At 44.0% G+C, this 70364-nt stretch overlaps 3 protein-coding genes across 6 annotated transcripts in view; 1 reads left to right on the top strand and 2 right to left on the bottom strand.

The window, feature by feature from the left end:
• The window catches only part of ISCU (iron-sulfur cluster assembly enzyme), an 8434-nt gene extending 7555 nt beyond the window's left edge, over window positions 1-879 (bottom strand). For 2 of the 3 annotated variants that reach the window (XM_031948748.1, XM_031948749.1), the window contains exon 1: window positions 547-879. Coding sequence is in view for 1 of the 3 variants with exons in the window: in XM_031948747.1 (XP_031804607.1) it covers window positions 547-672 (126 nt within the window). In the remaining 2 variants the exon portion in view is untranslated. The remainder of the gene's footprint in view (window positions 1-546) is intronic. The other variant, XM_031948747.1, reaches the window with a different exon arrangement.
• Window positions 880-12439: 11560 nt separating this feature from the next.
• On the top strand, window positions 12440-45518 carry SART3 (spliceosome associated factor 3, U4/U6 recycling protein). Of its 2 annotated transcripts, none has more exons than XM_031948745.1 (19): window positions 12440-12757; window positions 17285-17411; window positions 22997-23101; window positions 26601-26785; window positions 27917-28022; window positions 29699-29823; window positions 30996-31151; window positions 31594-31732; window positions 32536-32643; window positions 35689-35766; window positions 35862-35920; window positions 36329-36438; window positions 37662-37774; window positions 40309-40385; window positions 41024-41192; window positions 41535-41989; window positions 42213-42365; window positions 44015-44202; window positions 44560-45518. In XM_031948745.1, exons 1-19 carry the CDS (start codon window positions 12440-12442, stop codon window positions 44735-44737), a joined length of 2949 nt encoding a protein of 982 aa, XP_031804605.1. In that variant the 3' UTR covers window positions 44738-45518. The 2 variants fall into 2 exon arrangements, with proteins under 2 accessions (XP_031804605.1, XP_031804606.1); XM_031948746.1 differs by lacking the exon at window positions 12440-12757 and adding an exon at window positions 13290-13437 and having other exon boundaries at window positions 44560-44737.
• Window positions 45519-48238: 2720 nt separating this feature from the next.
• Window positions 48239-51410, bottom strand: FICD (FIC domain containing). Its single transcript, XM_003761095.4, has 3 exons — window positions 51298-51410; window positions 49986-50328; window positions 48239-49495 (listed from the first exon to the last, which is right to left on the bottom strand). Exons 2-3 carry the CDS (start codon window positions 50269-50271, stop codon window positions 48420-48422), a joined length of 1362 nt encoding a protein of 453 aa, XP_003761143.1. The 5' UTR covers window positions 50272-50328; window positions 51298-51410; the 3' UTR covers window positions 48239-48419.
• Between the last annotated feature and the right edge of the window lie 18954 nt (window positions 51411-70364).

Genomic DNA, 70364 nt, shown 5'->3' with positions numbered 1-70364 from the left:
CCGCGGCAGGGGCCGGACCGGGCGCTGCGGGGCCAGCGGGGGGCGCCTTTTCTGCCCAAGTCCTGCCTGGAAAAGCTACTTCCTCCGTAACGCCGCCTGGGCCCCCACGGTTAAACGGGCACTGTCCCTGGTCCCGGGGCGGCCGCCGCTGCAGACCGAGGGGCCCCGGACTGCGCGCCCGCCTTTCCTGAGCCTGTCTCCCCAGCTGTCGCGAGACACTCTCCTACTGCAAAGGCGCTTTCCTTCTCTCTGGGAGTCAGTCCCTTTTCCGGGGCGCTGTCCCCGTTAGCTATGTGCCTGGCACACAGTAGGTGCTTATTAAATGCTTTTTATCCCGACCCGCTCAGGCGGCGCCCTTGGAGATTGGGGGGGGGGGATGCTCAGGGGACAGCCGGACACCGCCGGGCGCGCATGCGCACGCCGGGGGGGGAGGGGAGAGGGGGAGGGGCGCGCAGGCGCAGGAGGGGTGCGTCGCTTCTAACTAACGGCGTCATCCCCGTCTCCAACGTCCCCGCTTTCCCGGCCCGGGCGCGCCGCGGCCCTTACCTTCTTATGGTACAGGCGGGCCGGAGCCGAGAGCTCCCGGAGGGGCGGCCGACGAGTGCGCAGGCACACCACCGAGGCCGCTCGCCTCAGCCCTGCCAATCCGGCCTTGGCCGCCGCTGCTGCCATGTTGTGTCTGAAGGCTGAGCCGCTGAGGAGGCGGGGCCGCGGCCGACAGTCTGGGGGGCGGAGCTCGGAGCTGGGGAAGGGGGTGGAAGGGACGGTGCCCAAATCGGGCGGGTAGTGCCGAAGCCGAAGGGGTGGAGAAAGTGAGGGGGCGGGACCCAGTTCGACTGGACTCTAGAAAGTGAGGGGGCGGGGCCCTAGCAGGCGGGGGCGGGGCGGAACTAGAGGGGGGCGGGGCCGAGCTGGGACTGAGCGAGGCGAAGAGAAAGGGGAGGGGGGAGGAAACGCGAAGGACACGGGGCGGGGTGGGCAGGGGGAAGGGGCCTAAGTCGGAGGGGAAAGCTGGGCGGCCGCTAGGCCGAGGGAGAAAGGGAGGAGGAGGGGGAGGGATGGGGGAGTGGAGGGGGAGGGGCGGGGTAATTGGGAGGGGAGCCTTTGCGGCCGCGCTTTGCCCAGCTCTCTTCACGTGACTACACCCTAGCGGCGGGCCTTCCGGGTTTTGTCTCTGGCGTGGCCACGCCCCCTGTCTCCACGGGGACAGTCGGGAGTGGAGCCTGGGCGCCTGGGCAGCCTCCCCTTGGGGCGGGAGAAGAGCAGAGACCTGGGCCAGGAAAGGAAGGCCCGAGAAACTGATCTCCGCCACGTGGTCCCTGCCGGGGGTTACGTGTCACGTGACAAACGGTCACTTCCGGCTCTCGCCGCCGCTCGGCCTCCCGGGTATTAATGTGTTTACAGAATCGGGACCGACCCTGCCCTTTAGCCGGCGAGGAAGCCGGACCCGGGTTGGGCACCGGTCGCGTCCCGATTCTGAGGCTGCCCCATTCAGGGCAAGTCGCCAACTTCCGTGCCCTTTCGTCATCTTTAAGACAAGGGCGCCAGGACCTTCGCGGGGTGACGGCGCGGGATAAGCGAGTAGCTTTTATAGAACTTTGCGGCCTGAAATGCCGTCATTACTAAGCGGGGCGCGTGGGCGTGGGTGGGAGGGCCAGGTGCACGTCATCTCCGTAACCTGTACCGGGAAGCGGGCCCAGTTACCTGGGCCCTCTGAGCGGGTGCTGCCTGTGCTGACCAAAAGCCCTGCGGGGGAAAGCGAGGGACACAAGCCGTAACGCCAGCGGCCCCAGGTTAGGGTGACAGTTCTCGGACTCCCGCGCGGGGCCCTTGCCCTGGGTCTTTCGGCCGCGTCCCAGCGGCACCGACTTCACAGAGCAGGGAAAGGAGGCGCCCAGAGGCCTCCCAGAGCGGGGCCTTGGCTTCTCACGGGAGTCCCCGCTGCGGCAGAGCCCACGAGGCCTTCCCTTGGCCGCGGGCCCCTGGCAGAGGCGCCTTTGTGCTGCCTCAAGGACCCCGCTACCTCCCGCCCGAAGGCCTCCCGCCGGGCAAAGCCCTTTTTTGGGCTGCAGCGGATGACGGAGAAACTGTTACATTTAGGGCATTTGTGGACCTTTATAAGGGTGATGACTCAAGTTTCTGCAGGACCCCACCGTTTGCGGAATGCTGATCTCTACCGCTGAGATCTCTGGGAGATGGGCCATTTATCAGTGCCGTAGGGGATTGGTGGACACCCTCTCCGGGAGACCTGCTCTTCCAACGACAGATTCATCTCTTGCCCTTTTCAGATTTGTGTCCTCCTGGTTCTCCCAGGTCACAATGAGTTTCTGAAGGCCTAAGATGGCAACCTCAAACGTTAGAATCGGAACCCTTTGTGATAGGGCTTCCCTGTCTGGATATTTCATTCCCTCATTAAGAGCAAAACTGTCTCTATCACCTCTTCAAAGAAGCTTCCCCTCACTTGCTCAGGGGTTTTCTCTCTTTCCTCAAATTACCTTGTATAATGATTGAAATAAAGAGTGATACTATAAGTAAATTAGGAGCAAGATAATTTACGTGTATTTTTGGAGAAGGGAGGAATTTTTGACCAAGAAATAGAGAACATTATGAAATGCAAAATTGATGATTTTGATTAAAGTTTTTGCACAAACGAAACTAATACAGCCAAGATTAAAAAGGAAGCAGAAAGCTGGGAAACAATTCTTAGAGCCAGTGTTTCTCATAAAGGCTTCACTAGAACATATGGAGAACTGGGTGGAATGTAAAAGAATACAAGTCATTCCTCAATTGAAAAATGGTCAAAGGATATGAACCGATTTTCAGATGAAATTAAAACCATCTGTAGTCATATTAAAATGCTCTAAATCACTGTAGATCAGAGAAATGCAAATTAAAACAACTCAATCTTATACCTGTCAGTTTGGCTAAGATGACAGGAAAAGATGATAAATATTGGAGAGGGTGTGGGAAAATTGGAACATTAATCCATTGTTGGTGGAGGTGCACAGCTGATCCAGCCATTCTGAAGATCAATTTAGAACTATGTCCAGAGGGCTATCAAGCCCTGCATACCTTTTGTTCCAGTTACTACTGGGTCTGTATTCCAAGGAGATCATAAAAGAGGGCAAAGGATGCATATGTGCAAAAAATGTTTTAGCAGCTCCTTTTGTAAAGGTGGCAAGGAACTGGAAATTGAGGGAATACTCATCCATTGGGGAATAGCTGAATGACTTATGATATATGAAAGTAATGGAATATTATCATTCCATAAGAAATGATGAGCAGACTGATTTTAGAAAAGCCTGGAAAGACATGAACTGATGCTGAGTGTAGGGATCAGAATCAGGAAAACATTGTACCCAGCAACAGCAAGATTGATTGATGATCAACCCTTCTTAGCAATTTCAATAAATTGTGGATGGAAAATGCCATCCATATCTGTTGTGTCCTGCTTTCTAGAGCCCCCAAGTTGGGGTGACAAAACATGCCATTGCTTTCTAGAGCCCCCACACCGGGGTGTTTGCCACCTGGTCCTACTCTGCTTAAATCACAACAGGTTGTCACCACCCCCTGATTTCTCAGAAAGGTGGAGAGCCCTAAGGGGAGATGGGGAGGCCAACTAGACATTGTCAGCAGGTTCCCTCTGGGCTGAAGGGTCTTATATCTCACCCAGAGTTTCCCCATTGACTGTGACCCTTTACATATATCCAGAGAGAGATTGAGACAATGTAGATTGAAGATACTATTTTCATCTTTTTTTTTTTTTTTTCTCTTTCTCATGGTTTTTCCTTTATCTGATTTTTCTTCTCCAACTTGGCTCATATGGAAATATGTTAAAAATATAAATTTAAAAAATTACACTGCTTTACCTGTCCAGGTAGAATATAAACTATATATATATATATATATATAAGTCAGGGACTACTTTGGTTTTTATCCCTAGCACAATGCTTTGTACATAATAGCTGCTTGATATATTGTTTGTTGAATTGAATTGGAGGACTTTTCTTTTCTGGATAATGTGACCTGTGACCTTTGTATCCCTCAGTGATAAGAAATAGAGCATTGTCAGGTGGGAGCATTGTTATGTCCATGATCAGTTCAATAAACATAAATTCCACAGATCTGGGCACTGGGGATGCAAAATCCCTGCTCTCAAAGAGATTCCTTTTTATTGGGAAGTAAAACATACACAGATGAATAAAGGAAGTCATTTTTTTTATTTTTTCAAAAATTATAGCTTTTTATTTACAAGTTATATGCATGGGTAATTTTACACATTGACAATTGCCAAACTTTTTTTTCCAATTTTTTTATTCCAATTTTTTATTCCAATTTTTTCCCCTCCTTCCCCCCATCTCCTCCCCCCTGATGGCAAGTTGACCAATATATGTTAAATATGTTAAAGTATAAATTAAATACAAGTATACACGTCCAAACAGTTATTTTGCAGTACAAAAAGAATCAGACTTTGAAATAGTGTACTATTAGCCTGTGAAGGAAATAAAAAATGCAGGTGGACAAAAATAGAGGGATTGGGAATTCTATGTAATGGTTCATAGTCATCTCCCAGAGTTCTTTTACTGGGTTTAGTTAGTTCAATTCATTACTGCTCTATTGGAACTGATTTGGTTCATCTCATTGCTGGAGATGGCCACATAAAGGAAGTCATTTTAAAGAAAGCTTAGTAACAACCGGACAAATTAAGAAAGGCTGGATTTTGAGGCACCCCTAGAGCTGGTTTTTTTTTTCTTTATTTTTAATTTTTATTAAAGTTTTTTTTTCAAAAAGTGTGAACAATTTTTCAACATTACCCCTTGCAAAACCCTGTGTTCCAATCCTCCCTCCCCCACCCTTCTCCCACACCTTCCACTAGATGGCAAGTAGTGAAATATATGTTAAACATGGTAGAAATATATAAATTCAATATATGTATCATATTTATATAACTATTGTGCTACACAAGAAAAAAAAGCAAAAAAAAAAATGCTAGCAAACAACAAAAAGTGAAAATGTTATGTTGTAAACCACACTCAGTTCCCATGGTTCTCTCTCTGGGTGTAGATGGCTCTCTTCATCAATGAACAATTAGCACTGGTTTGAATCATCCCGCTGTTGAAGAGAGCCATGTCCATCAGAATTGATCGTTGTATAGTCTTCTTGTTGATGTGTATAATCTCCTGGTTCTGCTCCTTTCACTTAGCATCAGTTCATATAAGTTAGAGCTGAGTTTTGAAGGAAGCTAAGAATTCTAAGAGAGACTTAGAAGCTCATCTAGTTTAGTCCTCAACTCCATTTCACAGTCAAGGATATTAATAAGGGTCTAAGACATGAAATGGCTTCTTTAAAGTGGCAAATTCTGAAATATTAGAGAGTTGGATTTGGAGTTGGGTTCAAATCTTGCTTCAGATACTTTCTGAATATCAGAACATGGGAAGTGACCCCTCTGGGTCTCAATTTCCTTATCTGTAAGAGAAATAAAGGGGCTTCAATTGAGATGACAAGGTAGCAAACCCTACGGGACAGCCAGTGGATTTCCCCAACTAGAGGCCCAAAAGTCTTTTATACCCTTAGGTATAAGGGGGGAAGAGGCAGCATGAGATAGCAAGGCCTGGAAATGAGATCCCAATTGCCTTGGCAATCTGAGCAAGGAGAACCACTTCATTCTGGCTGTTTTGCTTTTCAAAGCATAAATTCTAGTAGAAGGGGCAAGAACTTTGAAGGCCTAGACCCAGCTTGACTGGGACAAGGCAAATCTCAGTATAGGACTTTAGAGTCTGACTCAGCTCAAGCTAATCTCTCCATCTTAAGAGTAGGAATGTAAGGACATTACTGGTATGTTGACGTTATCAGGATGACTAGAGGTTGTGGCAGTCCATATTACAGTTGGTGTTAATTATTTTCTGACCAAAATCTGGAAAAACTTGCATGAACTTATGTAGAACCAAGAGAACATTGTATACCAACAACTTGTGATGGCCTTGGTTCTTTTCAACAGGCGATTCAGGCGGATTCCAATATATTTGTGATGGAGACAGCCATCTGTACCTAAAGAGAGAATAATATTTTCACTTTTGTTGTTTTGTTGTTTGCTTCTTTTCTCATTTTTTCAACTTTTGATCTGATTTTTCTTGTGCAGCATGATGAATATGGAAATATGTTTAGAAGAATTGTATAAGTTTTAACCTCTATTGGATTGTTTGCTGTCTATGGGAGGGGTTGGGGGGAAGAGAAGGAGAACAATTTGAAAAAAGGTTTTGCAAAGGTGAATGTTGAAAATTATATTTGCATGTATTTGGAGAAATAAAAAGTTATTTAAAAATTTGCTGAACAATTTTGTCAAAAGTAATAAATTGGGCAAAATGGGGATTTGAACTCAGGGCCATTTATTCCAAGTTCCTTATTGCCTTCCTATGGAACTTTATGCTCAGAGAAGAGCTAAGAGGTTCATTCAGGTAGAACAGTGTGAATGGAAGAGAACCACATGAAATGAAGTTGGAAAGATGTGGAAGCTGGAATTTCAGATGGAAAGGTAAGGGATGAAGAATAGATCTGTTGTCTCGTTTCTACATTTGCTTATAAGATTTCAGAAAGTGGCTGTATTTTCTTATGTTGGAAGACTACAAATGGGAGGGACTTGAGCATCTGTCATTCAATCTCTTTTATAGTTGAGATTGTAACTGGCCTTCCCAAAATCATATCCTGGGAGTAAGTGTTTACACCCAAGTCTGCCTCTAATACCTCCTTAGGGTATGAGGGGATTCTAGCTTCTCAAGCTGTCAAGACTTTGGGTACAGGCCCAGGCACAGGTTATAGCGCTTATTCAAGAACCCTCCTGAATTCAAATTTGTGTCACTAGGGTCACACACTAAAGTAGAAAGTAGAGCTTTCTACTCTAAAACCACATACTAAGACATAGAGGTTATGTGGTATATATTGGAGAGTTGGATTTGGAGTCAGGGGTTCAAATCCTGCTTCAGATACTTTCTGAAGCCAGAACATGGGAAATGACCCCTCTAGGTCTGTTTCCTTATCTGTAAAATGAGCAAGTTGGATTCTGACCTTCAAGGTCCCTTCTAGCTCTAGGTCTGTGGTCTTACTACAAGGTCATCCACATGGGTGAAATGATAGATCCTCAAAGTAGTGACATCATTACAATATATTTAACTCATTTCCCTTAACAAGGTTGGTGAGACTTTCCTCAAAACCACTGCCTGAGGCAGATAACCATGTAGCCGTTACAAATATGGCAGGTTCCTTGATAAACCTAGAATGGACTCTTCGGCAGATGGCCTGATTCAGTGTGGTAAGGATGGCCTTTTCTTGGTCATTGATGCTGATTCAGTGACACATTAAAGCATCTTTCTTGGGAAATATTCTTTTAGCCTGGGCTGACCAAGCCTATGTCATGGTTGGGATCTGATCGGTAGGCCCGGGGGAGATCCCCAGCACTGATCTCAGTGTCCAAGTATTCTCTAGCATGGACCCTAGGATGCCAAAGGCCTGCTCTGCTCTAATCCTGGGGGTTGCTGATGGCCAAAGTGTGTCACTTTTTTGCATTCTTGATCTCAAGCAGATTTTTAGCAGGTGTTTGTTGAATACTACAGCATTCATTCATTTAATAAAATTTACTAGTGCCCATTCCTTTGGACAGGGAGACAGGAAATCTTCCACTTCTGGTTCCAGCTGTAGTGTGTCAGGGGTAAGGGATTGGGGGAATTGAGAGATAGCTTTATGCTGAGGAGTTTACATTACGTGCTTCTAGCATCTCTGCATCTTAAAGGAGTTACTGACCCCCTCCCCAAGCCCACCCGTTGTCCCCATCTGGTCTGGTCATTGCTCTGGGTCTCTGTCAACAGCACTTCACTCAAGCATCTGATGGATGGAGCAGCAAGAAGGGACATCAAAACTCGGGTAGCCCGACCCTCAGGTTTTAAGGAGAAAGAATGGGGATGGTGAAGATGGACTTCAGCCTCAAACCCCAGCACCTTTCTGTGGTGCCCTGCTGCAGCCCAGTGCAATCAAGAGGCACCAGAGCCTCCATGTGCAGCAGGGGGAGCTGGAACAGACAGTCTCCTTGGCTCTAGAGCTTATCTTCTAAAAAAAAGACAAAGGTGATTCGGTGTTGGATGCGGTGGATCAGACCCTGGGCCTATCATGCCCCAGCTGTGACTGCAAGCACGCCTCTTCCTCTCTGCGCCTGTGTGCTGCTCTGTAAGATGCAGAAGTCAGACTGTGTCAGGGTTCTTGTTTGTGGCTCGGACTCCATGGGCAGTGAGTCTGGTAAAAGCGACGAAGCCCTGCTCAGAATGTGTTAAATAAATGTCTAAAATCAGATTTATGCTTACAAATGAAGTCAATTCTATATGTGTGTATATGTATGGGTGTGTATATATGTGTATTTGTATGTATATATGCATGTGTGTATATATGTGTATGTATATGTATATATGCATGTGTGTATGTATGTGTATATTATAAAACATGAGTTCCCCGAACTATAGTCATCTATCTAGTTCAGGGAATCTCAGGTTAAAAACCCCTGGACTGTTTGATCTCTCATCAATAAGCAGATATTAAATACTTACTGTGCGCCAGGCACTGTTCTAGATACTGGGGATGCAAAATCAAACCAAACAGTTCTTGTCCTTAAGAAACCAACCCCTATTTTGTTGGGGGAGATTTTATGGGATGTACGTAGCAGGGCTGTTGTGGGAAGCAGTGAGCAGGCTCATGCGGTACAGTCAGACATTAAAGGGAGCTCGGAGACCAAGTCTAGTGGCTCAGACCGTTGCTCATGGTCACACAGTAAATGTCTGAAGCAAGATTAAACCCAAGGCATTCTAAGTCCAGCACTATCCATTTTGCTCTGTGGCCAGTCTGTATCTTCTTACTGACTCATTGTCTAAATGGATTTCCAAGTATAAACTTTTTCTTTGGATTCTGGGAAATTGTAATGAATTTATCATTTTCTTTGTCCTCTTCTGTTTATATTTCTTTCTTTTCTTCCCTCCTTCCATCTGTCCTTCCCTCCCTCTCTCCCTCCTCCCCTTCCCCTCAACCTCATCCTCCTCTTCCTCCCCCTTCTTCCTCCTCCCATCCTTCACCTCCTCTCCTCTTCCTCCCCCCTCCCCTTCCTTCTCCCCCTCCCCTCCTTTTCTTCCTCCTCCCCTCCTTCTCCTTCTCCTCTTCCTCCTCCTTCTCTTCCTCTTCCTCTTTCTCCCTTCCCCTCCTCTCCTCCCCTCCAAACCCCTCCCAAATTATGCCAGAACAGTTTAAAAGAATCTTTCTAATCCAGGGATGTTCCTCTCCTCCCAATTGCATTGTCAATAAATATACTCACATGAGCAATGCTTGTGTTTAACAGTTTATTTTAACTGCTTTAAGATTAAAAAAACAGCTAGTGCTTTCCTCTCTGAGAGTCTTTTCATCTATCTACATATGTGGTGGTAGAAAATTTGTTTGCATATTGTCTCCCTTATTATTCTGTTAGCTCCTTGAAAGCAGATACCTTGTTTTTGTCCTTCTGTGCTTAATCCTGTGCCTGGCATAGATCAGGGCTTCTTAAATTTTTTCCATTCATGATTTCTTTTCATTTGAGAACTATAGGGTATATAGGTATATAAAATAGGTATACAAATCATAATTTCATTACCCCCCACATTCAATTCTGAGACTCCATATGGGGTTGCAACCCATAGTTTTAGAGGCTTAAGAGTAAGGATTTAATAAATGCTTGCTGATGTGATTTTAAGGAAACAACCTTACTAGTGTCTGGTTGGAAAACCTTTAGACTTCCATGAGGAAATCATTTATGATAGCACAGTAATTTTCCTTTACATTCATATACCAAGTTTGTCTACTTTGCAAGTTTGTGCTACCAAAAATACTGATATAAATATTTGGGGGTATGTGATTTTATCAATAGTTCCCTTAAGGGTGCCTTTATGGAAGACTCACTGGGTGAACGAATATGGGCATTTTAATCACTTCATTTGGGTAATTCCAAATTGCTTTCCAAAATAACATTGATTTGCAGCTTCAACAATAATGCACTAATATACCTATTTTCCTAAAAACTCCTCCAGCATTGACTATTCCTATCTTTTGTCATCTCTGCCAATTTGTTGCATGAGGTGAAGCTTCAGTTGTTTTGACTTACCTTTCTCTTATTAGTGATTTAGAGTATTTTATGTAGTTAATAGTTTGCTGTTGTACTTTTGAGAACTGTTCTTATGATTTGATCCATTATCTATTGGAGAGTGGTCATATTTAGGCTCTCCCACAAATCTTAGTGCAGTTTTAAGATGGCTTATGATTAGAGTCATAAACTTTAACAGCTTAAAACTAATAGGACTTGTGGGATACTATGTATGTATCTATTTATAAATATATATATATAAATATCTTAGATACCAAACCCTTATCTAATATATTTTATGGATTCCCTCTCCTCCCCCACTTGACCATTCTCTTAACTTAGATGTATTATCTTGCTTGTGCAGAAATTTTTCAGTTTCCTGTAATATTAACATTTGTGATTTCTTCTGTTTCTTGATTATATCTCCTATCCAGAGATAGGATATCTATATAATCTGCTTGCCTCCCAATTTCTGATATGATCTTTATATTATAGTCACATGTCCATTTGTGATTTATGGTATGTCCAAATTTAATTTATACTCTTTGATTTTGCTATTTTTGTCATAGATTTTTTTCCTAAGTGATTTTCAGTTTATGAATCTGGGTTCTTGAATCCCATTTTTTTCTGATTCTCATTTCTCTAAGAGACTGTTAACATTGATTGACCTTTCTGTTTTACCACATGGCTTTGATGAGTGATGCTTTATAAAATAGTTTGGTTCTTCATCCTTAACTCATTTATTTTCCTTTATATTATCTTTCATCTTTTCCCAATGGATCATTTTTTTTTATCAAGTTCTGTAAAATTCTATAAAGCATCCTTGCGATAACATAACATTAAAAGTAGAAATTAAGTTTGGAAATATTTTTATGTTGACACAGTATAGGCATGAGCAATGAATATTTCACCAGCTATTTGGTTTTATTTCTCTAAGTCATACCTTGTAATTGAAAGTATTTATACTAAGTCTTATGTGTGGTTTGGTAACGGGATGCCTAAATTCTCATAGCTTTTTATGGTTTGCATATTGTTCCTCTTGCATTGGCATATAGGTCTGGTGGATTCTTTTTAACTTCCTAGGATCAATGCTAAGCTTCCTTTCCAGTGCAACTAGGGCCTTTTTAAATTATGCTTCATAAAGTGATAACAGAGCAGTGGGTACCTTTTTTTCATTTAAATTATACCTCATTACCTCAGTTATCTGCTTTTTACTTTCTGTGAATTAAACATCACCTGACTGTAGGGAAGGGAAAACTTTAGGAATTGCCCTATCATTCCATATATATACTATATATTCATGCGTGTACATCAGGATTTAATGTGCTTAACTGGTAAATTGGTAAAGTATATTCAGTTTTCTTTAGGGCCTTGACCTTGGGAACTTTTGTGTGTGTGTGAGAAAGAGAGAGAGAGAGAGAGAGAGAGAGAGAGAGAATGAGAGAGAGAATGAGAGAGAGAGAAGAGAGAAGAGAGAGGGAGAGGGAGGGTCCTTTATTTGTTTTCGACTGGCCTTTTCTTCATAGTCAGGATAGACTGTACGTGTCTCTTGGAATGGGGCCAGGAGATGCGAGTAAGCCATTTCTCCTGAGGACGTGGGGAAGTGATTTATTCAAGGTAACTGAGCAAGGTTCGGGCAGTCTCTCCGCTACCTGCTTTGATTGACAGAGCACAGGCTGGCTCCGAGAGAGCCGCAGGGCGGGGGAGTGAGTCATCACTAACTGGAGTCCACCGGCCTAGGGTAGTTCCGTTCCAGACGTTTCGAAGCCCGGTGTAATGGAGTAGGAAAACACTAGCGATTCCTACGCAGCTGGCTACGTCTAGCAAAGCTAAGCCAAGGCGCGCACGCGCCGCCAGAGAAGCACCGCGGACTTAAGTGCCTTGATGCACCTGCCTGGAGCACGCGCCCTGCGCAAACCTAAGGACCAGTAGGTAAAGCTCCCTTGTCCTTCCCAACATGGCGCCTAATCCTGTACGGCCCGCCCCCCTGCGGTGTTTCGACCTCCTCTATGGCCCCCACTTCCTGTCCATGAACCCGGAAGTCTGCCCTTTGTCACGCCTGGACGGACGCGGCAGGCCACGGTGCCTTCTCGCTCGGGAGGAGGCCGGCTGAAGGAAGACCCTCCTGAGTCCGTGCGGCGCCCCCGCAGCCGTCGTGCCGCCAGAGCGCCCCTGGCAGCGTCACCGCCCCGCTGGTAGGATTGTGATCTGGCGCGGCCGCGGCCAATCTCAGCGTCAAAGTGACGTCACAGCGGCGTCGGCCTCGAGCTCGCGGGGAAGAGACGCGGGCGGCGCAAGATGGCGGCAGCAGCAGCAGCGGCGGCCGCTTCTGGGCCCCGGGCGAAGGCGCCGGCGGCGGGGGCGGGGGCCGTGGCGGTGGAGGAGACGGAGGACGAGGAGACGGCGGCGGCCCTGGCTATGAGTGCGGCGCGCGGGCGCCCCGAGCTCGAAGCGCAGTCGGAGGACTCGGGCGGGGGCGGCGACGGCGGCGACGGTGACGGCGACGAGGACGAGGATGAGGAGGAAGACTTGGGCTGTTCCTCGGCTGAGGAGGACGATGACGACGACGACGAGGAGAAGGAGAACGAGGCGGAGATCCAGCGGCTGGAGGAGCAGGTGCGCTGCGGGGGAGGGGCGGCCGCGGGGGGGAGGGGCAGCACGGCGGCCGTTGCTGGGACTGTTGCCCCGGAGTTTCGCGCAGGCGCAGTGGGCCCCACGTGCGGCCGAGCCGGGCCCGCTATGCCAAAGACAAGGCGGAAGGGACCGGTTCCCGCAAGGGCCCTGCCCGTGGGTAGCTCTCCCTCTAGTGGGCCATGAGTCCGCGGGGAAGACGCGGGCGCGAGGGGTTCCCGAGGAGGAGGGGAAGAGGGGGCCGAGCAACGGGAACAGCCGGAGAAAAGGCTTCGAGGCGGAGGGGCGTGGGGTTAAGCAGGCTAGTGGCCCCCTTAGGCACCTCTGTCCCGGTCTGCTGCCCACTTCTTAGGCAAGAGAAAAGCGGCTCCTCGGGAGCCCCGATACTGGACTGCGGGCCAAGTCCCATAAGCGGGGGGCCGGTAGCGCAATTGGAGGGGGTCTGGCGGGAGGCCGGGCCAGAGGCGGGGCGGGGCCGTCGGGGCTTGGCCCGTTGCCCCCCTGCCCCTGAGGCCTCTCCCTGAGCCCAGAAGCTGGTGGCGCTCCTCCCGCGGGCAGCCCCCGTCCTCTGGCAAACGGCTCTGAATGCGTCTCGAATTAACTTGTCAAAGTCGTTGTTGGGAATCGCAAACTACCTTACAGAGAAGTTTTAAAGGACTGGGCAGGTATGAAAATGCCAGATAGGGGCCGAGGAGAATTTGGAACCGAGGTGGGAGGAGAAAATGGAGAAGCGGGAAATGACCGACCTTGGCGGGATTGGCGTCTCAGCGGGACCTCGGGGGAAGGGACAGAGTTCCGTCATCAGAGCTGGCTGGCGAGTGTCTCTGCCAGGCCTTGGGGAAGGGCTTCCTGGTTAGTCTGGGACAGGTTCTGGAGTGGGATGCGTGTGAGAAGCTAGAGATGGGGCGGAGGTTGGAGACAGATCCTGAGGCAGAGGTGTGGCCAGAGAGTTGGTCCTTGGTCCACCGCCCGCAGTGAGCGAGATTTTGGAAGCGTTCCTATTGAGGGAGTGAAGGGATCTGCATATATTGTGAATTTAAGTTACTTGCAGCCACCCCCACCCCACGAGGCCATCAGCCGCTGGAGGGCTTGGACTGCATCTGTCATTGGTCTTTGTTTCTGAATATATAATGCAGACTGAAAAATAATGAGGGGAGAAAGCAGTTGAGTGAAGCCAGTCTTTCAACAATCTTTTGACAACAATGCCACATTGCACCTCATGAAGGGAGGTGAAGGGCGATTTCTCGGCTCTTTTTCAGGGCCAAGCTTAGTCATTATAATTATAGCCAGTGGACATTGGTCTTGGACCAGAAGATGTACAATACAAATTGATGGTTTGAGTTGAAATGAATTAGGTTGATCGGTACCTGCACAGTAATTTGCACAGGAGCTACTCCAGATCAGAACCCATCTGCTCACAGAGGGACTCTGGAGGTCCGGAGGTGCAATGTAGCCTGGTACCTCTTAATTTCTCTAATATGAATGGGGCTTTCCCTCAGGGGAACGCTATACATATCCCTTCCTCCAGTCTCTTAAAGATGCTGAAGGGAATGTGTAATAGTTTGACCATAATGGGGACTTTTCAGACAGGCTTTCTGACTTACTGAGGGATTTTCACTTTCCAATTCTCATTGCAGAGCATACTTGATGAGACCTCATAATTCATTTTTGTTCTCATTTGTCACGTATTAGAGGAGAAAAGATGACATAATACTTGAACACATTTGTATTTGTGAATTTCACTTAAAATAGCATCCCTGAAAATTCCAGAGATGAGATTTCCAGCCAGTATCAGTTTGCACCCTTACTTCCTTTGGCTGTTTGGGCCACCCCACCCTTTTGATTAGATGGTTGGGCCACTGAAATGTTTAGTTCCTAGTGCTCCAGGGTGCTGTGCCTCTCCTCTTAGCCTTGACGTGGTGGTCTCCAGGTTGAGCAGGAGCTAGATTGGTCAGAATTCTCTCAGGACATGAATTTAACTCATGTGGCTAATTCTTTCTTGTGGAGCATCATTTTGACTATTGACATGGCACAAGGAAGTCCAAGGAGAGCATACATGTGCTGGGAAGTTAGATATTGATGCAGGTATGCTGGTAATAGCTGTCTCATTTTAAATAAATCTCAACCTGGGCATTCTTATCTGCACACGTCTCACAGCATCCCACATGCAGAATTGGAGGGCTCTCCAAGGGCATGTGATCCAAACAAACACTCTTATTTTACAGATGAAGAAACAGGTGCAGGGCAGGAGGTCATTAGGTGGCCCAAGGATACACGGAGGAAGTTGCAGAGGCAGCCATTTAGCCATAAATGGTTAATGCTATTAAGCCACATTCTTATTTGTCAAATCTATCTCTATGTACATAACTTTCTGATTCTAAAATAACAGTAGATCTTGTAGCATAAAGAGACTTGTAATTTTAGAGATGAGAAATACCAAGTCCAGATTGGTGATTTTCTTAAGGCCACAAGTATGAATCTGCATACATACATACTTAGCAAGGTGATAGTAGATCCAGCAACCTCCTCAGTCCTACAGGCTCACATCCTTATTCCCTGGCTCCTCACCCCCTTACAGAGTGAAACAGCAATGAGTGTGGTCCAGAAGACTCAGCTGGCAAGCCAGTTAATGTTGAGCCTCTGATATTAATAATACATTTTATTCATAATGCTCACTGCCAGAGCTTACTTTGTTGCCTAGTGGACTTTGCAGAAACTCAGGAGTTTTGAGCCTGAGCTTCTGGGTTCAGATCTCAGCTGTGCTCTTAGTATGTGTGCAGCTGTGGCCAAGTCACTTTACCACTCTGAGTCTCAGCTTTGTCTGCAAAATGGGAAAATTGCACTGGAGGACCTCCAGAGGACTTTGTGACCAGCTGTAAAGTGTTAGTTTTATAGTTCTAAGTTTTTATGTACCACAGCAAGAGAAAATTAGAGGTGAGAAAAAATTGTTGCCTTATCCTTAAGAACCATGGCTTTGATGCTGTATTTTTCAGACTGAGAAGCTTTACTTTATATTTGTATAGTATTTTTGAAAACCCTGTAGTATTTTTATCCTTCAGAGGTTCCATAATCTTGACCAAGGTCACAAAGTTAGGTCAAGATGGGCTTTCCTAACCATCCTGCTGTGCCTCCCAGACAAGCAGGCTAATTCTGTAGGTGCAAGCAGCTCAGTCTTGGGTAGGGCTCATTTTTAATTAATAACTATCATGTGGTAGTTATAATGAACATAATGATATATTGATTTCTCTCCCTAGCTGCAAAGTGCTTTTTCATTTTAATAACAAAATGATTCTTACCTTGAAATAATAGTTATCCAGCTGTTGTCCCTAATGTTTATTATTCTTGAAAATCTCTACTTTTATCATTTGTAAGGGAACTCTGGTTAATTCCAGGCCCATTATTTTTTACTCAAGGTTTTGTTTTTACATTTTGCTAGTAGAACTTGTTCTGTTACTTGTGAATGGAAATTGGTTGTTGAAGTGGATCGGTGAGTGTTAAGAAGCTTTAATTAACACTTTGGACTTGGGCTAGTGAACCTTGTGAGACAGACATGCCAGCCTTCCTGGCTTGATGATAATTCTCCCCCTTTTTTTTTTTTAAAGCTTTTTATTTTCAAAACATACATAGATAAACTTTCAGCACCTTGCAAAACTTTGTGTTCCAGATTTTTTTTCTTTCCTTCCCTCCACCCGTTCCCCTAGATGATAAATAATCCAATATATGCTAAATGCATAATATATGCAAATACATGCAATTCTTTGATAGATATTTCCACATTCCACATTCATCATGCTGCACAAGAAAAATCAAAAAGGAAAAAAATGAGGAAGAAAACAAAATGCAAGCAAACGGCAACAAAAAAAGTGCAAATACTATGTTGTGATCTACCCTCAGTCCCCACAATCCTTTCTCTTGAGTGCAGATGGCTGTCTCCATCACATGACGAACTGGCCTGAATCACCTCACTGACAAATCTTTCCTTGACATGCTTGTGTAATTTGATTGCCTTAGGTAAGGGACAGTGGAAGTTGATTTGAACAGTTATTTAATACTTGATATCCCCCTGGTTCCTTTACGTCATGCTCTCTCCTTTTTCCAGGATGTTGAAATACATGGGATTATTATTCAATGTTTTTTCCCCCTTTAAAAATATTCAATTGATGCTTTTTATTTTTAACATCACTTATTTCCAGCATACCTCCTTGTCCAGTAGAAGGATCCTTTATAACAACTAAGTGTGGTTCAGTAAAGCCTCAGTGTCCTGGCTATGTGGGTGATGTGAGTCCTCAGAAGTCAAAAAGGGGTCACCATGATGATCTGAGAATCAAGGCTTCTCAGGGGTGTTTTCCTTTGCATTATTGTGCTTATAGACTTTGTTCTCCTAATTCTTTATCAGTTTATGCAAATTTGATTAGTTTGCTTATGACATAAAGATGAGCTCTAGTTGACTTTTTTACTTTTTTTTCCCCAGATTCCTTTTAAATTAACTTTTAAAATTTCTTCTTGTTACAGCTTTCCATCAATGCCTTTGATTACAATTGCCATGTGGACCTGATAAAGTTGCTTCGGCAAGAAGGGGAACTTATCAAGCTGAGACGAGCTCGACAGAAAATGAGTGAACTTTTTCCTCTTACTGAAGGTAAACTGGGACTATTTCAATTGACCCCTATTTCTCTCAGAATTTTAACTGGGAATGTGTTTTAGACATCCAGAGTACTTTGCAGGCGGATCAGCCAGCAAGCTTAGGATGCTCTCAGTTCTTGCTCAAAGGGAACCTGTGCTGTGAATGGCCAGTTAAGGGCTTTATTCTAGGAAGACTTTGGCTGGCGTGAAAGTGTCATGGTCAGATTTTTCTGACTTTTGGACTTTCTTAGTAGAGGGGGACCTTCCCTCTGCTGATTATCTCCTTTTTGTGTCTCCTTTGTCCCTCATTAAACTGGGAGCTTTTTTTTTTTTTTGTTGTTGTTGTTTTTTTTTTTTTTTATTGTCTGTTTGGTTGGTTCTTGTCCTTTGTTCTTTTTTTTTTTTTTTTTTTATTTTTTTTTATTTAATAGCCTTTTATTTACAGGATTTATACATGGGTAACTTTACAGCATTAACAATTGCCAAACCTCTTGTTCCAATTTTTCACCTCTTACCCCCACCCCACCCCCTCCCCTAGATGGCAGGATGACCAGTAGATGTTAAATATATTAAAATATAACTTAGATACACAATAAGTATACATGACCAAAACATTATTTTGCTGTACAAAAGAATCAGACTCAATTATTGTACAATTAGCTTGTGAAGGAAATCAAAAATGCATGTGTGCATAAATATAGGGATTAGGAATTTAATGTAATGGTTTTAATCATCTCCAGAGTTATTTTTCTGGGCATAGCTAGCTCAGTTCATTACTGCTCCATTAGAAATGATTTGGTTGATCTCGTTGCTGAGGATGGCCTGGTCCATCAGAACTGGTCATCATCTAGTATTGTTGTTGAAGTATATAATGATCTCCTGGTCCTGCTCATTTCACTCAGCATCAGTTATGTAAGTCTCTCAGGCCTTTCTGAAATCATCCTGTTGGTCATTTCTTACAGAACAGTAATATTCCATAATTTTCATATACCACAATTTATTCAGCCATTCTCCAACTGATGGACATCCATTCAGTTTCCAGTTTCTAGCCACTACAAAAGGGCTGCCACAAACATTCGTTGCACATACAGGTCCCTTTCCCTTCTTTATAATCTCTTTGGGATATAATCCCAGTAGTAACACTGCTGGATCAAAGGGTATGCACAGTTTGATAACTTTTTGAGCATAGTTCCAAACTACTCTCCAAAATGGTTGGACCCGTTCACAACTCCACCAACAATGCATCAATGTCCCAGTTTTCTCGCATCCCCTCCAACAATCATCATTATTTTTCCTGTCATCTTAGCCAATCTGACAGGTGTGTAGTGGTATCTTAGAGTTGTCTTAATTTGCATTTCTCTGATTAATAATGACTTGGAGCATCTTTTCATATGACTAGAAATAGTTTCAATTTCTTCATCTGAGAATTGTCTGTTCATATCCGTTGACCATTTTTCAATTGGAGAATGGCTTGGTTTTTTATAAATTAGAGTTAATTCTCTATATATTTTGGAAATGAGGCCTTTATCAGAACCTTTGACTGTAAAAATATTTTCCCATAAACTGGGAGCTTTTTGAGAGCAAAGGCTGTCTGTTGCTTTTTTTTGTATCTCCAGTGCCTGGCACGTAATAGGCACTCAATAAGTGGTAGTTAATTGGTAGTATTAGTCACAGTATTAATGATGATGATAATGATAATAATAACTAATGCCACTGGAAAAAATCAAGAACCTCTTAATGTCTCTCTACACTGCACACAGTGACATTACTAGCATTGTTTGTTGGTTCTATGCAAAAGATATAATGTTAGCATACCTTCTTGCTGGAAATTGAAACTTTTGCCAGCCATCAAAAACTGGGTAATAGTCCAGCTGCTGGTTCTCTCTTGTGGAATTCAGCAAAAATAAAAATAATTACCTGGAATGGCTTTAATTAAATTTCACATTGGTGTTAGGGATTACCTCATGGATTTCAGTGATCTCTAGGAGAGGCTACAGGGACTAGATTCGGGATGTCCTCAGTTGCAGATGCCTCTGGTTGTCATCTTTTCTTTTTCTCTTTTTTACTCTTTGACTTTTATATAAATCTCTCCAAGTAATGAATCATCTTTCTCTTAAATTTTCCAACTTAAATTTTGGTCATCCTGGATGTGGTCATTTTTATTTGTGTTTTATTCTCTAATCCCCCTCTCTCCTCAGTCTTTCTATTCCCTGCTTCCTGTTATGTTTGCTGCTTGTTAAGCTGCTTTATCACTTTAATGAACTGTTTTTAAATAGTAGGAATTATATTATTTGAGTAATTTTGAGTATTACAGGATTGGCTGCGGTTACTGTGGATTCACTAACATGACATTAAGTTCGTTTTTGATCATTAGTTTTGAATATCCTTTCTACTTTGAGAAGGGAGTACTGTGTTAAGGAGACCTGAATTAGACCCGCCCATCCCTACCCTAGGCCCTGAACTAGAATGAGACGAGTAACTAGACTTCTCAAGTTGTTACTCTTAAAATATATTTTTTTCACAGAAATTCTGAACTTAAACACTAAAAAAAGACATTTCTTTACAGATAGCAGGAACAAAAAAGAGGATTGTATATGAAATTTCTTGTTTGCTTTAAGATATATATGTATAACTTATTCCATGTGGTTCAAAACTGTCTCCTTTGTGCTTCCTTCTGAATTTCCTTATGTATTTTTCCTGTGCATTAAAAAAATCCCCACTACAGTGATTCTCTCTGGGCATTACTACTTGCAGACAGCCCTAATCCCAATTTAAAACAGGAAAAAAAGAAAGCTTGTCTTTCTTCCACAAATATGCATGTTTACAGAAAATGATTGGATCTTTCTGCATCTTGTGCCCATCATTTTTCTGTGACAAATAACAAATGTTTTGAGCAATACAATGACCAACTTTATCTCAGGGAACCTATGATGAAACAGCAATCTTCTCACAGAAAGGTGATCCATACTCAGTCCCCACAGATCTCTCTCTGGGTGCAGATGGCTTTCTCATAAGTTTATTGGAATTGGCCTGAATCATCTCATTGTTGAAAAGAGCCACATCCATCAGAATTGATCATCACATAATCTTGTTGCTGTGTATGATGTTCTTTTGGTTCTACTTACTTCACTTAACATCAGTTTATGTAAGTCTCTCTAGGCCTTTTGTTCAGAGATATTTTTCATCCTGTAGCAAAATTTTAGTCTTCCTCTCCAGTGTATTTTACTCATTTATTTTAGTTTACAGCATATTTGTAAGATTTCATGTTCCAAATTTTTCTCTTTCTCTCCCTTCTTCCCAAAACAGCAAGCAATTTGATAGGCTAATAAGCACGTATAATCCTTTTAAATATATTTTCATATTTATACAAGAAAAATCAGACCAAAAGAGAAGAAAACCACAAGAAAGGAAAAACAAGGTGAAAATACTATGCTTCCCACATTCAGGCTTTATAATTCTCTCACTGGATGCAGATGGTATTTTCATTCCAAGTCCTTTGGAATTGTCTTGAGAAGAACCAAGATTACAGTTGATCATCACATAATTTTGCTGTTACTATATACAAAGAATTTTAATCTTACAGTGTTTGTTCAGCATTTTTATGTTTTATCTTTGATAGTGGTTCTCCCATTCTGGGAGAAATCCCCACTTGATCTTTTCACCCCAACTAAGAGTCATCCTGTATCTTCTCTGGGTAGTATAGATGGTGTGCCGGGCTTGGAATTATGAAGATTGATTTTCATGGATTCAAATCCAGCCTCAGATACTTGGTAGTTGTGTGATCTTGGGCGTCACTTAGCCTTGTTTGTCTCAGTTTCCTCATCTGTAAACCGTTGAACGTCACAGTTTGTTGACTCAACAAAATATCTCTTCTCCCCTTTATGGTTGATTTCTTTGAAAAGGCTGTCTATAGTAGATACCTCTACTTTTTTTTCACTTTCTTAATCCCTTACAATCTGACTACTGACTTTATTTTACTGAATCTTCTCTCTCTAGAGTTACTAATATACTAATTATAGTTGCCAAATCTGATCTTTTTTTTTTCTTTTTTATAATAGATTTTTCTTTTTCCAAATACATGCAAACACAGTTTTCAACATGCACCCTTGAAATAATCTTATTGTTGCTGTGTATGATGTTCTCTTGGTTTTACTTATTAGCATCAGTTCATGTAAATCTTTCCAGGCTTTTCTGAAATCAGCCTCCAAGGCCTTTTCTTAATCTCATTCTCCTGGACCTATCTTTCTCCTTTGACATTTGATTTGATCTCTCTCTCCTCTTTGGTAGACTCTCCTTTCTCTCCCCCTTTCCTTCCCCTTTCTTTCTTTTTCTTGTCTCCTCCTCCCTATCTGACCATTCCTTCTTTATGTCTCCTTACTAGATCCTTGTCCAGATCATGTTCTCTAACTATAAATGTACTTCAGAATTCTGTCCTGAGCTCTCTTCTTTATACTCCTTCACTCAATGATCTCATCAATTCCCATTTATTTGGTGATTCTTAAATTCATCTATCCTGCTTTGACCTCTCTGTCAACTTGCAATCTTGCATCTTTAATTGCCTTTTAGACATACTGACTTTGATACTTTATAGACATATTAAACTAAATATATCCAAGAAAGAAACTCATTCTTTTCTTCCCCCTTCCAAATTTTCCTATTTATTTTGAGGACATCACTATCTTTCCAATCTCTCAGACTTACAACTTAGATGTTATCCAGGACCCTTCACTATTTCAGTCTTTTGCCAAAGCCTGTCAACCTCATCTCTCTCAAATATGTCCTCTCTTCTTTACTGACACTGCTCCCATTCTAATGCAGCACTTACCACTTCATACATTGTTGCAATGGCTACAGGTGGTCTTCCTGCAAGTCTCTCCCTTCTCCAGTCCATCTTCAATTCAGCCACAAAAAGAATTTCTTAAAAGTGCAGGTTTAATCATGTCATCCCCCTACTCAGTACATTCCATATTGTCTCTTAAGAGCAAATACAATATTGTCTACTTGGTGTTTAAAATTCTCCATAACCTAGCACCCTTCTCTTCCCTGCAGTGACACTGGTCTCCTGGCTGTTCCACGAACAAGATACTCCATCTCTTCCTGCTGTACATTCTCTCTGGCTGTCCTTCTCACCTGGAATGATGTTCCTCATGTTCCTCTTCTGGCTTTCCTGGCTTACTTTAAGTCCTAACTAAAATCACATCTTTTTTTTTTTTTTTAACCATTAATAGTGGTATTGATTTGTACATTGTACATAATATGCCATAGGTTTTCATCAAAACCCCCTTCAATATCTTTTTAAAAAATATTTTATTCTTCCAAATATCTTCCAAGTAAAGATTGTTTTCAGCATTCATTTTTGTAAAATCTTGTGTTCTCCATGAAGCCTTCCCCAGCCCTTCATTCTAAATTTCTTCCCTCTTTATTTCTTCCTATATGTAGCTTGTTTGCATTTATTCATTTACTTGTCTTTCTCATTTGATTATGAACTCCTTGAAGATCAGGAATTGTCTTTTGTCTCTTTTTTAGCTCTAGAGCTTAGCATGTAGTAGATACTTAATGTTTATTGATTGATGATAATCTAAAGAGGGACTTTTCTTTCAGAAATTTGGCTGGATTGGTTGAAGGATGAGATCAAGATTGCATCAGATGGCTCAGACCGGGAGAAAGTATATGAACTCTTTGAACGAGCTGTAAAAGACTATATTTGTAAGTTTCTAAACCTTCTTTTATATATATTTAAAAATCCTTGTAATACAGTATAGCAGATGACTCTGTCTCCTTTCTTGGCAGTAATTCTGTGAAACAACTACTGCAATTTAGACTTGACTTCAGAATCTGGATTTACTATTGGTTTTGTGGCCCTGATAAGAGAGTGAATTTTAAAATTAAAAGAGAAGCAGTTTTTGTGTATACTGTGACTTAAAATTTTGTGTATTGATTTATGTGTCATTTTTTCAAGGAGTGAATTTTTCCAGGTAATTAAAGAATGTTTAAATGCCAGTTCTTTTTGAAAAAATTGCTTCAAATGAAGAACTTTCTCAAATGCGCTTTTTTTAAAAAAATGTACTGAATTGATCAGTAACTTTTTTTTATGATTGTCTCATCATTTTGGGTGATGAGGCTTCCCCTCATGTTCTTAACTGCCCTTTGTTGGCCTGACAATGATCCCTATGCTTGCTCAGTTGTGTAGGCTTCTAGCATGGGCCAGACAGCAGATTGTTTCCCTTTGGAGAGGGCCAGTTGAGCTCAGTTTGGAGAAGTTTGGTTGGTGAGACTTTTTTTTTTTTTTTTTTAAACTTCAACTGAGGAATTGCTAAGAGAGCAGCTGTGATCTGCATCAGTAAAGGAAAAAAGAATTAAAGGAGAATAATTCTAAATTTTCAAAGAAAGTCCCATGTAAAGGTGATAAAGGAAGTGGCTCTAAATGTAGCACCAGGGAGAAGCAACACAAAGCCTTGAAAAATTGGCCTTAAACAGTTCAAGAATTAAGAAGAAAACCAAAAACCTATTGGAAAGAAAGTTCTAACCTGAGAGCAAAAGTGAGGAGACAGCATATGATTAATGCATATGAGTAATCCAAGTGGGATAACTTGAAAAAGAAAGAATTAAGATAGGATAGAAAAATCAGTGATAAAAGCAACTATGAGTGCGTTCTCAAGGCAAAAACATATTTAGAAAATACCTAAGAAGAAAAAATTGTGATCAAAATAAATTACAAAGTTGATGAGGGAAGTACAGAAGTTGATTCAGGGTAAGAGTAAACATATTGCATTTGGACATGATTTAATCACTATTACCCAGTGTTATATTTGGTATGGTAATGAGGAACAAAGGAAAAGGATTTGAAGAATTAAAAGAGAAATGGGATAATGAATTGAGAAAGGTTAAATATTCCAATAATATTGCTGAGAAATGTTTCCTGTACATGTGGAAGATGTTGCATCATGTGGAATGTGCTCATAAATAACAAAAATGATTTTGGATCAGCAGAATGTACTTAGCTTTATGGGAATATACGTTTTGCTTTATGAGCTTGTAATTCATCCACATCTGGAAAAAATGTTAGCCATACTCTGATAAGGAAGAGGCAGTAATGGATGAAATGAAGCAAATTCTTACACTGGTGGCTCAAAAGAAACCATGAACCATTCACTAGTATGTGGAATATTTTAGACTTTTACTTTTTCCTCTAGGTACCCCCCAAAACTAAGACCAGAAATGATTGAAGTATATGCTTTGCAAGACATGTGACAGCACACTAAAGAACAGAACTATTATTATTAAAACAGTGAATACTGAGCTTTAAAGTAGTGAGTGGTGAATATTCTTATTTAATTTTGATGGCAGTGTTTGATTTGTATTGATGATTGTTTTTGTCTTGCATTTTGAAGAGGACCAATGACATCATGGGATGATGATGAATTGACTTGTCAGTGAATTGGTAGGCAGAATTGTCAATTTCACTTTTCCACTTTGCTGATACCAAACTTGTGAAACAAATAGTCATTATAGGAGATCATTAATTCCCTGCTAAATGCAGTGAACAATAAGTATGGAAAGAAAACTCTTGTTATCTAAAGCCCTAGAAATCCTGTACATCTGTACAGGTACATCCTGTACCTGAAATCATTTAAATCAAGTTCTGTGGAGGGGTGATAGAAGTGCATCTTGTAAGAAAGACCAAAAAATCCACTGTCAGGAGCTTCTGGAGTCTGTTTTCCTAGCCCTGTTAAGTAATATGTAGGAGCATATCTTGATGTTGATGATAGCAATTAAATCTGGACTAAAAAGTCATACCCCATGTGGAAAAAGAAGAAAACAGCAGCTACTTTACTTGAGAAATTAAGAACTGAGGTAGAAAATTATAGTGGAGAATAAGAATGAATAACTTTTCTTGGTATTTCAAGTGAAGCGTATCATCAAGTTGGTCTTTGGGGAGGAACCTTTTATATGATAAATAGATTATGTATGTAGATAATCTATATATTATATAACATGTAATTTGTACATGCTCTGTGTTGAAGTGTCTATTTCTAACAGTTTCAAAAAAAATTGTTTTTACTTTTGTGGGATATCATTTATATCATCAGTCCTTACCCCGACCTTAGCCAACAAAACCTTTTCACTGTGAGAATCTGATTCCTCAAAATAACTGTTCTTTATTAAGGTGTCCTGCAATATTCACTAATTAGCTTCTTTCATATTTCACTTTTTTGAGTATAAGATGGAAACATTGAAGATTAAGATGATTGTAAAATAATAATAATGAGACCAAGCATCACTCTTTCTCTAAATCCTTAAAGTAGAAACTCTTTCAAAAACTTGTTTATGACCCATCAAAAGAATTGGCATCACCATCCCTCCAATTCCTCGCTGGATTCTGTTTTTCTTTTTTATGTTGAAATGTAGGATCAGTAGAAATCTTGAAATCATTAAACACTTTCATAGGATGAAAACTGAAAGCCTTCTCTCATTCAACAGTACAACTTTTTAAAGTTGAACTTGAGAATTTTATTTGATGTTGAAATTTTTCAGACCCAAGTGACCACTAATCTCAAATGAGATTATGTATGTGTAAATGTTTTGAAAGCCATAAATGTTGCATTTGGGACAGTGAAGTTATTAGTCTTACATGTTAATGGCACTTGGATGAGGAGTAAGTTATATCTGCTATTATGATCATCTATGTGGCTTTACTTGGAAATTTTTCTATCAGGGCAATCATCATAATAGTTCTTTTTATATAATGCTTTATAGTATAAAAACACTTTTCCAATGTATCATCTTAATCCTTGGAATTCTGTGAGTACATGTCACTTGCTGGATTGAAGAGTCCTTTAAAACAGTATGAATCTGTGATCTTTTGTTCTGTAGTCCTAATACAATGTCTTATGCTCCGAGAATATTAATTGATGGAAATTTTTTCATTTTCTTGTAAAATGTACAGTTTTTAGATTGAGCTGTTAGGAAATGATTGAATTTGAATGTGAGGAATGGATGGATATCCATGTTCTAATGTTCTGAACTTTTTCTCAAGAACTAGGTTTGCTGATGTTGCCTAAGTTTGTTACCTATTTTGTGATTTAGGTGTGTTGTAGGGGGAAGGAAGAAATGAATTATTTTTTTGACTAGGAATTAGTATCTTTAACTTCTTCATTTTGAGTCCTTTCTGTCCAGAACTAAATAAACTTTTCTTTAATTTTAGGTCCTGAAATTTGGCTGGAGTATGCTCAGTATTCCATTGGTGGGATTGGTCAGGAAGGTGGTATTGAGAAGGTTCGCTCCATATTTGAAAGAGCCCTTACTGCCGTGGGCTTACATGTGACCAAAGGTGCAGCCATGTGGGAGGCATATCGAGAATTTGAAAATGCGATTCTGAAAACGACTCAGGTGAGTCCTGACTTGGCTTCTCTGTCCTGGGTGCTCTGGCACTACTTCTTTAGGACAAATGATATTAGCTTGGTCTTGTTGATCCCACAGGTAAGGGTGTTCTCTTTGCTAGTGTGTGGCATAAGGGGATTGGGGAGTCAGGATGGAGGCCTTGGGTGGGTGGGTGGGGCTTGCTTTGGTGTCTCCCGATTATTTTTCCATGGTTGGGCAACTGTGGACTCTACAATCATATCATTTCCTCGTGTTAGGTGAATAATTTGAATTGGGTCACCCTGAAGGTTGCTTTCAGCTCTCAGTGTGATCTGTAATCCAGCATCTTTGTCAGCCTAGAAAAGGGCTGGATTTTAGGCCCCTGCACTGTCTTCTCTTAAGTTCCTTTAATATAATTTCTGAAGCTTGAAAGTAATGCTAGAGGGGCATCTAGGTGGCACAGTGGTTAGAGCAACAGCCCTGAAGTCAGGAGGTCCTGAGTTCAAATCTGGTCTCAGACACTTAACACATCCTAGCTGTGTGACCCTGGGCAAGTTACTTAACCCCAATTGCCTCCAAAAAAAAAAAAAAAGTAATGCTAGCTTGGTAAGGTTTTCTTTTCAAATTATGTGTTTATCACAATTTCCTTGTGGTTTTTGCATATTCTTTATGTTATGTCATAATGTATTTTCCTTATATACCATATATTCCTTGCTTTTAAAGAATGCATTAAAGATTTGTGGCTTTTATGAAGAAAGGAGATATATTGAAGTTCAAAGTTGGCAATAGTGGTTGATATTTATATAGTTAAGATTTATATAACATTTACACCCATTATCTCGTTTGAGCCTTTGAATAGTCTCTTCCTACATTTTGCAACTGAGAAGTTTGAGGCCTTGTGGGGTGGGAGCTGCCTTGGGCCTGCTCATGAGGGGTGGAGCTAGAGCCGTTCTGGGTTTCTGAGGGCAATGCCATCTCCATTCTTCTGACAAGGTTTTGGGTTGGAGCTTGTTAATCAGCATTTCTTTTCTTAGGCAGATGGGTGAGAGATATAATTTATGTGGAACTAGGTTGGGATGGACCCTGTGTGTGTGTGGGTACAAATAGGAATCTCTACTGGAAATAATGGGAAAATATGTTGGTCCTGCTCTGCTCTTGCAGCCTGCTCCTGGCAGCGTCCCTACGCCTGAACAGCAGCAGGCCCTGGCTATGCAGCTTGAGAGAATCCACACGCTCTTCCGCCGCCAGCTGGGAATCCCACTTCTAGGTGAGGTCCCTGGGATTAACTGTCAAAAGGTCCTCTGTGTCCCAAATTCTTAGCAGGAAAGGCATTTTTATCCCCTTTTCAAAGAAATTGCTTGTCCCACCCAAGGTCATGTGACCAATGAGTGGCAGAACTGAGTCTAGAATGCTACCTAGTACTTCTGAGTGCCTGATTCCTTGAATGGGGTTGAAGTGAAAGGCATTTCCATGTCACAGGTAACTAGAAAGAATTATTTGTCCTTTCTGGGGGAGAGCTTGTGAGGGAAGAGAGGAAGAGACTGAGCAATTTTTAATTTGAAGCATTCTGTTTGGGAGTATTAATATTCCTGATTTGGGGAATTTTTTAATTTGCAGAGTATTGGTAATAGATTAAATTGTGAATGGCATTTTTTTTTTTAACGGAGAACTTGGTGAAAGAAATTTTTAAAAAAAATTTTTATATATTTTAATTTTCTCCAGTTACATGTAAAATAATTTTTTTTACATTAAAAAATTTTTTTTGACTGTCAGGTTCTTTCCCTTCCTCCTTACATCCCCTCCCTCCATTGAGAAGGTCCATGTGAAGCTGTATAAAACATTTCCATTTCCATTAAAGTCAATGTTGGAAAAGAAAACAGATCTCTCCTCTCCCTTTAAAAACCTTCAAAAAAAAAAGTTTAAAAAAAATTTGTTTGTCTGCTTTCAGACATAATCAGTTCTTTTTCTGGGTATGGATACCATTTTCATCATAAGTCCTTCAGAGTAGTCTTGGATCATTTTGTTGCTGAGAATAGCAGTCATTCACAGCTGATCAGCCCACAACTTGGTTATTATTATGTACACAGTATATTTTAATTTGCTTGAGCTCATGGAGGACTTGGCAGATTTTTCTTTCTGATAGATTTGCATCCTGCAATATGTAAATTATATAAAACAGTAATATTTGGTGAAAGGGCTTCTTTCTGATTTTTTCCCCCCAGAAAATTAGAGATTACAGCTAGAAAGATCCTAAAAATCATCTAGTCACCTTTCATTATATAGATGGGGAAACTGAGGCTTGGAGGGATGAGCTTTGTTCTTTGGACTTGGGGTCACGCTATCCCTTTCTGTGTCTGGTTCTTGTGTTTGACCTTTATAGAATTCCTTTGGGGGAGGGGTCTTTTTTCTGAGAGTTCTGACCACAGTTTGAGGTGGAGTATGCACAGGAATATTGAGGAAAAATGTTGCGGAGAGGCCCTGCCACGGGGTAGAAAGAACACAAGACACTGGGATTGGGAGGCTTCAAGCCCAGTTCACGTAGTCTTGCAGTTCCCATCAGTGTACCCTGCCTGAGCTTTAAGATTGGCTTGTTTTTTTGTTCTGAATTGGTTTTAAGCTGTCTAGAGGTAGTGAAGGTCAGGGAATGAGTGCAGGATTTGGGATATGGGGATCTAGCTGTGAAGCCTGGCTTAACTGCTTTTTCTCAATGTAGTTTTAGCTTACTTCTCTGGTGCCTCAGTTTCCTCCTCTGTAAAATGAGAGAGTTGGTCTGTTGGTCTGATTGGGCTCTAATGCTGAGATCCTTGTGACCCACTCTTCAGTTTGGGATATGCAGTTCAGTATGCTAATTCAGGTTTCAGTTAAGCTCAAGAGTGTAATTGGAGATTTAAGCCTATTGGAACCTAGGAGCTGAGTCATGGAACTGAATTTATCCATTCCTAGACATGGAAGCCACTTATGCAGAGTATGAGGAGTGGTCGGATGACCCGATACCTGAGGCCGTCACGCAGAGCTATAAGAAGGCGTTACAGCAGATGGAGAAGTGTAAACCCTACGAGGAGGCCCTGGTGAGTGCCCCGGAGGGAGCTTTGGGCAAGAGAGGACGAGATTGACAGAGGTCAAGTGGCTTGTGTTCATTTGTGTGACTAGACCAGTCTTGGAACACAGACTCTGGTTGGGCAGAGGAGGAGAAATGTTGGAAAATGGGAAGGACAGGCAGGTGAAGAATGGAGCATTTTGAAATCCTGCATGATCAAAAAAAGATGTATTTGTCCTTGTTTTACTACCCTGCTAGTATAGAAAAAGGGACTCTCATGCTTCAGATTTTCAGTGAAGATTAAATATGAAAGTTTCAGTTAACCAGAAAGTTAAGTTAAACAAAACAGTCTGGTCACTACATACTACTTAAGATAAAAATTGTTCTAAACTTAATAACCATTAACCAAAATTATCCTAATTCACAACCAAAAATGATTCTGAATAAAATGAAAATCCTACTATTTTGAACTTTATAGGGAGTTTTAAATGTGTATATTAGCTTTAACAAACTAAAACAAAAGTTTTCTGTTGATTGGCAGGTCCTCTTTTGGTCTTTTGCTTTGATATTGTTGGAGTCACAAAACCCTGATTGGAAAAAATTGTACTAGTTTTGAGCTAGAAGATTGAGCTAGAAGAGATATACAGGATGAGAGCTGAGCTTCACCTCCCCTACCTCCTCCCATCTCTGTCCCCACCCCAGTAGAAGAGAAAAAGGGTCCAGGGTGGGCACGGACCTGCTGATAAACCACTGGGCATATATTTCATTTCAGTGGATTTCTTGTGTGGGCTTTTGTACTTCTTCCTCTTGTTAAGATTTTGGTTAAATATCCTTGTGTTTGACTATTAAGGGCTAGCTATTTGGATTCAAGAATCCAGTCAGTTCTTGATCATTTTTGACAATAAGGCACATGATCGGATCATGTTAGATGTAATATTTCTTGGTCTGTCTGTCTGGCACCCGGCTGGTGCCATTTGTACTCTGAGGTGAATAGACTTTGTAATAAATTTGCAGCACACTTGACATAAGCCTGGGCCCTTGTGGGTCCCAACCAGCCAAGTTTGCTCTAGACATGTCACCGTAGGTCTCATTGCCAGGTCGCTGTCAGTGTTAAAAGTTCTGGTTTGAGGTCAAGAAGAATCGTTTTCCTCGACCCTGTCAAGGAATCTGTTTTAATTTTTGTTCTGAATGTTTCTCTTTCAGTTGGTAGCAGAGACACCAAAGCTAGCCGAGTATCAAGCATACATTGATTTTGAATTGAAAGCTGGAGACCCTGCTCGCATTCAACTTGTCTTTGAGCGTGCGCTGGCTGAGAACTGTCTTGTTCCAGATCTGTGGGCCCGCTATAATCAGTATCTGGTAAGAGCAAGCCCTTATGGCATCATTTCCTCATTTTTAGTTGTAAAAGGGTTATTGAAAGAAACTTGTGAGAAGACTAAGAAATTGTGGCATTCTTTTTCTCCATGGAGGCTCTTCTTTTCCTCTGCTTATTCTTTCTTTTTCCTCCTTTTTTCTGGCCTTATTTCACAATTCTAAAACTGTTTCTGAAAATGCTAACTTGATTATTTTTCCTTAGACTGAGTTTGGAAGAACAACATCTGTTTTTCTGCATGAAATGTGTCATATAAGTAATGATTTCTGAATGCTTACTAGACCTTTATAAAGAAACTCAAATGAAGTCATTGGCCATCCTTGGGAGAAATTATTTGATATTAATTAAGCACTGGCAGCACTGCTTCACATTTCATAAAGAAGACAAATTGGACACTATCCCATTCCACCATAAAATTATTTGTTTTAGGACCGGCAATTGAAAATGAAGGATCTGGTCTTATCTGCACATGATCGTGCTGTTAGAAACTGCCCCTGGACAGTTGGACTGTGGAATCGGTACCTCTTGGCCATGGAAAGGCACGGAGTTGATCATCAGATAGTTTCTGGTAAGGATGTTTCCATGGGAAAGCCATGTAATTGATGCTTCTGTGAGGCTTCCCTCCAGCTGGCATTTCAGGGCTTTAAGAATGTGCAGCTCAGAAATACCTAAGAGGGTTATTCCAGGGAGTGAGGAAGCGATTGTTTTTATCAACCGACTTTCTTCATTTCCCAAGAAGTTCTCTCACCGAGCTGTCCTACTGATTAAGGATTAAAAAGAAGGGGAAGGCAGGTCATCCAAACTGGACATGGCGGTGCTTGTACTCCCATTCCCAACTTGTGCAGAAAAGGGAGAAGGGGCTGTGCTCCGGGTCCAAGCTTGGTTACTTACTGGTTCACAGCTTTCAGTTGTGATTTGGGGTGGTTCTTTGGCACTGCCTTCTTGTTGTCTGTGGGCTTTCTTGTTTCTCCCATTCTTTGGGCCCATCAGTTGCTCAGCGAGCCTCAGTTGGGGGGGGGGGGTCTCTGCCTCATTTCCTGGCCTTTATTATCCCAGAAGGGGCTGCTGTGGATGGACCGCCTTTTGTGTATGGCAGTGCTTTGCTTTTGCCTTTGGTTTCCTCAAGGACCCTGAGACTTAGGGCATGGGCCTACTTATCTGAGGTTTAGCAAAACGAGTCAGTTTGCAGCTTCCTCAGCTGGGCTTCCAGACAGTGTTTCTGTTTATTTGTTTCAGATGGGCTGTTCTTTGAATAGCACAGAACCTACTCTTGTTTTCTAAGCAGTTTATATCTAGTACAGGTTATAGACATTACAGAAATTAATGATTTCAAAGTGGAAACTTACCTTGCTTTTTTTATTCTGATCACAGACAACTTTGAGAAAGCATTGAATGCTGGCTTTATTCAGGCCACAGATTATGTGGAGATTTGGCAGGCATACCTTGATTACCTGAGGAGAAGAGTGGATTTTAAACAAGGTACTGTATACGTCACATATATTCAATATTTACTAAATGCCTCTGAGGTACAAAACATTGCTTAGGTCATTTGGGAAGAGCAAAGATGATAAAACTGATCTCTTCACTCAAGGAAGCGACGGTAGAATAGCAGGATAGCTTAGGTATCTATATCATGTTGAATCCTGCTTGGGTGACCCTGTGTGTGGGGGAGAGGTTGGGCCATGATAACCCAGGAAAGTGGAATAATGAGAAGAGTTCTAATTTGCATTTCTCAAATCCTTTAATTAAGATTTGCCAAAGGCTTTACATCTGGTGTCTCATGGTGATCCTCTCAACTCCTGGAAAACAGGAGGGCTTCTTATTGATCCCAGAGGGGAAAGGGTTTCAGGGTCACACACTGGCAAGTAAGTGTCCCAAGATTGGCCTTCACCTCCAGGCTTCACGATCCTGAATCTAGAGTCATAACTACCATAGGCCCTGTTGAGTCTCCCAGAGAGGGTGGGATTACAGGCTGTAGTTTGTAAACTGCAGAAGCACTCATGCCCTTATTGGGTGCTCTCAGCCGGTCACCTTGTCTAATGGGGATGTCGACTCAGCTCTAGAGGACTTGGGTTAGGTTGTGTTGGCATCTTTGTCAAAGCTGAGCTCAGTGTCTGGATCACCTCATGTTTCCCATGGAGACAGATAATTAGGACGCGAAGTCTAGCACTCCTCCCTTTACCCCTGTCTCTCTGTGTTTATCCTCCCCACCCTCTTATGTCTGTAGCCACTTTTAATTATCTTGTCCATATTGTATAAGTATCTTTCCTACAACATCCCAGACAAGTGCTGGCTTATTCACTTTTTGTTTGGAGACTTATGAGGAGGGAGAACTAACCTCCTAAAGTTAGACTCTCTTTTTACATGGGTCCTTGTTTTTAGGAAGTTTTTTCTGTTGCGTTAGACTAAATGAGTTTCTTGGTGTTGCTTTGCCCTGGTTCTTTCTGTTTTGTTGGGTCAAGCAGAGCCAGTTGCCTCTTCTGTATACCACAGCCCATCCCTTGGCAGCCCAAGTATTAGTGTTTTCATTTGCCCCATCTGTCGGTGCTATTTGTCGGTGTTCAGTCAGTTCACTGGGTCTTTGCCCTTGTCGTGGAGAAGGAAGGACTCTGGGGAGTCTTCAGATGCTCTTCCTCCAGATCTTGTCTAGAACTTGGACTGTGCCTTTGCCTCCTAAAAGTGACTTATGTCCTGACAAGAAAAGACAAGTGGATGAAAAAAGGCTTGTTTGGCCTGTGAGATACAATTGGAGAGACAGACTGCCAACTGGGCCCATCAGTTCCTAGAAGTGGGACTGGCTCCAGTCTGACCTGGAAGGAATAGATGGAAGAGGGCAAGTCAGATTGGTTTCTAGAAACTGAATAGATCACAGGTGGCTCCACTCATTTTGATGACATGGTGTTCTATTGGTGTGGTGAGGATAGCTGAAAGGTGGCAGTTGTGGTACCATGGGCACTGGGAGCATCAGCGTCCTGACCGGCCATAAGTGTGGAGTGCTTGCTGTGGGCCCCTGGGTTCTGATATCAACAGGCAGAGCTTATGGGGACAGACAGGAGTATCAATCAGGGAGTTCTCTCGAAGAATGAGGAGCAGAGTCTTGTTGGCGTGGAGGGCAGCTTGGGCATCAGTCACACATTTCCAGGTTAGTAAAAAGTACAGGACAAGGCAGACTTTCAGGCGGCAGTTTTCTTAGGATGCAACCTGAAGGGGATTGTGGGTGTGCTGCCCCTGGGGTTGGATATGAGGAGGGCTGAGACCATTGGGCATTCCTCTGCCTGTGTCTCTGCCTCCTGTGGCAGGAAGTGGGCAGCAGGAGTCGGATGGTGGAGGGTCATTTGTTCCAATTTGTTCTGAAGGATTGTGTGGGCATCAGGAAGTGGATATCAGGAGGTTGTATTGATATGATGGCAGTGACTCTGCCAGCCTCCCTCTCCTTAGAGGCCATAGGCAGCACCAGGAGGGGAGAGGAGAGGAAGGCCATCTTCTTGGGGAGCAGGTAGAGGGGGCTCTAGGCCCCTTGTGGCCTTCCCTCAGAGCATATGCACAGGAAGAAATGGAAGATGTGCTGGACTTAATTCAGCTAAGGTCATAGGTCATTGAATTGGAGTGACAGAAAGAACTTAGGAAAGTCACTTGTGGCCAGAGAAACGTTTGGAGTAGGGTCCACTGGTCATTGAGGTTGTCCAGGTGAGAGGCAGTGGGGCCCATCCAGGGTTGTGGCTGTCCTGGTGGACAGAGATCTCTTAGAGGTGAAAATGATTGGGTGTGAAGTGGGTGAGAGCAGGACCACAAGACAGTACCACAGGTTTAGCCTTGGGGGGCTGGGAAGAGGGTGCTGCCCTTGCCCTAATTAAGAGTTCTGGAAAAGTGGGAGGTTTGGGGGAGAGAGAATGGTGTCTGGTTTGGATGGCAGAACTTGGCTGTTCAGAAGGCAGTTGGTGATGTGTGGCCCTGGTGCCTAGGAGAGAGTTAGAGAGAGGTTAGGGCTTGATCTATTGATCTGCCTAGAAACAGAAATTGGATAATGCTGATGAGGTCACCAAGGGAGGCAATGCTGAGCAAGAAGAGGAGTGAAGGAAGAAGGCAGTAGTGGCTTTGGGGGCAGGAGCGTGGTAGGTATGTATGGCCATCCTTGGACTCAGGAAGTCCTGCCTGTGACCCTTTGTGGCTGTGTGAACCGGGGCAAACCTCTACCTCTGAGGACCCCTGGCAGGGCCCAGACTGTGGAGCTGTGCATGTGGCGTTTACACAGTGGGAGTTTCCACATGGGTTCAAGTAAGTATTTTTCTAGGGAAAACATTTCAAGCTCTTGTTTGAAGGCCAGCCTCCTTTGCATTAGGGTCTCAGAAAAGTCACTTGGACGTTCTTTTGGAGCTCATTGTCGTTCTGTTTGTCCCGTGCGCTCGATGGTAGAATACGTCTGCTCCCAGAGCCAAGTTCTTTGGGCAGTGGGTGATTGGGTAGTGTGAAAGACATTTGAACCGCTCTCATTCCCAGACATCCTTTTCCCAACTTGTCTTCCAGATTCAAGTAAAGAGCTTGAGGAGCTGAGAGCTGCCTTTGCTCGGGCACTGGAGTACTTGAAGCAAGAAGTGGAGGAGCGTAAGACACTTACTGCCATAGCCTTGGGGTGTTTGGGGTTGAAGCTTTTTCTCTTGGAAGTGTTTTGTTTATTTTTTCAATTATTTTCTTGGTAGGTTTCAGTGAAAGTGGAGATCCATCCTGTACTATAATGCAGAATTGGGCAAGAGTGGAGGTATGTTTCTGTGTAAAGCTTTGTCATTTTATTCAGTCTTTTAGCATTTTGGCTTGGTTGGTAGCACATGGAATAATTGAGTAGTTGAATTATATAATGTGATGATGGTCCCTTTTTCTTTTTTAATTTGTAAAAATTGAAATAAGTTTGCGAAAGGCCCTTCATTAGTTAATAGAACTTCATTAGTTAAAAAAGAATCAGTCTTATCGATTTGCATATGAAGTATATAGTGAAAATTGAAAAGCAAATTTCAGTTACTGTTGATAAAATCTTCGAGGTTCTTAGTGTAAAAATACCCCGATTCTCTCTGCTTCTGTAGAATTTGCACAAATGTTGGCATTCCCATTTTGTTGGAGTGTTAGCCCGCTGGCGTGTGTGCTCACTGACGTGTTAATTGCTATCTTGTAGGCACGCCTTTGTAACAATATGCAGAAAGCTCGAGAACTGTGGGATAGCATTATGACAAAAGGAAATGCAAAATATGCCAACATGTGGCTGGAATACTACAACCTGGAAAGGTAATGGAGTGGACCGAGGGTGTCATTGGGCTTATAAAGTATAATGGAGGGCAATTAAAGAGTAGTGCATATGGGAACCTCAGATGATGCTGGGGAGGCCACGGAAGGCCGGAAAGCCTTTTCTGACAAATAGAAGTGTATGGTTGTTATTAGACAAAGTCAGTTAGCTGGCTGACTGATTGTGCCAGGCACTCTGCCAAGTCCTGTGGATACAAAGGAAAAAATCAAACTCACCTGCCACAGCTGTCAGGGAGTTGATATTTTAATGGGGGAGGCAGAACGTGCATAAGACAAGATTGTCCAGAAGGTCATCCTGTGGAGAGGGGAGGCACCTCCTGCCAGTGCTGCTTGAGGGGAAGCTTCAGGGATTCTGAGAGTTGGAGACTGGGAGTGAGAGGGTGCGGGATGGCCAGATCTCGGGGGCAAGGGAAGTTCTAGAGTGTAGTCTTAGCATACTTGGGTTGTGCAGCAGTCCCCAGGGAGGAGCGGAGAGAATGCTCATGGAGCCTTTACCTGGGGGACGTGGGCCTCCTGATGAGAGGACCATAGAGCGGGGACACCGGAGGGTCATTTCTAATAGAGAAGCTGTTGATTTTTTGGCGTGGATATTATTACCCGAGGAAGCTCAGTGTCTATCTCTGGGATTCAATCTTTAAACTGGTGAAGAATAAATATCATTTGCAACTGAGCCTCTCTGGATAGATCAGGGGCAGCGAGGCGTCGCAGCGCTCAGAGCTCCAGGCCTGAAGTCAGGAAAACCTCAGGTCAAATCTAGTCCTAGGCATTTACTAGCTGTGTGATCCTAGTCACCTCATTTGGGTTTGACTCAGTTTCCTCCTTTAAAAGGGGGGTAATAATAGCTCCTACCTCCCAGGGTGGTTGTGAGGATCACATTAGATCATCATCATCACATGGGCCAGCGCTTTCATCATCACCATCCTCCTCAGTAGTCCTTGGTAAAAAGTGACACGCCTGCAGCCTGTCCTGGGGTATGGTCCTGCCCCAATTCTGGTCACCAGTCACTCGAAAGTCACGGAGGCCATCCAGGCTCTCTGCCAGTGACCCCCAGACTTCATGGAGAAGGCACCGTCTTCGGGCACCTTGTGGGGGGCAGACGCAGGCCGCCCGGCTGGATCGTTGGGGTGTCAGCAGCTCCTGGGGAGAGCGTGGCCCCTTTGTGCCTTCCTTGCCTGGGGCAGCAGCTCTTGGTGTTTGTGTTCCAGGGCCCACGGAGACACCCAGCACTGTCGGAAGGCTCTGCATCGGGCCGTGCAGTGTACCAGCGACTACCCGGAGCACGTGTGTGAGGTGCTGCTCACGCTGGAGAGGATCGAAGGTGAGGAGATGGGGCCGCGCTGGAGCTGCTCTGGTCTCTCTACTCTGGCCTGTGTGTCACCAAACCTGCTGCGCTGTGGAACGGCAGATTTCCTTTTTTTTTTTTTTTTGCATTAGTGTGTTCTTGTGTAAGCTCTTTCGAACCTGACTTCAGGAGTGTGAATAATTCTCATGCTTGTCCCCAATTTGAGTCTTCCCTGTGAGGTCAGCAAAGAAACTAAATTATCCCACTTCACAGCTGACCAAGCTGGAGGGAATCTGGGAGGCCGTCTTGGCCACCCCTCATTTTTGTATGAGGAAACTTTGGCTCAGAGGTGTGAACTGACTTAAATTAAGTTTGCCATGCAGGTGGAGACAGCAGCTGTCAGAGGGCTCCTCCCTCCAAGCTAGATCCCCCGAGTTTCTGTTGAGGAGTCATTTTAACTGCTTATGATAGGAAGAATATGTAAGATGAGACACTTTGTTTTACACTCCGGGAAGGTGGCAAGTCATATTCTCACAGAGCTTTGCTTTTTACAAAATGCTATGAAATAGGTAGAGCTAGTAGAACTCTGGTGGGGATGAGGGGGGAATCCCTTTTACAAAGTAAGAAAGGCTGTCACAGGAGCAGTTTTGTTTCAGGTGTAATGGGCAGTCCCAGCTAAGTCCTCTGTTTGACCTTGCTCCCATCTCTGCCTTAGCTGGTCTGGCCTGTGAAAGACAAACTTTCAGTAGGAGGTCGTGGTCTCTACTGCCTAGAAACTTACCAGATTGCCATAGGATCCAGGGGTTAGTCTGTGCCACTGATGGCTGGATGCTGTGACCTCGGGGCAAAGGGCCCTTGACTGTAGGAGAGAGGCTTCTCTTTGTACTAATGGCTCTCTCTCCTGTGTGGCTTGTTTCTAAGATGAGGAAGAAAGAAAACCTTTAAAACTTGTAGTATTACCCATCTTTTGTAGATGTGGAACCAATGTTCTTAGAGATTGTGACTTAGCTATCGTAACTTTATACAGGAAGTGAATTTTTGCCAGTATCTTTAGCTGATTAAATCATTGCGCTCTTTAGGAAGTTTTCTAAAAATGTTGGCAACATAATAAAAAAAAATTTTTTAATGATGTTAAATTCTGAAAATGTGACTTGATTTGAGACATTTTCTGTACTTTGAGTTTGTAGAGCCACCTTTCATATCTTCCAAAAAAAGTTATTTCTCTTTTTATATTAATCTTTGTTTTCAGATTTCCCATTCCTCTTCCTAGTGTGCCATCCTTTTTAAATTTTCTTCTTTTAAAAAAGGCAAAGTCACCTCTCAGACAAAACCTTATTCCTTTTAAGGCTTCTTAACCCCCTCCCTCCAAAAATTTTTTTTAAATAATAAAAGTTTTTAAATTTTTAAAATGAATGCAAAGATAGTTTTTAAAATTTACTCTTAAAGAATCTTGTGTTCCAGATTTTTCTCCATTTCTACCTACCTCTCCCCTCTCCTAGATAGCAAGTAATTTATAGATTAAACATGTGCGATTCTTCTAAACACATTTCCATATTTATCATGTTGCACAAGAAAAATCAGATCAAAAAGGAAAAAAATTGTGACCAAAGAAAAAACTAAGGAAACAGTAACAAACAAGGTGATGATGTTATGCTTTGATTTGCAGCCAGTCCTCTCTGGATGCTGAGGGCTCTCTCAATCGCAAATCTATTGGACTTGGCACGAATTACCTCATTATTGAAAAGTCATCTATTTTTCAGGATAAATTATTGAGACAAAACATACAATTCCGTTCCTTGCAAGAAAAGAATAAATGAATAAAAAACCAGTTCTGTACCACCCATGAACACTGTGATGGTGTTTACTGAATTTTGTACTGGGTCTTTGCAAAGACTCCGTTATACAATAGTAAAGAGGGGTGATCACGGAGTTAGAATCCTTTTTCCCTTGCACATAATTATCAACCAAATTAATTACAATTATCCTTTGTGAATTATTACTAATATATTTACTGCTTGCCTGTCTTGGGCAGCAAAGCCATGTGTTTTGCATTCTGGCACTTCAGGTATTGTTTAGACCAGTTTTTTCCAGTGAGGAAATTTTCATCCACTAGCTATGATTGAAATTAAGACTTGAACTGGCTGAACTCCTTATTTTGTGGCTGAAGATACTTAGGCTTAGATTGATTGAGGCACATAGCTGCAGCTTTTCAGGTAGTAAGTAGAAGGCCCAAGGATTTGACTCATTTCATTTCTCTTCTTTTTTGTGTATAATGGGGAGGTGATTTTTTTAAGGAAACCTTTCCTAGTAATCAGGGGTATCAAAAAGTGGCACTTGGTGTGTGTGTGATAGGCTTTTTCCTCATTGGAGGGTTCTAAGCACAAGCTTGCTTATTGGACTAGTGGATGGATTGGGCTTTTCGGGGGTGGGTTTTGGGTTAGACCAGGGTCTCAATTGCAGATTCTATATGGTTGATTCTCTTAGGGAGGGGAGGTGGAGATTTAATTGCTTCTATTAAATTTTCAGAAATCCCAGGAAATTAAAGCTTGTTTACTACTTTCCTCATTTAGGTACTCTGGAAGATTGGGATTCAGCAGTTCAGAAAACTGAAAATCGATTAGCTCGAGTTAATGAGCAGAGAGTCAAGGTAGTGATATTTTGTGAATTGCTGAGGAACTGATGATAATTGCCTGCAAGATGTTTTACTTGAATGTTCATCAGAAATCTCCGGATAATCTCTTTTGAAATGTACTTCTCAGGGAGGAAAAATTTGTTAATTTTGCTGTTAAAAAAATTGAGGCGACATTCAGATCCTCTGTTAGAGCATTCTTATAGATGTTCTTGGAGATTGAGGTCTGCCTATAAGAAATTCTAAAAATAACCGAGTGTCTTTTTAGTGGGTGATTTTTAGTAGTAACGTTCATGGGGACAGATCTTGCTGCTGCTGCACACAAGGATAGCCTGGAACACCCAAGACAAGCGCTTCAGGTTCTCGTGGGAGTGGGTGGGGGGGCTATTGGCTGTGGGAATAAGCCATCAAAACACTGAAGGCTTAAGGTGTCCTTAAAGTGGGAACTTGAATCTGTGCCAGCAGTTGTGAAGTAGGTTTTATCCACCCCCGCTAATTTCCTTTAGAAAGGAAGTGCTTTAGAAGATAGTGCTGAGAGAGCATGTTGCCCGTTAAATTTGGGTACTTGAGGCTCTGCCCCTTTTTCCCCTCTCCTTAGCTGAAAGCTGAAGCAGCGGTTTGTGTAGCCTCCTACTCACTAGTTTCCATGTTTGCAGGCCGCTGAGAAGGAGGCCGCTCTGGCCCAGCAAGAAGAAGAGAAGACCGAGCAGCGCAAGCGGGCTCGGGCCGAGAAGAGAGCCTTCAAGAAGATGAAAAAAAGCAAGGCGGGGGACAAGCGGAAGGCGGATGAAGACGAGGATGACGAGTGGGGGGATGAAGAAGAAGGTAGCGCCCCTCTCCCTTGGTAGCTCGGGCAGGGGGCTGAGGGAGTGCCTGCGATTTTGGGCATCTCTCAGTGCAGATTTGTCAGAAGGGCGTCCGTTCTTTGCTAATCAGTAAACCATCCATTTCACCAGTGAGTTGGACACATAGCCAGTGTTTGCGTGGCAACATAAAGCAGACCAGGGTGGAGGTTTTGAGAGATGTGGAACAGCTTCAGGCTGCAGGGCGTGCAGACGAGAATGTGGGCCGTGGCTCGGGGTCCTCAAGACCTTCTGTAGTAGGGAAGGGCCGGGCCGGGGCTGGTGGGCTTTACAGCCAGGACCTTCTTCTTTTGGGAATCTGCAGAGCAGCCCAGCAAGCGGCCGAGGGCTGGGAGCAGCCTGCCTCTGGCTGGAGAGGAGGAGTACTCGGGCATGGAGATGGGGCTCTTTGGGAGGAGCGCGTCGACAGAAGTCGATCCCCCTTCCAAACAGAAGGAGAAAGCAGCTGCAATCAAAAAGGAGATGCCCAAAGTGTTTCACGACAGCAATAAAGACAACATCACGGTGTTTGTCAGCAACTTGCCCTACAGCCTGGGAGAACCGGAGGTGAAGCTCAGGCCCCTCTTTGAGGCCTGTGGGGAGGTCACGGAGATTCGTCCCATCTTCAGCAACCGGGGCGACTTCCGGGGTTACTGCTATGTCGAGTTTAAGGAGGAGAAGGCAGCCCTGCAAGCTCTGGGCTTGGACCGAAAGACTGTGGATGGAAGGCCGATGTTTGTCTCGCCTTGTGTGGACAAGAACAAGAATCCAGATTTTAAGGTATATGTCTGGGGAAAGGAGTGGATGGCAGTGTGGTTTAAGGAGAAGGGTTTCTCTTCCCTCTGGAGGCTAGTCTTGGAGTTAGGAAGTTGTCTAGGCAGCTTTGACAGATGAGAAGACCTTGGCTGGGTCTTGGGACTGTGGCTGCTGTGGGACCCCTAGGTTGGGTCATCTGGGGGGGGTGTGAAGACCCATCTCAGTCCCATCTTCTCTTGCTCTGCAGGTGTTCAGATATAGCACAGCCCTGGAAAAGCACAAGTTGTTTATCTCTGGTTTGCCATTCTCCTGCACAAAGGAAGAGCTAGAAGACATCTGCAAAGTTCACGGAAGTGTGAGAGACCTCAGGCTGGTCACCAACCGTGCCGGGAAACCCAAGGTACACGAGGCCTAGGGCGCTCTGTTGGGTGAGGTTGCGAGCCTGGGGTCTATGGGAGTGGCCTTTTCTGTTGCACTCCCCCCGCGGAAGAGGAGTCATGTTTGAAGTTGGGGAGGGGGAGATGAAGGCTTTTCAGAAGGGACTTGACCTTCCCTGGCTTTGTTGCATGTGAAGCCCACCTGCCTTTCAGGCCCTTAATTTAAAAACACTTCAGGTTCTTTGTAATCAGCAAGAGAGGAAGAGCTTTGAACATGTCTCAGATGAATGGGGTTTGAGCTCCAGTTCTGCCATGGTCACGTCACCTTTCTGAGCCTTTGGGCTCTGGGATTTCTCACTTCCCTTTTAGTGCAACTTTCTGTGAATCTGAGAAATTAGGTCTTGCTTGCACCAGGGAATAGAACAGGACAGAAAAACAAAAAGCATGGCCAGCAGTGAGTGATAAGGAAGAAAAAACGGGGGCCTGTGGAGATGTCTTGTGTGCTTAACCTCCAAGTGCTTTTTGTGGAGGATGTTTTCAGTCACAGTCTTTCAGAGTAGCCTTGGGCTTCTGGCTGCCATCAGTTCAGATAAGTCTTGCCATGTTTCTTTGAAATTGTTAGATTTCATTCCATTTCTCCATTGATGGGCACCTTGGTTCTCTCAGTATTAGCCGTGCGGTCCATATTTTGTGCATCTTTTTCTTTGGCTTCGGATCAGGCTCTGAGGATTTGCCCTACTTAGTCACTCTGGGGAGACCAAGAGTACACACAGCGCACTGATGTACAGCCTGCCTGACAGGGGCAGCAGTGCCCTTTGTCTACTTGCCACTTTGATGATGAATGTGAGGTAGAACCTCTGAGTTGTTTTAATGAGCATTTCTCTGTCCTGATGATTTGGAGAATTCTTGGGGCTTTTGGTAACTTGGGTGTGAAAACTGCTCGCTCATATTTTCTGAATCTTTGTCAACTGGGCAGTGGATTTTCTTATATGTTTAAATCAATTTGGTTTGTTTCATGGAAATCAGATCTTTATTGAAGAAACTCACTGCAAAGGTGTTTTCCCCTTGTTAACCATTTCTCTTTCAATTTTGGCTGTCCTGGGGTATTTGTACAAGAATTTTAAATCAAAATTATCCAGTTTATCTTTTGTGATACTCTATGGTATTTTAAAAAATGTTTCCCCCATCTATAGATCTCAATGTTCAATTTTTCTTTGTTTATGATATGTCTAGCCTATGTTTGATAACTGAATCACATACATAGCCATTTGGAGGATGAGAGGTTGGTCTTAGCCTCGTTTCTATCCAGCTGCTGCCCAGGTTTGCCAAAAGTTTTTGTCAGTAGTGAAGACCATACATAGCCCAGTAGCGAGGATCTGGAGTTTATTGAATTAGACCGCAAGTTTCATTTTCTAGTATGTTATTACACAGATCTTTCTCTCTTTCTAATCAGTATCAAGTTATTTTGTAGTAGAGGTTGAGGTCTGGTACTGCATGTTGGGTGCATCCTTTCCTTCCTACTTTTCATGTGACTCTCTAAATGGATTTTATTTTTTTCTAGTCCTACAAAGTAATCCTTTGGTAGTTTTGGTAGTTTGGCGAGGCACTGTGTAAGTAAATTAATTGAGGACGAATTGTCAGTTCTTTTACATTATGATTGTTCTTTCTTTAGGGCCTTGCCTATGTAGAATATGAGAATGAGGCTCAGGCTTCTCAGGCTGTCTTGAAAATGGATGGAATGACAATTAAAGAAAACGTCATTAAAGTGGCCATCAGCAACCCTCCCCAAAGGAAGCTGCCGGACAGGCCTGAGGCAGGGAGAGCGGCTGGGGCCCTGGTGCCGCGGCAGGTGTATGGCGCGTAAGTGCTCATCTTGGACGGGAGCGAAGGGGTCGGTCACTAAGGGCCTGGCTCCCCAGAGGCAGGAATCGGCATGAGCTGTACTAGGCTGGTGTGGGCCGGGTAGTGCAAGATGGGTTGGGAGAAATCTGGGTGGCGGAGCCCTGCTCTGGCTCTCTGCCCTTTAGGCTTTTGTTGAATTCACCTGCTAGAAGTGGGTTCTTTTCCCTTACAAATCTTGTTCTCTCCTTTTGCTCCTTGGTGCACTCCTCATGTATGTAACTTTTAAGACCCTAAAGCTCTTTCTGTCCATTTTGCAAACTATAAAAAGGACTTTTTTAACTTTTAGTCTGTACATAAAACTATTTCCCTTTTTAGGCGGGGTAAGGGGAGGACCCAGCTCTCGCTGTTGCCTCGAGCATTGCAGCGCCCCAATAATCCTGGCCCCAAGACTGAAAACGGGACGCTCCAGAGCCCACCTGGACCCTCTTCAACACCCCCGGAGGCGCCCAAGATGTCGAATGCCGATTTTGCCAAGATGCTCCTGAAAAAGTGAATCGGACTTCATGGGAAATGTCAAAATGCCTTTGAGGAAGCCATTTTGTGTCCTTATTTCTGCTGGCCAGGGGAAGCCCCCATCATCCTCTGTAAATAACTACTTTGTCCTATTAGGTCCCTCACAATACAGGTTGGGGCCATCCCAAGCCAGAGGGTTCTTTTGTTCTGACTGAGACAGAGAAGGCTGGTGTGGGTTTAAATGGCTTTAAATGATCCCTCATATTGAGGGTGGGCAGCATGAGGGAGTGTTCACTTTTTAGGCGGGCACAGGGTGGCGTGGAGCTGAAGCACCGAGCTTGCGGAGCTCCGCTCCTCAGGGCAGCTGCTCGGGCAGCTTTTTGCCATTTACAACATACTCATTTCGCACTCGGCAGAGCAGACCTGCTCATCAGCGTTCTTGGCAAGGATAAAATGGCAGATGCTCGGAATTCACCACAATGGCCTATTTTGGTAGGGGGAGGGGAAGGGAAGTTAGAGAAAAGTGGATTGGGTTGATGTTCTGTTCAAAGTGGTTTCTGTTTTTATATTGTGTATTTGTAAATGACATGTCAAACCCTTATTTTTATGTTTCCTAAGGATGGGAGACTGGAGCTATTTGTTTTGTATTCAGAATTGTGTGTGCTGCCACCGTGGGTTATGTCCACTTTGTTTGCCCAAGGAATTGTACTCCCCCTTGTCGAGACCCTCACAGCTCCTTGGTTTTGTTTATATATGATGTCAGATGCAAACTCACATTCTCCATTTAACTTCACTTATTAAACTGAAGTTATCTTTAAAAGGTCTTTTTCTTCTCTTCAGTCCAACACAGATGGTGCACCTTGCTTTATTTACATCCTGGCCCTGGCCTGGAGAGATGTTCTGGACGTTCAATCCCATTTTCCTCCTGACTTAGGTGATATTTAAAAAAAAAAAGTCTCTTTTAAAAATGATTTTCATTTGGTTCTTTGGCTTTGAGAAAACTTTCTTCCTCCAACTTTGGCTGATCCAAAGTCAGTTCTTCAGTTTACTGCATGAAACTTAGTTCAAAGAACTCTGAAACAGAAGAATATAATCACCCCCTAATTTTTCTTTTTAAAAAATGCAGTTAGGAATTGTGGTACATCTGTGTTTCTGAATTTAATGAGTGGCTGTCATTCAGACATCTGATAAACTGGAACTTAAGATGCATATTATATATAGATACTGAAAATTGGCTTATTTATGAAGCACTTAGCTTTTTGGGAGGAAAGCAGAGGGGTCTTAGCCTCTCCATCTTACAGGTGAAGCCATTTAGGCAGGCGGCAGAGGTTCTGACTAGCCAGAGGTCAGACTGTAACCCCACGGCTGGATGATTCCAGTCTAGTATTTGGTTCACAAGAGTCTGCCTGTTGGGGAAAGGCTGGACTGGAATTGAGGTTCTGGCTTTTTGGGAGCCTTAGTGTTTTCAGATATAAAACGGGGGTACTGTTATGCTTCTGTTTATCATTTTATATCTCAAGTTTCTTGCTTGTCTTACTTTGTTATAAAAATGAAGTGACTATATTTGTTAGATTTTTATTTATTTTTGGGTAGTAGATATGTTTATCTAGGGACTAGGTGGTTAGCAGCAGCTTTTTGTTTTGAGATTCATGTTGAGGGACTTTACTTGTTTGAGGTTGCCTGATTATCTTAAGACATGTTATTTGACCTTGTCTGAAGCACTGACTCATTCACATAGTGATCTGTTTAGGAGGGTTATTGAGCATATGCCCATATTAGAATATAATAGTGTGAGCAAACTTGGCTCAGCCATCCATGTGCCCCAGGTACAACTTCAGATTTCAACATATTTATTCTTCGCTTCCCTGCCCACCCCCATTCCCCCCCAAAAAATTATATAGCGGCATCTTGTGGTAGAAAAAGCAGAGGTGTATTCTTCATAGACTAGGGTGACTGCTGATGATCTCTGGGCCTTTGAAATAAGGGGTTTAACTTATATGTTCAAGCCAACCTACTTATATTCAACCAAACTAGCATCTTTTCACATAATGAAGCTAAGTCAGTGATTTAATAAAATACTTTATTAGAATAAGTAGTTTGTTAGAGTAACATCCTTCACATAGAGCTAAAGTGCAAATTCATTCATTATTACAAAAACAAGTGCTTTTGTCTAGTGGTTCAGCTAGCCTTGGGGTTTGTTCCTAAGAACCAAATCCAGAATTCAATAATTTTATGGCAGTGATCTTTAAAATATGTTAGGGTTGTGAACCTTTGGATTTTGTGTGAGAGCTTTTCTCTTTCCCCAGTGCTAAGCCAGCCTTTGAGAAAGCTTAGTTAAGTAGGCCTCTCTTCCAGCAGCTGTCCATTTGTGATAGCCTATACAACTCCAAAGGCTTGGGGCCGACACTGAAAGATGGAGTCACAGTGACTCCAAGCGGAAGATTCGCCAAATGGATGGATTTCAACAAGCTGAAAGGACCCTGTTATTTATTGGCTGTTAGAGCTGTTCCACTTGTGGCTGACAAAGGCTCTGCTATTATTGCCGGTCCCTCTTAAACGTGGTCTGGGGAGCTAAAACAAAATCTGTCTCCTTCCTTCCAATGGCTTGGAAGGACTTGGCCCAACCTCGAGGGCCCACTGCCTGTGCTGAACAATGAGGTATCTGGAGGAAGGGGGTAATGTCATGATGCAAAGACTGGGGAGAAGATATTGCACAGAAAAGGCAAAGATACTGGCCAAGGTGAGGAAGGTTCCAAACAGATGCCCCAGAGATGTGATCCAGCTGATTACATCGGGATTGATCTCTCATGTCAGCGATCCAGGGGTGTACTCTCAGCACCACATCTGGAAAATCTGTTGGCAGAGACTGTTGAGGAGTGATCTGTCAGGGAAGACATTCTTAAGACTTTGATGGTCCTGGATTCACAGCTTGAGTGAGAGATGATGGAGTGATCTGGTATGCAAACAACTTCTGCTCTAACAAACAGATGTTCCTCTTCCCAAAAAGAGGGGCTGGGAAGGGAGAGGGAACTAGGATGATGGGTGTTAGCTGAATTACAAAATAGCCCACTATAGAAAAACACATGATCCCTGGTACCAACATTGAGAAGAGAAGTAAAGCCAGTTGAGGCAGACAAGGTTCCACTGTTAAAATGGATCCTAATATCTCAGTAGTTTGATTTCTAGGCAGAAGTTGATTCCCAAGTTAGTCTGGGCAGATAACCCTGCACCTTCCAAAAGAAAACTGCTTGTCCTCTGCAAAAATAACTCCTGGAGTTCCTTGCCCTCAAAAGAAAAGAGCTTCCCTTCATCCTGACCTAGAACCCCTAGTTCAACTTGGCAGAATGGTCCCTCGACAGAATGTACAGGGACCTGTAGGACAGAGGCCTACAGTGCAGCTTCCTTGTATACCCTGGAAAAAGCCTCTTAATGTCCAGCCCAGAGTTTGGCTGTTAACATCTTGTGTTTTTTGCCTGCTTTAAAATCCAAAATAAATAATTTGGCATAGTTAGCTTATAAATTATTATAGAGACAAGGCTTAATTTAACTGATTTTCTTAAAAAAAAAAAACAAAAACAACTAAAACAAGAAACATTCTTAGGTCAAGAACATTTAGCTCTCTAAGTCTTTGTGAGAAGATTCGTTTCCCAGTAGGAAAGCTCAAGGCTTCTGTGTGATTCCTGCAAAATAATCTCTGTTGCACTTTTTAAGCCAAATGAGATTTACGTTTTCACAGGAATAGTTTGTTTGCATCCAGAATGGTTGGGATTTGCTTCTGGCAATCCCACGGCATGGTCAGTGGTTGCGATTAGCAGCATGTCTAAGGTGGTCTCAGTGCACTTGGCAATGAAACGGATGAAGGGTCTCACGTCCCCTTCATTGGCAACTTCTAACACATGGTAATACTCGGACCTCTGCTCCTTGCGGATTGTAATGGGGGGGTAGCCTGCCTGCATCAAAATGAGGTTCATCAGCAGCCGGGAGGTCCTGCCGTTGCCATCAATGAAGGGGTGGATGTAGACCAGTTTGTAATGGGCCAGCGCGGCAAATTCCACCGGGTGCAGATTCATGGCGTCCTCCGAGTTCAGCCACTGTATGAACTCTTCCATCTGCTTTTCCACGTCATGAGGATGGGGAGGAATATGATGTCCCACAAACACCTGTGTAGTCCTAAATCTCCCTGCCTCCACGGGATCCACATAACCCAGCACCCGCCGGTGGATCTCCAGCATGTCGCTGATGGTGACGGACCCGATCCTGGAGACCAGAGTGGTGTTGATGTATTTCATGGCCGCGTGCATGCCGATGACTTCGTTCTGTTCCTCCAGGCTCTTCCCAGGCACGGCGTATCGGGTCTCGATTATGTGCCGGATCTCGGAGAGGGTCAGCGTGTTGCCTTCGATAGCCACGGTGTGGTAAATGTGGTGGTAGTAAGACTCCTCCATGACGCGCCGCAGCGCCGAGCTCCCCTTGGGGATGGACATCACCTTTTTCACTTTGCTGTCGATGATGCTGAAGTAGCGCTGGTCAATCTCTTCCACCAGGGGCAACGTCCGGTCCCTGTTGATGAGCGCTTTCTCGTTGTAGGGAGAGATGGTTAGGGCTTTGGTATATAAGTAATCGGCCTGCAGAATGTCTTTCTCCTCTTCAGAAAAGATGCCCAGCTCGTTGAGCGCGTCCACGTAATTGGGGTCCATCTTGAGGGCGTGCAAGAAGAGTCGGTGGGCCTTCTCGCGCTTCCCCTGCCGCTTCATTTCCAGGGCCTGGTTCAGGGCTGCTCGGGCTTCTAGCTTAACGTCTAGAAGACACCAAAAGTCAGGTGGTCAAAGATGGACACAGATATTCTCTGGGAACAATACAGCTTTATGTGGAAAATGGGAGAATCTCTGAGGTTACTTTGTCCAAACTATACCCAAGGGCCCTCTGGTCCCCCTGGAAGACCTCAGTCACAGAGACCATCTTACTTGGTTCCAGCTCTCACCGTTGAGCTCAAGTGGGCCCCTCTGGGACCCGGCAGAAGGACCAGAAGTCAGCTCCTGAGCTCCCCCAAGGCTGCCACCCTCTGCCCTCCTCAAAGCCCCTTTTCTGTGAGCAAGCACCACTAGCGATCTCTGTGTCCCACGTGCACAGCATGCTCGGCGCTGGCTAAGGGGGGGGTGTCTGTAAAATCAGGGCGGCCTCAGCTCCCTCCTTTCTCCCTTGACTTCCCAAACAGCCGCTGGGCTGCTGGGTTCTCTTGCACTGCACTGAGAGCCCCAGATCCTCTTCTAGAACACGCCGTCTCTTACCTGCAGACGCTTTGGGCTTGACCACCAGCAGACTGATCCCTCCTGTGGTGACAGCGAGCCCTGTGCTGGGAGACTTCTGCCCTCCTCCCAGCTTGCTCCTCAGCAAGGAGAGTCCTTTCTGGAGCGTGGAGCACTGCTCCTCCACGGCCCCCAGGGGGAGCAAGACCACCAACAGGGATCCCAGCAGCAGGCCCAGCAGCGCCGCCACCCAGAACCAGCGTCCCCACAGCGACACCCATTTCGGCTCTGCCACCGCCACCACCGTGGCCATCGACATGAAGGTCATCTGGTCTCAGGAGGGCACCCGGCGAGCATGGCCCCCGTCAGCGAGGGAGGGGAGCATCTGCAAGGAGACGGCGAGGCCGGTTAGAAAGCAGAGAAGGGCCCGGCGGCTCGGGCCCCAGCCACCGGGGTGAGGTAGTGACCAGAGGCCCCCTGGGCTCGGTGTAGGAGCAAGGGGCAGCCCCTGGGGAGCCAGCGGAGCCCAAGTGCCCTGAGGGGGGAAGGAGGCAGGGCGGGGAGGCTGATCCTCCCCCTTTCCGTCCCCCTTGCCCAAGGGGCAGCTCGTGGGGCCCCTGGGTAGGGAGCACTGGCCTGCACTCAAAGACCCGAGTTCAAATCCGGCCTCAGACATTATTCTGGCAGCGTGGCCGCAGGCACTTCAGCCCTGCCTGCCTCAGTTTCCTTATCTATAAAATGGGGAAATCACGGCACCAGTTCAATGACAAAATAAGTGTAAAGGACTTGGCACAGCCCAGCCCGCAGTGGCCCTGTCCATGTGCGCTCCTCTTCCCCGCCCCGCCCCCCAACCAAGTGCCAGAGCCAGGGCAGGGCTGAAAGCCTAGAACCAAAACCGCGGGAAAAGCCCCGGTCAGTGCGGGCTCTGCCCCCTGGCGTCTGGCACCGTCACCGCAGGACCCACGAGACCGCCCGGCAGGGGGCGCCTGGAGCCTCAGCCAGGGGTCCCGGGGCGCTGGATGTGGCGCCAGGAGGCGTCTGTCCCGCAGGAGGCCCCGGGAACATGACTGTCACCACAGGGGGAGGGCCTCTGAAACAGCGAACGTCACATCCGGGGGTTCCCTGGAGTACCGAACATTGTATTCAGGAGGCCCCGGAGCACTGAATGTCCCAGCCAAACGCCTTGGGAACCCGCCGCCGCCTCCAGGGGCCAGAGCATCACTGTCACAGCCTAGGGGCCCCGGACGCTGAATGTCCTGTTCGCCGGAGCACTGTTCCCGCTCCCCATCCCCCGGCCCGTCTCTCCGTCCCCGGCCTCGGCTCCGGCTCCTCCCTGGCCTCCGGCTCCCCTCACCTGCGGCTTCCGTCCCCGCTCCGGCTCCGCTTCTAGGGTGTTGCTCACAGGTGCATCTGCCTCTACCGGTTTGGGCCCCGCAGTCCGGTTCTGGTCCCGCCCCACATCCTCGATCCCCGTTCCTGGTTGGCCACCTCCACCTGTCGATCGCTTTCATTTCCGGTTTCACTCTACAGACCCGGCTTTCCCGGGAAAAACTCCGTGTGGCGCTGCTATTGGCTGTTTTCTTAGTCCGTCTTCCGTCAGCGGCAGCCAATAGTCACCGCGGAGGTGGGTTCTCCACTGGGGCTCAAAGACTGTCTTGGGAAAAGGCGGGGCCTAGAAGGGGACGTGGTTTATCCGCCCTCCTATTGGTCAAAGGAGGGTCTGGAAGCATCAGGGGCGGGGCTAAGGCCACAGTTTTCATGTCCCAGACGCTTAGGCGGAGATAATGCTTTGGTCTGACTTGTAGAAGTATAAGTATTCGCCCCTCACCCAACGCCCCTTCTCCGGGCTTCAGAGCCGAGACCCCACCCACCTGCCAATCAATCCATCACTCAATAAGCTGGGATCTATTAAACGCCTACTGTGTGCCCCGCCCTGCCCGAGATCCGGGGAGCCGTGGGGGAGAGAGGAAGGGAAGGAGGCGACGGAGAGAACGTCCGCGCACATTTATTAAACGCCTACTGTGTGCCCCTCCCGGCTCGAGGTCCGGGGAAATGTGGGAGAGAGAGGAAGGGACCAGGAGAGCGTCCGCGCACATTTATTATACGCCTACTGCGTGTCGCCTTTCGCTAAGGTTTTCCCAAGAGAATGTAATCTATCTTATCCTGTCATCTATCATCTATATCTATTCTGTTTATACTACTATCTAGTCTCTATTATATTGTCTATCTACTGTCTATTTTTGTGTCTTATCGATGCACTCATTCATCTTAATAATCTATCCATTCTCTCTCTCTGTATCTACCTACTTATCTATTCTGTCTATCCATCTTATCTTTCTATCCTTCCTCCCTCCCTTCCTTCCTCCCTCCCTTCCTCCTTTCCTTCCTTCCTTCCTTCCTCCCTCCCTCCCTCTCCTTCCTTCCTTCCTTCCTTCCTTCCTTCCTTCCTTCCTTCCTTCCTTCCTTCCTTCCTTCCTTCCTTCCTTCCTTCTTTCCTCCCTTCCTTCCTCCCTTCCTTCCTTCCTTCCTTCCCTCCTTCTTCCTTCTTTCCTCCTTCCTTCCTTCCTTCCTCCTCCCTCCCTTCTCTCCCTCCCTCCCTCCCTTCCTTCCCTCCCTCCCCTTCCTTCCTTCCTTCCCTCCCTCCCTCCCTTCTCCTCCCTCCCTCCCTTCTCTCCCTCCTCCCTCCCTTCTTCCCTCCCTCCTTCCTTCCTTCCCTCCCTCCCTCCCTTCTCTCCTCCCTCCCTTCCTTCCTTCCCTCCCTCCCTCCTTCCCTTCTCTCCCTCCCTCCTTCCTTCCTTCCTTCCTTCCTTCCTTCCTTCCTTCCTTCCTTCCTTCCTTCCTTTTTTTCTCTTTCTCTTGTCTATCTGTTCTGTCAGAGTCTTATCTATTCATCCTATCTATGTTTCTATTTCTACATTACACACTCTATTCACAAGAAAGGCAAGGCAATTTTTTGTGAAGATATTAGGTGTTGAAGGATCGCATATGGAAAATCGTGCTTGTGTACAGCCATGAAGGAAGTGAGATGTTCTAAGAAGCAAAGAAAAAAGACGTAATGCAGTTTTTCCTCCAGTTCATGATCTCACCCCATCTCAACTACTTTCTTCTGAGCAGTCTCCATCTTTAAGGATCCTAGTGAGTCTTTCCCTTCACCCAAGATATTCTTCAACCCTCTGGTAACCATAGATTAAGAATGATCACAATTGGAGGTGACCCCAAAGGCTATGGGATGGATGTGTTACATTAATGGCTAGAGTTCTGGGCTGGGAGTCAGAAGATCTGAATTCACATTTAGACTCAGATCCTTATCTTTGTTGACCTGGGATAAGCAGTCAATAAATGTTTACTAAAGTATTTACCAAGTGTCAAGTTTTATTTTTTTAAACTTATTATTATTTTTACCAAGCACTGGGATACAAATAAATGTAAAAGACAGTCCTGTTCTCAAGAATCTGATAATTTAATGGGTAAGACAATCATCAAAAAACTATGTAGAGACAAAGCATAGAAAGTCTACATTGGAGTTATTAGGACCGAAGAAGTCTAGCAAAGGCTTCTTGCAAAAGTTTGGAGTCTGGCTGAAAGGTCTTTCTTTATTCTCTTATTAGAGAAGATCTATCCCTAGGACGACCGTTCATATTCAGTCGGGTGGTTTCAACTGCACTCTTACACTTTCCTAGTTGTGGGAGATTGGATGGTGTTCTGGACTCAGGTCTTGAGGAAGATTCAAAACTTACTTCACATACTTAGCCAGCTGAGTGACCCTTCACTTTTCTTAACCTCAGTTTCCTCATGTGTTTAATGAGGGGTTTGGGCTAGGCAGCTTCTGAAGACTTCTAGTTCCAAATGCAGGATTCTAGGGTCTTTGCTTACTATAAAATCACTTCTTTTCAGAAACATGTAGAAAGCAAAATTGGTAGGGCAGCTCTTTTTTCTTTTTCTTTTTTTGATAATGGAAATACAAGTTTAATATGATTAATCATTTTGGGAGGGAAGAGAAAATCATGAGAGTTTGTGATCCCTAATCTTATTCACTGAAGGAGAGGGAAATGAGCCAATGATATACTTCTGTCTAGGAGAAGGTGATTTCCCACCCTTTCTCATTATCATAACATGGGAAGATGTGTCTAGGTAGGGTCCAATGGCACTTCAAATATGGATATTTCCTGTTTTTTCCCTTGAGAAGGAAAGAAGACAAACCCAAGAATTATATGAATACAATTACAAAACACTTCTCACACAAATAAAGTCAGAATGAAGTGACTGGAAAATATTAATTGCTCATGGGTAGGCTAAGCTAATATAATAAAAATGAGAATTTGGGCAGCTCTTTTCAAAAAAATTCTATGGACCCATTAAATTAAAATTTAATTATTTTTTATTTTGATTTTGATTAAAATCAAGCATTCACACACAGAAACAGCTTTGGTTGGGGAGGGGGCGCCAAATGAGATAAATGGGAAGCGATATGTTGGGGTAGCCCCTAAGATTAAACCTGGTCCGTGTAAGGCCAGAATTTGGGGTTCTGGGGCATGGATTACATAACCATACAAGGGAAAATGGGATGAGATTTTAAAAAGCTGAGACAACACATGAATGACATTTAGTGGAGGGAGGGATCACTTCCATGTGTGAACTGAGGGATCCTGGAAAGACTTCGAGGAGTTCCCTTGAGAGTAGGGATTGATTTTTGCCTATCTTTGCATTGTCAGCCCTTAGCACAGTGCCTGGTGCATAGTAAGTGCTTAATAAATGCTTATTGGCTTGACCTGTGAACTAGACTTTGAAGGAAGATAGGGATTTCATGGGCATGTCAGGTATATAGGATGGATGGGGGCAACTGCGAGTATAGAGGATGCGATGGGGGCAACGTTGGGACAGAATGTCGAATACGTGAATATCGACCATAGCTAGGTGGGGCCATAGTGCACGAAGCACTAGGCTAGGAGTCAGGCAGATCTGGGTTCAAATCCATCCTTAGATATTAGCTATGTTCACTTAATTCTGTCTCCCTCAGTTTCCTCATCTGTAAAATGAGCTAGAGAAGAAAATGACAAACCATTCTAATATCTTTGCCAAGAAAACCCTAAATGGGATCATGAAGAGTTGGATGGGACTGAAAAAATGGCGGAAAAGGAATTCTTTTTAGAATGTTTTTCCTGATTTACCTTGGTGGTTAAGATAATCATTGAATTAACTTTGAGACTGATCAGTTTTCAGCTCCTTTCTGCTGATTATCTTTGCAAATGTTCTTGAAATAATTCTGCTTTGTGAACCAACAATGCCAATAAAGTACCACTCTGTTATTGAGCTTATCATGACAAAATGTCATGTCTCTTGGCCAGAATTTGTAAGTGTGCTATTGAGTCTCATTCTCAATGCATCTGCCCGTGGCTCTCCTCCAGCTTGTTCTTGGCTTCCTGCTTGGAGTTCAGTGTCCCTTGTTTTATGCAGTAGCTGTGTTTTTGGAAAGTTTTGTGTGAATTCAGAGTTTGTGATTGAATTCTTAATTTCTTCCATGGAAATGCAGCATCCTCTCTGGGGTGTTGCCACAGATCCCCTTCCAACAAATAGTTTGAATATTCAAAGGACAACTAGCTACTCTCAGAGTTGTAAGGGGAAACTTGTTATACTTCTAACACTGTGGCTTTTAAGCCCCCACCAATGTGCTTCCCATTAACCAGCCAGTATTTTTCAGCAAAGGCATTTATTTACCAAGATAATAGGATTAGAACAGTTAGTATAAAATATTACCTCCAAATTTAGGGATGTATCTCCCAGAAATAAATAAAGGTCCAGGGAAAGAATGGGCTCAAAATTAGACTGGAATGGTAACGAGGAACATATACATGAATCGCCACACATTATGGAAACTAACATTAGATTCCTTTCTACCTTCATATAGCGCTCATGTAAATCCCCTCGGGTCTAACTCTTTGCTGGATGGGTCTAGAACTAGCTGTGCTCCAAAGGCCACTGATTTCATGAAGTAAGGAACTTTTAAATACTAGCTTGGTTTTTGTTCAAACCAAGGTCCTTTTACCCCATTTTTTAGGAAACATTTTTACAAATAAATTGAAATTTATATAAATTTATTTCAAATTTATTCTCCCGATAAATGGTAAGGAAAGGAGGAAAATTTTAGGGATGTTTTTTTTTCATTTATCCCAACTTAAAAAATTCTTTTTATTTCCTCCCTACCATTCCACTCTACAATTTGAGCCCATTCTTCCCATGGAAACCTGTTTCTGAAGATGGGTTTTTATTTAGGGTTTTTTATATTTAATATTTTATTGTATTTTCTTTAAATGATTATAATTAGGGCTACACTGATTTTTGGAATTAGTGGAGGTTTTTTAGAAGTTTCAGATCCTAAATTTAAAATATTATCCTTAATATAAATTTTCAAAATATTGGGAAAAATGGAGATTCCTGAATAACCCGGTGAAGAAGTAAATAACAAATTTAGGATTTATATAAAACTTCCAAACGTTTTATTCCAGGTTAAAGTTCAGAAAAAAAAAGGTTTATTTACCCAAAGAAAAAAATTAACCCTTTAAGTTGTTGGTAAGAAAACCCAGAGATTACTTTTCATTATTAATTGATATTTTGATAGGCCTTTGTATTAAATTATTGGTGAAGGTGCCATTCTTTCTATTACATGGTCCTCCTTTTTTAGCCTTTCTAGCATGGAGGTAATTCTGGGTTTTACAAAGCTATACTATCAAGCACAAGATCAGGTAGGTTTAGCTATGTAGGAAGAGCTCTGAGCCGGGCTGGTGATGGGTTATATTTGCTATATTTGCCTGCTGTCTATAGACTGGCTTGGCGACTTTAAAAAAGGGGATCATGGGACACTAATATGCTGCTGGTGGGAATGTGGACAGGTCCAACCGCTTTGGAGAGGGATCTATAATTATGCCCAGAGAGTTAGAAAACAGTGTAAATCCTTTGACCCAGAAACGCCACTATTAGATCTGCTTCCCAAGGTGATCAGGGGAAAAGGAGAATGCATATGCTTGAAAATATTTATAGGAGCAAAGAATTGGAAATTGAGTGGATACCTGTTAATTAAGGAATGGCCGAACAAGTTGTGGTAAATGATTGTGATGGAATCTATTGTGCCGTAAGAAATGATGAGCTGGTTGAATTTTGGAAAAAACATGGAAAGACTTATATTAAATAATGAAGAGTGAATGAGAAGAATCAAGAGAATAGTGTATATAGTAATAATGATATTGTCTGAAGAAAACAGTAAGATTTAAATATTACTTATAGGAAGAGCTACTCCAAAAGATTAAAAATGGAAGGGTGATGGTTTGTTTTTTTGGGTGGAGAGAGAAGACAGAAAAAAGAAGAGGAAAAGAGAAATGGGAGAGACAGAAGAGAGAAGAGGGAGACACACAGAGAAGAAGAGACAGAGGGAACAAGAGAGAGAAAAAGAGAGAAATGAGAGAGAAGAGAGACAGAAGAGGGGATAAAGAGAAGGAAAGAAATGAGAGAGAAGAAGAGACAGAGGGAGGGAATACAGAGAGAAGAGACAGAGGGAGACACAGAGAGAAAGAGAGAGAAATGAGAGAGACAGAGACAGAGGGAGACACAGAGACAGAGAGACAGAGACAGAGGGAGACACAGAGAGAAAGAAAGAGAGAGAAATGAGAGAGACAGAGAGACAGAGACAGAGGGAGAACAAGACAGAGAAAGAGAGAAAAGAGAGACAGAGACAAGACGAGGAACAGAGACAGAGAGACAGAGACAGAGGGAGACACAGAGACAGAGAGAAAGAGAGAGAAATGAGAGAGACAGAGACAGAGAGAGACACACAGACAGAGTTAGAGACAGAGAAAGAGAGCGAGAGAGAGGATAGATAGAGACAAAGACAGACAGAGAAAGAGCGAGATAGAGAGATACAGATAGAGAAAGAGAGACAGAGAGAAAGACAAAGAGACAGAGACACAGAGAGAAAGAAAGAGGGAGAGAGACAGAGACAGAGCGAGAGGGGGAAGGAGGAGGGGAGAGGAGAGAGAGGAGGGAAAGAGATGAGGTGAGATCTGGTGGCCGTCTCTAGTGCAGTGTGGGGAGGGAGCACTTGCAAACAGTTAGCAACAAAAAAGCATCGTCCTGAAGGGCCGCTAGGGGGCGCCATCACCCCCCCCCCCCCCCCCCCCCCCCCCCCCCCCCCCGCACTCGGGAAGACTTCCCTGAGTTAGTCTGGCGAGACTTGCTGGCTGGGCGACCCTCCGTTCCCATCTGTGAGATGAGCGGGAGAAGGGAATGGCAAATCTCTCCCGTATCTTTGCCAAGAAAACCCCGAGTGGGTGACACAGAGTCCGCCTGGAAACTGCTGAGCAGCAGGGGCCGGAGGAACAGTTGCGGGCCGCAGCCACTAGATGGCGGCCTTCACCCGCTTTCGCTCCCTGCACCTCCCTGCCCCCGGCCGCAGATGGCTCACCCTCCTCCCCGACTTCCGGCTGCATCCTCAGGCCAGGAGGTGGAAGAGAAGCTCTGGGAACAACCAGAAGATTCCGCTTCTGCCCCCGGTCCCTGGCGCGGCGGGAGCGCCCCCTGGGGTCTTGCAGGGGGATTTCCCAGTTTCCTCTGACGCTGCCCCGAAACGTGCCCCCAGCGCGGGCGGGGGCGCCCTTAAGGAGCGTCCCTCCCCTCCCTTAAAGAACAGCCCGACTAAAGGGAGTCCTTCCCCTCCTCTCGGGCCCTGGGGGGAAGCGCAGGGAGCAGCCCGCCCGACGCGGCCATCTTAGCCACGCGGGACGGCGCGCAGAGCATGACGGGACGCTCGCAGCGATCCCGGCCCTCGGGCCGAAAGCCCCGCTCTTTCCCTTCCCGGAGCGGCAAAGCGGGCACCAGGGCGGTTTGAACTCGCGTCTTAGGGCGGGCGCACGCGCGCCGCCCTTTCAGGGGTCAGGGAGCAAGAAGAGACGGAGAAAGCTGTAGCTTGCGCCCTTATGTAAAAACTGGTCTTCCGCGTTCTTCCCATTCTTCCCTCCCCACTGGGCCTTTGTGTTGCCCCTGCCGGGAGCCTTTCCCCCGCCCTCCCCTGGATGGAATAGCTTCCCCGGGTTCCCGCACCCCCCAAATTAATTTCGCATATTTACTGTTCGCACCTCCCCTGTAGGTGTGAGCACTTTGAGGGCAGTTTTCCTTTTTTGTCTTTTATCCCCATTGCCCGGTGCAGTCTCTATAAGCTTAAGAAACGCCGGTTGCCTTACGAGGTCTGTGTCCCGACGGAACCATCCAAAAGGGCAAAGGATCTCCGGGAACGCAAGTGTTTATAGCCAGCTCTTTTTGTGGCGGGAAAGAGCTAGAAACCGAGGCCCCTGGATCGGGAATAACCGAGTACTTGTGCTATAGGAGTGGGATGGGATACTCTTGTTCAGTGAGAAATGAGGAGCGGGAAGATTTCCGAAAATCCTGGGGAGATTTACATGAACTGATGCAAAGTGAAGTGAGCGGAACCAGGAGAACATCGCACAGTGGTCCGACTGAATGACTTAGCTCTTCTCAGCGAAACAATGATTCAAGGCAGATTTCCGAAAATCCTGGCAAGATTTATATGAACTGATGCAAAGTGAAGTGAGCGGAACCAGGAGAACATTGCACAGTGATCCAACTGTGAATGACTTAGCTCTTCTCAGCGATACAATGATTCAAGGCAGATTTCCGAAAATCCTGGGGAGATTTACATGAACTGATGCAAAGTGAAGTGAGCGGAACCAGGAGAACATCGCCCAGTGATCCGACTGAATGACTTAGCTCTTCTCAGCGAAACAATGATTCAAGGCAGATTTCCGAAAATCCTGGCAAGATTTATATGAACTGATGCAAAGTGAAGTGAGCGGAACCAGGAGAACATTGCACAGTGATCCGACTGAATGACTTAGCTCTTCTCAGCGATACAATGATTCAAGGCAGATTTCCGAAAATCCTGGGGAGATTTACATGAACTGATGCAAAGTGAAGTGAGCGGAACCAGGAGAACATCGCCCAGTGATCCGACTGAATGACTTAGCTCTTCTCAGCGAAACAATGATTCAAGGCAGATTTCTGAAAATCCTGGGAAGATTTACATGAACTGATGCAAAGTGAAGTGAGCGGAACCAGGAGAACATCGCACAGTGGTCCGACTGAATGACTTAGCTCTTCTCAGCGATACAATGATTCAAGGCAGATTTCTGAAAATCCTGGCAAGATTTATATGAACTGATGCAAAGTGAAGTGAGCGGAACCAGGAGAACATCGCCCAGTGATCCGACTGAATGACTTAGCTCTTCTCAGCGATACAATGATTCAAGGCAGATTTCTGAAAATCCTGGGAAGATTTACGTGAACTGATGCAAAGTGAAGTGAGCGGAACCAGGAGAACATCGCACAGTGATCCGACTGTGAATGATTTAGCTCTGCTCAGCCATACAATGATTCAAGACAATTCCAAAAGACTATTCAAGGACAATGCCATCCACATCTAGGAAAAGAACTAGGGCGTCTGAATGCAGAGCAAAGCATACAATTTTCACTGTAATTTTGAGCTTTTGTTCCTTCTGTTTCTTCCTTCACAGCATGAGTGATATGGAAATGTTTTCCATGATTGCATATATATAAAATCCATATCAAATTGCTGATCATCTGGGGAGAGAAGAGGGGAGGAAGGGAGAAAATTTGGAACTCAAAATTTATATTATAAAAAATGAATGGCAAAAATTGTCTTTACATGTAATTGGAAAAATAAAATAGTATTAAAATACACAAATAAATCAATTAAAAAAAGAAATTCTGGGGCAGCTAGATGGTGCGGTGGATAGAGCACCAGCTCTGGAGTCAGGAGGACCTGAGTTCAAATGTGGTCTTAGAGACTTAATACTTCCTAGCTGTGGGACCCTGGGCAAGTCACCTAACCCCAATTGCCTTAGCAAAAAAATAAAAAAAAAAAATAAAAAAAGAACTTCTGATAGCTTGGTAATTAGCAATGTGACCATGGACATGTTGCTTTAACCCTGGTTTTCTCATGTGAATAAGGAAGATAAGAACACCGATGTTACCCTCACCACAGGGCTGATATGAGGCTCATTGAAATGGGATGTATGATACCTTTAATGCAAAACAAAAAAAGGAATTTTGTGGAAGAGCAGAAAGAGAGCTGACCCTAGAATCCAGTGATCCAAGTTCAAATCTCAAATGGGTTGTTTATTAGCTGTTACTTTGGATGAGTATTTTTAATTTTCCTGGGCCTCAGTTTCCCCTTCTGTAAAATGAAGAGCTTGGCCTGGATGGCCTCTCACTTCCTCTCCAGCTCTAAAATATATGTTCTTGTGACCTGAGCTCTAATCCCAGCTCTGATCCAGATGACCACCTGTGTGACCTCAGGCTAATTTCTTGGAAGAGATGCCATCATGGATCATAGAATCAAAGAGATCAGTGGCGCTTTTTGTGGCTCATTCACTACACTTGTCACTCCATTTGGGGTTTTCTTGGCAGAGGTACTGAAGCAGTTTGCCATTTCCTTCTCCAGCTCATTTTACAGTTGAGGAAACTGAGGCAAACGGGGTTAAGTGACTTATCCAGGGTCATACAGGTAGTAAGCCAGATTTGAACTCTTGGCTCTAGGCCTAGCATTATAGTGTCCACCTAGCCAGAGGCCCTCTAGTTAAACTCCCTCATTTTACAAATGAGCAAACTGAGGTACAAATTGGGAAGGGATTTATTCAAACTCACATAAGTAATCAGCACCAGAAGGAAGAAAAGCAACATTGGACAGCACTTCCCTCTTACCTCTGCTTTTATTCCCTAGTTAACCTGTGACGGAGATCAGCAGCCATCATCATTAGTTTTTATATATGGCTTTAAGGTTTGCAAAGTGCTTTACAAAGGTTATTTCATTTTATCCTCATAACGACCCCGGGAGAAAGGTGCTACTATTATCATTCCTCTTTCATATGGGGAAACTGAGGCAGACAGAGATTAAGAAGCTTTTCCAAGGTCTCACAACTGCTGGCTGAGTCAGTATTTGACTTTTGGGCTTTCCTGATTCCAGGATTTTACCATAGATTGGATATAGATTCAAGCCTCTACTCAGAACCAAGAAAGAAAAAAGTTAATCATCTCCAAGGGGGCACATAATGCTTTTTTCTTTAAAATTATTATTTTTGGGTCCACTATTTTTTCTTCCTCCCACCACCAAGTTCCCTCACCACAAGGAGGAAAAAATCCCTTCTAACCAACACGCCTAATCAAGTACAACAAATTCTTCCCTTGGTCGTGGCTCATTCTGTATCGCGGGTCTATCACTCCTCAGGAAGGGCTGTCCTTCCTCATCTTGGCTGGTTGGGACTTTAAAAAAATCAGCCACACGGCAATCAGAATCAGTTGTGGAGGAGAGGCTTGGCTGGGGCCCCCAATCTTGGTTAAAATTAAAAATGAGAAGATTGAGTTCTGTGGGTGTCTCACAGGGGGGAAGATTTACTTTTCCCAAACATTCTCTTTCCTCCCCATCTGCTCTCTCATTACAACATCCCTTTGAGGTAGTTCTAAAGCTCGTTTCTGATCCAGTGTTTAGAACTGTGCCTGGTACATAGTAGGCATTCAATAAATGTTTATTGATTGATCATGTCACACCCTCACTCAATAAACTCTTATGGATCCCTATTGCTTGGAGCACTAAATATAGAAATCTTTGTTTTATTGTTGATAAACCCTTTGTGTGTGTGTGTGTGTGTGTGTGGCAATTGGGGTTTAAGTGACTTGCTTAGGGTCACACAGCTAATAAGTGTTAAGTGTCTGAAGCTGGATTTGAATGCAGGGGTTCCTCAGGGCTGATGCTCTATCCATTGCGCCCTTTACCTGCTCCTATCATTAATTCTTCTTAAGCTGGTTCCACTTTTCCTTTTTATTGTACAGCAACTTTTCCCTCGTGCTACAATCCAGCCAAGCTGGTTTTCTTCTTGTTTCATCTCTAATCTCCCACCTCCACACCTTTGCACGGCCAGTGTCCTGTGCTAGTAATGAGCTCTTCCATCACTTCTCTTTTTGGAACCCCTAGTTTCCTTCTAAATTACCTCAAATTGTGCCTTTTCTATGGAATCTTTCCTGAGTGGCCCTTCCTCCCAGTTGCTGCAACATGTTACTCTCACAAATTATATTTAAACAAACATATGCAAATTATCCATATCTATCTGTATTGCCTCCTTTTCTGGACTACAAGTTTCCTGGGGGCATGCATGATAGCATTTTTGTATTCTTTGTCTCTCTGTCTCTGTCTCTGTCACTGTGATTCTCTCTGTGTGTCTCCCTTCTCTTTCTCTGACTCTATCTCTTTCTTTTTCTATCTCTCCCTCCCTCCCTGCTTCTCTGTCTCTATCTCTGTCTCTCTCTTGCTCTCTCACTCTCTCTCTCTCTTTCTTCTCTCTCTGTCTCTGTCCCTGTGTCTCTTTCTGTCTCTCTCTCTGTGTCTCTCTTCTCTCTCTCTCTCTCTCTTGCTCTCTCCTCTTTCTCTCTCTTTCTTCTCTCTCTGTCTCTCTGTCTCTGTCCCTGTGTCTCTTTCTGTCTCTCTCTCTGTGTCTCTCTTCTCTCTCTCTCTCTCTCTCTCTCTCTCTCTCTCCCTCCCTCTCCCTTTCTCCCCTTCCATCCTTCCTCCCTCCCCCTTCTCTGTCTCTCTCTGTCTCCGTCTTTGTCTCTGTCTCTCTCTCCTCCTCCCTCATTCTCTCTCACTCTCTCTGTCTCTCTATTTCCCTCGTTTCTGTTTCTGTCTCTCTGTCTTTCTGTCTCTTTCACTGTCTCTGTCTCTCTTTCTCTCACTCCCTCTCTTTTAAACTCAGAGGATGCTGGTTTCTGAAATCTTTCCTCTGGGACTTTGTCCAGCATTAGACTTTCTGAGAACCAGACCCACTTTTATCATCTGGGATGAGTCTGCCCGCCCTGGGTGAGGGGATGCAGCAGCCTGAATTGTGGGAGCCTGGGGCCAAGGGCCTGCAGAATTGATCTCGTGTTGGCGTGTCCAGCCCGGCCATCATCTGGCTTCCCAGACAGATCTGTGGAGCTGCTGGCTTTAGAAGGGGTTTCCTGTCTTTGTGGGGGGCGGGGTTACCTCTGCCTACCTTATCATTGACTGCCTGGTCTTCCCAGCTATATGGCTGATCTGATTGGCCATGTCATTGATCTGATTGGCCATGTCATTGATCTGATTGGCCATGTCATTGATCTGATTGGTCATGGCATTGATCTGGGATGGTTGCTAGGATGACCAAATAAAGGGGATTCAGAAATCCAGAGAATCATGGGGCTGATGGGAAATATATATCTTCAAGGGTAACTGGCTCATTTTATAGAAGAGGCCCCTAGAGCCTAGAGAGGGATCCCAGGAATACAGAATTGAGAGCCAGCAGGAACAGAGCTGGGAGGAAGGAGGGGCCCGGAGACACAGAATATCTGGGCTGAGAGGGGTCCTAGAGCAGTCCTAGAGAGGGGTTTTTGAAGAGGGGATGTCAAGTGGGAGGGTCTTAGAACAGGCAATGTCAGATCTGGGAGGGTCTTAGAATAGTCAATGTCAGGTGGGAGAGTCTTAGAACAGGGGATGTCAGGTGGGAGGGGCCTTAGAGATTATTTTATAGATTAAATAACTGAGAATTAGAGTGATTTAGGAAATTATAGGACTCATGGGGCCAGAGTCAATAGGCCCCAGACCCGGAATGGGGTTAATTTCCAGGTCTCTGATTTTTGTTCAAGTCAATTTGACCCAATTTACCTTTATTAGATTCTTCCTTAGTTCCCTACTATATGTCCCCTGTGGGACACAAAGCCAGACACCAAGCGATCCCTGTTGACTGGAGGGACCATCAGGATCAATAGATGGGAAATGAGAAGCAACATGTCCTAAGGGCCTCCTGAGTACCTCAGGTACCAGGTGTGTTTACAAAATTAAAAATGGAAATGAGTGGGTGCCCTGAAGGAGCTTACAATGATGGCAATCCACCAGTTAATCAGCATGCAATTATTAAGTGCCTACTGTATGCCAAGCCCAGTGCTAGCTACATAATATAAAGATTTAAAGAACAATAATGAGACAGGCCCTCTGAGAACACTGGGCTGCCAGATCCTTCCTCCCCCAGGTGTAGTCCTTGTTTTCTCTCAGCTTAGCTTCATCCCTCAGCTCTAGTCCAGGAGGAAGACCTGATCTCCTTGGCCATGGCCAAGCCTTGGGCCACTGGGCTCTGCATCCCCTTTCCTCTAGAGAGCTCCCTTTGGACCAGCCCTTCTTTAGCCTCATCTCCCATCTCCTGTTATCCATCCCACACTGATGTTTCCAAACACGCCCAGGTCTCCTTCACCCTTAAGAAATCCTCACTGAACCTCTGGCAACGTCCTCTCTTTCAGGGCCTTCCTTTCTCAACTCCTTGCTTCTGATGGCACCTCTTGCCTGCATGTGCTCTCTCCCAGGTTACCAAAAGAGAAGTCACTTACCTTGTTTAGAGCCCAAATTCACCCCCAGCAGCCTGCAGTGGGGATTCTGTGCCTGTGATTTCCCTCTGTTCTCTGCTTCAGTTTTATATTTCCACCATCCCCTGGACATCACAGACTCAAATGTTGAAAACAGAGCTCGTTATTGTCTCCCTAGGTCTGACTCCCTGCAAACTTCCATCGGGTCTAGGACATCCTCCTCCTTTCACTCTTGTTCTTTATTATCGACTCTTTCCCCTTCCCCATTCCCCATATCCAGTCCCTTGCTAAGTCCTGTCCATTCTTCCTCTTGAGCCTTCCCCCCTCTCCTCCACAGTCATTCAGCTGTAGAAGCCTCTTGCCTGCATTATTGCAACAACCACCCATTCTCTATTCCCAACTTCCCTTTTTTTAATCCATCCTCTGCTTAGCTGCCAGAATCATGTTCCTAGAATGGCCAGGGGCAGCTAGGTGGCGCAGTGGGTAGAGCACCGGCCCTGAAGTCAGGAGGACCTGAGTTCAAATGTGGCCTCAGACACTTAACACTTCCTAGCTGTGTGACCCTGGGCAAGTCACTTAGCCCCAATTGTCTCAGCAAAAAAGAAAAAAAAATTCAGTGGCCCCCTCTAACCTACAGCAAAATGTAAACTCTGGCATTCAAAGCTTCTTGACAGAAACTATCTAGACTGATTTCACATGAGAAAGTACTCAGTGGCTTGAATACTGGACTGGAATCAGAAAGATCTGAATTCAAACCCACTCTCAGAGGATTATTAAGTGCCTACTTCCTCTCTGTGTGACTTCAGCCTCAGTTTCCTGAATTGTAAAATGAGAATAATCACAGCACTTCCCTTCCAAGGTGGCCGGGAGCATCAAATGAGATAGTAATTGTAAACTTACTTAATAAAGCTTAATAAATGCTTTCCTTCTTCCCTTTCTCCATGGCCGTGTCCATTCCTGGAACGCTTTCTCTGTCTCTCTTCTCACAATCCTTCTAGCTTTCTTCAAGGCTCAGCCCTTCCAGGAAGCCTTGCTTGGTCCCCCAGTGAGTCCTCTTTGTCTCTCCTTCTTGAACTTGTTTTATGTTGATTTTCCACCCATTTACTTGGTTATGTACATGTTGCTTGGATGAATTGAGACAGGGATTGATTCTTTTTTGGCTTTGGAATCCTTAATGCCGGGCACAAAATAGATGTCTGAAGGTGTCTGGAGCAATGAATAGAGCCCTGAACTTGATTCAGAAAGTGTCAAAGGCTGCTTTTGACACTTACTCAATTTATGACTTGATTGATCTGTTCCTCAGTTTCCTATCCTGTCAAATCAGGGGCAGGGTTGGAATTGATGAGCTTCAAAGCCTGGACATCAGTCTAAGATCCTCTAAATTTCCATAAGAAGCTTGGATGCTAAGGTGATAGTAGGGGATGGTGAAAAACAGAGAGCAAAAGAAGTTAATTTAACATGGGAGAGAGTGCTAACTACTGGGGTGATGAGGAGATGTTTTCTAGAAATAATCATATCTGCATTCTCTGTGCCTCAAAGGAAAGACATGTGGAAATGAGGAATCATGTATAATAGTGTGCACCAGGCATGGGGGACAGCTTATGGCAGTGCTTGGAGGCTGGAGATGACATCCAGTTTCCAATTTGGCTAGGGATATGTCAGATAAGATTGGGGAGTGACTTTGATATTACCTGATACCACTGGCCCAGAAAGCCATGATTTACACACTTTCTTCCCACTTTTTCCTAAGAGCTCTCTCATCTGCTGAAAAAAGGGGTTCGATATGGTAACCTTGGGCTAGGGTACTTCCCCAGTGGCCATTCTGGCTGTGTCTGGTCCACACCTGGGAGTCAGGAGGCTCAGATTCTGTCCTGGGGCCATAGAGGCTGCTGGGAATGGAAAGAAGGTGGGTGGAGATAGTGATCAGAGTTGAAGCCAGATTTTAAAATGCATTTATAGCCTCAAAAATGTGTTAGTCGAATTGCTCTGTCGCCATGGTAACCAAGAGGAGTGGAAAAGAACATGAGTATTGGGTAGCAATGGAGAACAGAGCTCTCCATAACCATCCCTTTATTTAAATGGGCAAAATCCCCAAGTGGCTTTGGACAGACATCAGAGGCTGGGTCTCACGTACTCGGGAAATGCTTTAAACACAACCCAAGCTCAAAGCCAATAAAAATTGACATTTATAAAGAACTTGAATGCTTACGAGTCAGTTAAGAAGAATTTATTAGCATCCACTTTGCTAATGGGGGAGGGAGTACAAAAAGAAGCAAAACACAATCCTGCCCTCAAGGAGCTTCCAGTCTAAACAAGCTAAAGAGGGTGTTAATTGGCGATAATGGAAGAGGAAAGGAAGGCATTATTAGCCTGAAGAAGAACAACACACATCATCTTGTTTGACCAAAACAAGATATCATGAGCTTTTTTTTTATTTTCACAAATGAGGAAACTGAGGCAGAAAAAAACAAAACACAATCCTGCCCTCAAGGAGCTTCCAGTCTAAACAAGCTAAAGAGGGTGTTAATTGGCGATAATGGAAGAGGAAAGGAAGGCATTATTAGCCTGAAGAAGAACAACACACATCATCTTGTTTGACCAAAACAAGATATCATGAGCTTTTTTTTTATTTTCACAAATGAGGAAACTGAGGCAGAAAAAAACAAAACACAATCCTGCCCTCAAGGAGCTTCCAGTCTAAACAAGCTAAAGAGGGTGTTAATTGGCGATAATGGAAGAGGAAAGGAAGGCATTATTAGCCTGAAGAAGAACAACCCATATCATCTTGTTTGACCAAAACAAGATATCATGAGCTTTTTTTTTATTTTCACAAATGAGGAAACTGAGGCAGAAAAAAACAAAACATAATCCTGCCTTCAAGGAGCTTCCAATCTAAACAAGCTAAAGATAGGGTTAATTGGGACAGAGGGAAGGCATTATTAGCACCAAGAACAACACACATCATCTTGTTTGACCAAAACAAGACATAATGAGCTTTTATTTTTATTTTTACAAATGAGGAAACTGAGGTAGAAAGAAGCAAAACACAATCCTGCCCTCAAGGAGCTTCTGGTCTAAATAAACTAAAGATGGGGTTAATTTGGCGATAATAGATAGAGAAGGAAGGCATTATTAGCATGAAGAAGAACATCACACATCATTTTGTTTGACCAAAACAAGACATAATGAGCTTTTTAAAAAATTTTTTTACAAATGAAGAACCTAAGGCAGACAGCAGTTAAGTAACTTTCTCACTATCACACAGTAAATGCTTGCCAAAGGCTTTAGACTGAGATCTTTCTGGTTCTCCACAGCTATACCCATTCTACCACACTGCCTCCCATTCAGAGAGGTTTTAGGGACTTTGGGCAGCTTTGCGAGGCGCTCTTACTCCTAGAGAAATAATCTTGGTAGTGAAACCACTAGGGATTCTGCTCTCTCTTCAGCTGTCTTTCTCTTTCTGGGCTTTTTCCAAAAGTCTCTGTTCCTTCCTCATTAGAGTTTTGCAAGCATGGAGGTGATGAATGTATCTGCCTGATAAAAATCTAACAAAATAAGATCCCCAAAATCCTTATTTCCCAACAACAACAAGGTCAGATGTTTCTTGGGGGGAGGCAGGGACAGGAGTCCCATATTTACACAACCTTTATACCTCATTTAAATCTCAAAGTAACTCTGGGACATGGATAGTAGAAAAATTATTAGCTCTGTTTTTTTATTGTTGTTTAGTCATTTAAGTTGTGTCTGACTCTTCATGACCCCATTTAGGGTTTTCTTGGCAGAGATATGGCCATTTTCTTATTTAGCTCACTTTACAGTTGAGGAAACTGAGGTAAACAAGGTTAAGTGACTTGTCCAGGGTCATATAAATTAGGAAACAAAGGCACTGAGAAGTGATTTTACAGAATGCTGGATTTGGAACCAAAAAGAAACAGAAATTTACTGGAATGGAGGATGGGAGTGAACATTTCTATAGAATCTACTATGTGCCAGTCACTGTATAAATATTATTCTCATTTGAACCTTGTAATCAAATGTTATTATCCCCATTTTACAGCTGAAGAAACTGAGGTAGGATAAGTGATTGAGACAGGACTTAAATTATCCTGACTTACTTCTTTTAGCTTGAACCTCCTTTTCATTCTGGTGTGGTTTCCCCACTGTTAACCACCAGTGACTAATGTTCCTGTTCAATTTAACCAATCAATGTCAATTAGGTTTTATAAAGGGGAGGTAGATGGCATTGGAGGGAAACTCATTTTAGTGAGTTCAAATATGACCTCAGACACTTACCAGCTGTGTGACTTTAGGCAAATCATTATCCTGCTTGCCTCAGTTTCCTTATTTGTAAAGTGAGCTACCCCAGTATCTTTACCAAGAAAACCCCAAATGATCATAAAGAGTGACACAACAGAACAATAACAAACTTTTATAAGGAAATGTTGACTTAAATAGAAGTACAAACATTTCTCCCCAATACTTTAGAGACATATTTTCCCCATCCCACTTTATTTTGGGGGGCTACTGGATACAGTCTCTACAAATAATGGATCCCACTTCATATCTAGAATTAGCATTGATGTCCAACAAGTTCCTTGTCTCTGCTCTTGTGGGCTAAATCCCAGAAGGATTCTTCTCCATCTTGAGGGCAGAGATGTAAAATCCAGCATGGAAGATGACTCTTGGTTTTGATGACTCCATTTGCTAAACTTCTGGCTCACACAAAATCGTTGCCTCCTTCACCTAAAGGGAAAGAACAGATCCTAAGGCAAAGAACTGGGCTCTGTAATCACTGAGCCACAGACGGGGAGAAGGAAGCCTTATCTTTCACCCAGTGCCATCTGCCAGGAAGTAATCAGCCACAGAGATGAAGTAAAAACCCAGACAGGGGAGGAAGCCGAGTGTGTTTTGAATGCTTAGCCACAGCCAATTAAAGGGCTTCTGTTTGCCATGTGCTTATCAGAGCAGAACCAGTTA

This window comes from Sarcophilus harrisii, chromosome 1 (assembly GCF_902635505.1).
Source record: "Sarcophilus harrisii chromosome 1, mSarHar1.11, whole genome shotgun sequence".
NCBI lineage: Eukaryota > Metazoa > Chordata > Mammalia > Dasyuromorphia > Dasyuridae > Sarcophilus > Sarcophilus harrisii.
Note: the sequence above shows the minus strand (reverse complement) of the source record. Positions and strands in the feature narration are given on the sequence as shown.

Bases quoted from the DNA above. Each gene is read 5' to 3' on its own strand.
- SART3 (XM_031948745.1), top strand. From the start codon at position 12,440: ATGGCGGCAGCAGCAGCAGCGGCGGCCGCTTCTGGGCCCCGGGCGAAG. The intron at 12,758-17,284 runs GTGCGCTGCGGG...TTCTTGTTACAG, and splicing joins TCCAGCGGCTGGAGGAGCAG to CTTTCCATCAATGCCTTTGA. The intron at 17,412-22,996 runs GTAAACTGGGAC...CTTTTCTTTCAG, and splicing joins ACTTTTTCCTCTTACTGAAG to AAATTTGGCTGGATTGGTTG.
- FICD (XM_003761095.4), bottom strand. From the start codon at position 50,271: ATGACCTTCATGTCGATGGCCACGGTGGTGGCGGTGGCAGAGCCGAAA. The intron at 49,496-49,985 runs GTAAGAGACGGC...GGTGTCTTCTAG, and splicing joins CAAGCCCAAAGCGTCTGCAG to ACGTTAAGCTAGAAGCCCGA.